We start from the raw sequence: 72,089 nt of genomic DNA on the forward strand, positions 1-72,089 counted from the left end.
TCTGCCTGTAATTTATTGAAGTTCATCCAGTGTTAGTTATATAGCGTATGTAAGTGAGACATACTGAGCTTCTTTGTAGACTCTGATTGCGCAAGATTTTTTTTTTTTTTAAAGGAAAACATCTTTTCCTTTTTTGCTGCCAGAGATTCAAGCCAAAATTGAATCTAAGGTCATCCATTTTTCAAATGTTATAATGCATGTTTTACTAGATGTATTTATAACTTACAATCACCACAAATGAAAAAAATAAATAAATAAATTATTATATATTAATAAATATATTAGTGTGTTTGTGTTTTTTCCTGTCTGTAATAGCATAACGAGATATCACTCAGTATTGCAGGATTCTAAGGCTGCATTCACACCTCCTGTGATTTACGGTTTGTAAACAGGCCTGTATTTAGAGTTCATGCTGCCCTAGGCACTTTGGGTGCTGACGCCCCCCCAGTTTATAATCACATTGAAACCTTGCAAACCATGGGCGTGTGGTTTAAACCATGTGTAGGAACCAATTTTTAATGCAAATATGGAAGAATAAAAAGCCAGACAGCCAATACTCATACCTATTTTACAATTATTGAAATTTTGTAAAAAATATAGTAAGCATAGATAACATTTGAATTATTTTTAATGATTAATCTTCATAAGTGACATAACGTAAAAGTAATAATGTCAATATTATATAATAGCAATAAATAACAAAACAATAATAAATAAAAATATACAATATTAAATAACTTCATGCAATAAACAATAACAACTAATAAATAAAAATGCAATATAATAATAGATGTAAACAACAATAACAATAATATTAACTTACTATCAACGGCAGGCCAATCTTGATACTTAGAAAAATGTCTGTAATTTCCGCGATTTTACTGACTTCAATGGCAATGCATTGCAGTCAATGGGAAGACAGACGTCCAATGCACACAACATATTGAATAACGGAAGTTTTTACCGCGGACATCAAAATATTAACATAATCATTATTTTCGGACATCTTTTGCAAACAGCGGAGGTTTTATTTATTAATTGTTTACACAGTTTTTCTTTTTCTACCATTCTTTCTCCGTTTTTACTATTCAATGGACTTTTCAATTAGGCTGCACAGAGGGGCCAATTAGTAACCCTCAAACTAGAATAATGTACCAACAGCCATCATTGCACTAAGGGGAGGCCAGACAGGTAAATGACGTACGTTATTTTAGACTCAAAATGACGGACGTCATTTTAAACAGAGCTGAAAAAACGTTGTGTGAACATTGCCAACCAGTGCAAATGAAAATATTTAGCATAATGTGCAATCAAAATATACCTGTGTGAACACTCAAGTTTAAATCTTCTTACGATGTGCTTTTTGGGCTGCAAAACGGGCGATAACATCATAATTTAAAGAGTGCACAAGGTCTTGTTTAATTGCCAATGTTGCCAGTGCATTTAGGCGATCTTCATGCATGCTGGACCCTAAGTAATTTTTGGTTCGTTTTGCTGAACAGTTTGTTGCAGGAGTGCATAGGAACATTCTCAAAGCTATATCTACATTCGGATAGACATTATGAAGGTCATCTCTACGGATCTTCCTGAGGATGTTAAGAGGAAAGCTGCAGTCTTCACTGAGACTTAAGAAGTGTCCATGCAAATGTAGACATTCATCAATGAAGTCAGGTGCCTCAAGATTCGCTTTGTACATCTCCACAAGTTTCCTAGCTTGCTCACTTACAGCTGAGCTTTCCAGTTTGGTTAACTTTAACATAGATTCAAATTTTTCAAAATACTTCTTATAAGAAGACTTCCTCTGCCCAAGTTCCAAAGCAAGATTGTCACAAATGACAAAGTATGTGTTTACTTTAAAATCTTTCCTAATATCTTCTTGGCATTCATGTCTTTCTTGCTACCTTTTTCTAAATCGAAGGTCATATTCTTTTACATGTGATTTAGTCAAAGCATTAGACTCGAATCAAACATGTCCCTGATTTCCTTGACGTACTCTACAAGAGAGTCATAAAGTTCTACGACAGTACTGACATCAATATCAATCTTTTGTAACTGTCGACTAACACTTTGAACATTTCTAACAGTGATCACCAAAAGTTTGCCATGAACACAGTTTCAAGTCCTTCTAATTGACTAAGTAGTCCATCAGCACTGCACCAATGTAACGCCTGGAGTAGTGGATCCACTGGACCGGCACCAGCGATGGCACAAACCTCACCAGGGAGCGGAGTCTAAGGGGCCGCTGGTTTTCACCAGAGCCCGCCGCAAGGCGGGATGGACTTGCTGCGGCAGGCGACCCCCAGGTCGCTACCCCTGGCTTGGTTGCTGGTGACGGCAGGCGAGGCGTGGCAGGAGCAGTAGGCAGGAGATGGCACTGGCAAAGGTCAGCAGGTGAGAGCGCACGTGACAGGCTGAACGCAGGAACAGATGGAGTGACAGGGAAACAGGAACCAGGAACAGGGACTAGGGACCGGGTAACGGATAGGACTCAGGAACAGGGACTGGGACCAGGTAACAGATAGGACTCAGGAACAACAGGGGGCTGGGCCAAACGCTATGGGAAGCATGTAGAGGCTCCAACACTAAGGACAGGGCATGCTGGGATTTATAGGGGAGTGATTGGGTGCAACTACCAATTAGGAGCGCACTGCCCCTTTAAATCTGAGACAGCCGGCGCGCGCGCGCCCTAGGAGGCGGGGACGCGCGCGCCGGCCGGCACAGCGGGAGACAGGAGCGTGGAGAGGTGAGGCGCCCCCCGGGGCCGAGGTGACAGCAGCGCCGGGTCCCCGACTATGGACACCGGCTGCTGCATAGGGCAGGTAGCGGTCGCGGCGGCGGCCCGGAACGCGGGACGCCGCCGCGGCCGTAACAGTACCCCCCCCCTTTGGCCTCCCCCTCTTTCTTGCCTGCAAATGGTACAGGAAGCCACAAAGTCTTTGACATCTTGGGATAGGCTGGGCCACCAGTAGTGGCGAGAGATCCGTTGGCCGGTCTTACGGACTCCCGGGTGCCCGGCCTCCAACGAGGAATGTCCCCAGTTCAAAATACCTCTTCGAAGCGCAGGGTGAACATGAGTCTTTCCGGGGGGTACTCTCTGAAGAGTGGAGGTGACGACTGGTACTAGGCGATCAGGCGGTATAACGTGGCAAGGGACCTTCTGTAAGTTCTTCCGGTGGTGAGAGGACACGACCTTAGTCTTGGGTACGGGGAGAGGGTACACCTCAGCAGAGAAGGCATCCGCCGAGTCTTGGTCTTCTGCCGGTAGGCCGGATAGAGGCTTGGCCGGGACAGGAAATGACATAATACACTTGGTCTGAGGTGACTTGAGACACTGGTGGGAACAGTCCTGACCCCAACTGAGAATCTCCCCGGTTCTCCAGTCCAGCTGAGGGGCATGTTCTTGTAGCCACGGGAGTCCCAGGAGGACCGCGGGGGAAGAATGGGGCAGGACGTAGAAGGATATCTCTTCTTGATGTGAAGGACCCACCTGGAGGACTAAAGATGCGGTCTGGTAGTACACACGGTCGGTAAGAATTTCGCCCGTGACCGAGGAGATAGTCAGGGGCCTGGCTAGTCGGGTCACGGGTAGCCGCCATCTTTGGACCAATGTTGCCGCAATAAAACTGCCTGCTGACCCAGAATCGAGGAAGGCAGTAGTCAGATGATTTTGTCCTGAGGGAGTCCGGATGGAAACTGGCATAGACAGACTTGGAATGGTGGCATTTACACCTAGGGACACCTGTCCCACCGGACCTAGGTGCGAGCATTTTCCGGATGTTTGGGGACGTAGGGGACATCCCAGCCGGAAGTGATCGGAACCACCGCAATAGAGACAGAGATTCTGCTCCAGGCGCCGGATTCTTTCATCAGGCGTCAGGTGAGCCCGTTCCACCTGCATAGGAATCTCAGGAGAGGGTTGGGACATCGAAAGGTCAGGATTCTGGAAAACTGGCGCCAGCTGGGGATGGCGACGGGAACGGGTTAGTAAATGTTCATGCCGAACCTCCTCCTCCCTCTCCGAGAAACGAGTATCAACTCGGGTGGCCAGTAGAATGAGTTCGTTCAGGGAGGTAGGCAGGTCTCGGGCAGCGAGCACGTCTCTCACACGACTAGACAGGCCCTTCTTGAAGGTGGCCAATAGGGCGGCCTCGTTCCAGTCCAATTCAGCTGCCAGGGTGCGGAACTGGATGGCGTAGTCACCAACAGAGGAGCTGCCTTGAGAGAGGTTGAGGAGAGCAGTCTCGGCAGAAGAAGCACGGGCAGGTTCCTCAAAGACGGAGCGAAACTCGAATAGGAAGGCCCGGAGATTGGCAGCAACAGGATCATCACGGTCCCACAGTGGCGTGGCCCAGGCCAGGGCTCTACCCTCTAATAGGCTGATGATGAAAGCCACTTTAGAGCGCTCGGTGGAAAACTGACTACTCAAAAGTTCAATGTGCATGGTGCACTGAGTCAGGAATCCTCTGCACAACTTAGAGTCCCCAGAGTACTTGCTTGGGAGGGCCAGTCGGAGTGAAGAAGCAGCGTCAGGAGATGGTGTGCGCTGGGCAGTAGTCTGCTGCTGTAAGGCGGCAGTGAGTTGCTGGATCTGCTGTGACTGTTTCTGGATTTGTTGAGCCTGTTGCGCGACCACTCTGGCGACGTCACGGAGATCTGGCACCTCGCCGGGATCCATGGTTGGAGCCTACTGTAACGCCTGGAGTAGTGGATCCACTGGACCGGCACCAGCGATGGCACAAACCTCACCAGGGAGCGGAGTCTAAGGGGCCGCTGGTTTTCACCAGAGCCCGCCGCAAGGCGGGATGGACTTGCTGCGGCAGGCGACCCCCAGGTCGCTACCCCTGGCTTGGTTGCTGGTGACGGCAGGCGAGGCGTGGCAGGAGCAGTAGGCAGGAGATGGCACTGGCAAAGGTCAGCAGGTGAGAGCGCACGTGACAGGCTGAACGCAGGAACAGATGGAGTGACAGGGAAACAGGAACCAGGAACAGGGACTAGGGACCGGGTAACGGATAGGACTCAGGAACAGGGACTGGGACCAGGTAACAGATAGGACTCAGGAACAACAGGGGGCTGGGCCAAACGCTATGGGAAGCATGTAGAGGCTCCAACACTAAGGACAGGGCATGCTGGGATTTATAGGGGAGTGATTGGGTGCAACTACCAATTAGGAGCGCACTGCCCCTTTAAATCTGAGACAGCCGGCGCGCGCGCGCCCTAGGAGGCGGGGACGCGCGCGCCGGCCGGCACAGCGGGAGACAGGAGCGTGGAGAGGTGAGGCGCCCCCCGGGGCCGAGGTGACAGCAGCGCCGGGTCCCCGACTATGGACACCGGCTGCTGCATAGGGCAGGTAGCGGTCGCGGCGGCGGCCCGGAACGCGGGACGCCGCCGCGGCCGTAACAACCAAGTTGCAGCTTTTTCATTGCTGTCTTAAGATATTGCTGACAATGCATGAACTAAGGCTGCATTCCCACGTTCCTGACGGAACATGGACGTGGAATGCCAGTACCGGAGTCCCCCATGCCCAGACAGCATCTGTAATTAGATGCTGCGAGCGGGGGGACTGTATTCATTAACGCTACGCTGTAGTAACAGCACCGCGTGGCTGCTTCATTATAGCGCGGCGCTTATGAATACAGTTCCCCCGCTCCCAGCATCTAATTACAGATGCTGTCTGGTCGCGGGGGGACTCCGGTACATGCATTCCACGTCCGTGATCCATCAGGAACATGGAACGTGTGAATGCAGCCTAAGTGTTCAAAATCCCGGTTCAGACTTCGGCAAGCCTCCTCACGAGCAGACCAGCGTGTCTCTGACAATCTTTTCACAGTTATTGTTTCCTGACCTAAAAGCCAGTTTTTGCAAAATTTTCCACTGACCTGTTGATGCTGTAAAAAACACAAAGGTGCTGTAGGAGTTCGAAAAAAAAGAACACCCTTCCTTGCAGCTCTCAGCTGCTCATGTACCAACTAAATTCAGCGAGTGTGCAGAGCAGGGAATATAAACAGCAAGTGGGTTCATTTGCTTTATTCTTGCCTGCAGACCACTGTAGTAACCAGAGACATTGCTGGCATTGTCATAAGACTGCCTTTGGTAATTATTGATGTTCAAGTCATGTTTCAGGGTGTCAAGTACAGCTTCTGTTTACCTTTCTGAACGGTGTCCAGGATTCGGTATGAAACACAGAAATCGTTCAATGGGTGAACCATCTTTTTGACATATCGCACTATAAAAGAAAGCTGGTCAGTATATGAGATGTCAGGAGTTGAGTCAACACTAATTGAGAAATATTTCTCATTTTAAGGGTCCATTTACACAGAAAGATTATCTGACAGATTATCTGCCAAAGATTTGAAGCTAAAGCCAGAAACAGACTATAAACAGAGATCAGGTCATAAAGGAAAGCCTGAGATTTCTCCTCTTCTCGAATCCATTCCTGGCTTTGGCTTCAAATCTTTGGCAGATAATCTGTCAGATAATCTTTCTGTGTAAAAGGGCCCTTAAGCTCTTTGATGATAGCTTGTGTAACTTCCTCAGCCATAACACTAATGAACTGCTCACAGGTGGCAAAAGACAGGTATGATGTCTTCCCTTTACCAGGATTACCATATCGATTAATGTGGTCTGAAAGAAAAGGATCATACTCTGCTATGACTTCCAGAATCATTTTAAAGTTTCCGCTATGTTGAGATTTTAATTGGCCATCACTCCCTCTGAAGGCAAGTCCTGGTGTACCAAGTGCTTTAACTACAGACACCAATACATTTTTCCAATAATTTATTTTATGGTTTAACTCCTCAGGAAGTATTTTATATATTTTTCTAATGTACTTCCTCTTGTTTGAAAAGATATCACACATGTTTTATGCTCCATTGAACGCTCATGCTCATTTAGTCTTGAGGCAAAGTTTTTCCAATCGTTAAAGCCATCCAGGGCAACTGTTGTTTTCCCAACGAACAATCGGCATGGTGCACAAAAAAGCCTTCCTGTACTTTCTGAATATACCAGATACGGACGTGTTTTCTTGATTTACTGGTTTTCAAACATATTTTTTGTCTTCATCCTAAACTTGGTGCCATACAGCCTCCTTGATTTGGAGAAGTCTGCATCCATATTTTGGTTGAAGCCATTTACGGCCACATAATCTCTAGTGGCATCATTCTGCAGTATCACTGCTAAAGCCCCAATTACACTGAGCGACAGAGGAGCCTCGTTCCCCGCTCACTGCCGCCAACACTACATGCGGCAGCAGCGAGCAGGTGAGTACAGGGGAGGCCGTGGGGAGCTGCGGGAAGGGGGGGCTGCCCGGGTGATAGCTAGATCATCCGAGCAGCCCATAGCAGGTAGCAGCGGTTTGCTGCCGCTGCTCCTATTCCACAGACAAAAAACAACAGCAACAATGAGCCGACATCGTTCATGTTCATTATTTTAGGTATACAGCTACTTGTGCTAGGAGTTTTTTGCTTGGAAAAGAAAGAGTTAATTGCGATCGTGCTACAGTATGTCATAAACCCCTTAAACGCAGCGATCGCGGCGCGGCCTATGGCATGATCAGTGACTTAAAATGTGTTTAAAAAAAAGAAGAGTAAAAATCATTATTACAATACCCCAAAGCCCCGCCCCCAATAAAAGTTTAAATCACCCACCTTTCCCATTATATAAATTAAACATATAAAAGTAAATAAACATATGTTATACCGTAGCGTGCGTAATTGTCCGATATATTAAAATATAACAAGCGCCTTCACAAATGGATTACCAATTTTTTTGTTACATTATATATAAAAAAATTAATAAAAATTGATCAAAGCGTCCGATCTTCACAAATATGGTATTAATAAAAATTAGAGATCATGGTGGAAAAATCAAACCACACACAGCCCCATAGGTGAAAAAATAAAACCGTTATAAGCGTCACAATAGGCCCATTTTATTAATAATTAATTGCAAAAAAGAAAGGATTTCATAAAAAAAAAAAAATTTGAAAATATTTGTTAGGCTATGTTCCCACTACGCACGAGACCAGCCGTTCTGTGACCCGGCCGGGTCACGGAACGGCCGATCTCTGCAAAGATCATCCTTACTTAAGTACCCGCCGGATGATCTTTCCAGCCACAGTGTTCTGATGCGAGCGCATCAGCGCGAACCCGCATCAGAACTTCCCATAGCGCACAATGAAGCAACGGCCGTACTTTTACGTAGTGTGAACATAGCTTAAACCTGCATGTGGTTGTGTTCGGGCTGACCTCTAGAATAATAGTATCATGTCGCTTTTACCATATAGTGCATTATGTAGAAACAGGAACCCCCAAAAGTTACCATATTGCATTCTTTTGTACGATTTCACCAATTTATATCTTCAAAAATAATAATTTTGAGGTTCCATAATACATGTTATGGTAGAATGAAAGATGCCATTACTAAGTTCAACTACTCCTGTAAAAAACAAGACCTCATATGGCATTGTAGATAGAAAACTGAAAGTGCTAGAGCTCATAGAAGGGGAGGAGGAAAAAACAAAAACACAAAAATGAAAATTTGCGCGCTCCACTGGGTCATTTTGGGCATGGTCCTCAAAGGGTTAACTGTACCTGTATTAGTAGATCTTCTTTTGTGTTGTTGTGTCTGTACAATGGCTTTTCCTCTTATTGTTCAGTGCTGGGTGGTGTAGAAGAAAGCATCAATTGGTCAGTAAGTAGTGCATATGGATACAATGCCCTCCCATCCCAGACTCTAGCCTCTATCGATTTTCAGAACCCTCCCTGGTATTAAGACGGGACTTGGGTCCTGATGTGGCAGACCCACTCACTCAGCCATTTAGAGGCTGTAGCGATGTTCTGTCTCTACTGACGAATGGCTGAGCGTACCTGCCACATCACGCCTCCCAAAAATGGGTCTCCTTTACTTTCCTGTCTGTTTGGAAGCTTCGTCACTAGAGGCTGTAGTGCAGATAAAGACATGGGCAAGATTGGGGGTAAGTGCTAAGTCCTGACTGAGTTGCAAAGCACCATTCATCTTGAAAGGTGTTTTGATCCTTTCCAGTAAGCAATTATCTAGAGGCCCTGGAACCCTCCCTCTTCGTAAACTGTTAACTAGGCCCTTAACTGTATAAGGAGAGGTGGGTGTCTGGGGAATACTGTAAGATAGCCACCATCCCAGATATTATTCAGAACCTAGTATACAACCACCCCATCTCATACAGGTTAATGTCTCCCCTCTTCCCTCCATGTATACTGTTAACTGGGTCCTGATAGATAGCGTTTGAGGGCCTAGTAAACAGTATACATAAAGTGGGGACGGGAATCCTGTATATTACAGTACCCCAGTATAAGGTGGAGGGTTTTGTTCTGTACAGGATTCCGCTTCTTCCTCCATGTATACTGTTAACTGGGTCCTGATAGGTAGTGTTTCAGGGCCTAGTAAACAGTATACATGAAGTGGGGAGGGGAATCCTGTATATTACAGTATCCTGTTATATGGGGGAGGGGGGTTGTTCTGTACAGGATTCCCTTTCCCCCTCCATGTAGACTGTTAACTGGGTCCTGATAGATAGCGTTTCAGGGCCCAGTAAACAGTATACATGAAGTAGGAAGGGGAATCCTGTGTATATCAGTACCCCAGTATACAGTGGAGGGGGGGGGGGTCTGTACAGGATTCCCCTTCCCCCTCCATGTACAGTATACTTTTAACTGGGTCCTGATAGGGTTTCAGGGCCTAATTAACAGTATACATTGGGACAGGGAGGGGAATTATGAATGAGAAAAAACCCTCACCTTCTGTATACTGGGGTATATTGGGGTACACCAATACACAGTACTCCCCCAACAACATCAACCCCCCCACTCCTCTGCAGATCCCGCCTCCCCCAAACACCATCTACAACTAAACCCTTCAACCCCCCCCCCCCCCCCCCGCAAACAGTTTGTTTACCTTACCTGAGCTGGGCCAGGTGGTCTCTTCTTTGGTGTGGCGCAGTCCCTCTTCACCCTCTTCTCTGGCTGGGCGGCGGGTAGGTGGTCTCCTGTAACTTCTCCTTCAAGAAGAGCGGCGCCTCAGCACCCATTACTGGCATCGGACCACGGGTCTCTATTGGCAAATACGGCCCTGTCTGTAAGCTCTGTGAATTATAAGTCATTATGATGTAGTGAGCTCCAGCTGTGTCAGTTTAGTAACAAAGAACTTAAAGTGACACTGTCACCCCCTTTTTGCATTCTGACTCCTCTGCACAGATGTAATGGGTAAATTAGCAGTTTTCATACCTTATTTTATATCATACGTCATGCTGCTTGTTCAAGTAAAAAGTGATCTTTTATCAACCGCAGATTGTGCAACGTGGGCGGGGACTTCACGACAACTGTGTCACTTAGCTCCGCCCACAGCACCACCATTGGCCCCGCACCCTCGTTGACAATTGGAACAGGCTGGCCTAAAGGTCTAGGCCCCACCCCCTCTAGGTCGGCCCATACCAATGGGCATCGAGGGGGCGGGGCCTATGTGCCAAATACATAACCGAGGAGCGGGGCCAACGGTGTCACTGTGGGCGTGGCTAAGTGGCAATGTTCCTGTGAGGCCCCACCCACTTAACACAATCTGCAATTGATAAAAGATCACTTTTTACTTGAACAAGCACCATAACGTATGATGTAAAATGAGGTATGAAAACCGCTAATTTTACCCATTACACCTGTGTAGAGAAGTCATAATGCAAAAAGGGGGTGACAGTGTCACTTTAAGCTGTTTTGGAGCTCACCGCATGATAATAAATTAGGCTATGTTCCCACTACGGGATCATAGCAGGTAAGATGGCCATCTTGTAATATTGATGGACGCAAATAATGATCATGCTAATTATTTGCAGCCGTCAATTTATCAGGTGGCCGCCTTCCTAATCTTTGATCTCGTAGTGGGAACATAGACTCATAATGCAGGGCGTTCTGTAAGGGTTGAACAGTTTAGTGTCACGACCAGTCACACCAAACACACAGAGACAGTGAGCCCTGAGCTCAGCCCCGCCCACTGTCCCTACCTAATTGCCGCAATTTGCCCTAAAATGGCAGCGGACAACTTGACGGCGATCCCTGGCCTGGATACGTGAAACAATAGACAAGACAAAACGAACAAACACAATAAGAATGGTCAGCAATCCGGGTCACAACAGTCTGGCAGCAAAAGTACAAAATCGGATCCAAAAGCGTAGTCAGAAAACAGGCAATAAGGTCAGGGGCAGGCGGCAAACAAGGGAGGTCAAAAATACTAAGCAGGAGTCAGGAGAAACCAGAAAACAGAACACACAAGCAGGCAGAGACTAAGTCAATAACCGGCAACGCACAGGCAGAAACAGCTAACTAAAATAGGAGACCAGGAACCAAGTACAGAAGATGATTGGAGGGACCAGCTGTCAATCACTGAGGCAAGGCAGGTTAACTGTTACATGACCAGAGGAAACTTTGCAACACAGACACGGGTGGGGCAGGGAAAACAATTAGCAAACCAGAAGAAATAAGACACAGTTCAGACAGGGCAAAAACAAGGCAAACAAAACACAGAATAAATGGAAGATTATGGCCAAAATCGCAGTCTCGGTCGTACCTTACGCACCGAGGACTGCGCCAAAGTTCCATTCATGACATTTAGTCTGTGATATACAGTCAGTTTACAGACTATATATCATGGACGTGTAAATGCAGCCTTAGGCTATGTACTCTTCATTTGTTTATCTGACTTTGCAAAATATAATCACACCCAAAATGGTGCTATCTCCTACATTTTGCGCAATTGTGGTAAAACAATGCTGTTTTTGCAGTAATTTTGTGGTAATATCATGGCAAAAGCACTTCAAAAGTATAAATATGTCAACACAACCTAAGGCTTCCTTCACATGACTGTATATTTTGTTCCCTTTACTGTCAAACACAGGAGCCAGAAGCAACAAACTCTGCAAGCTAAGTACTTCTATATTGTATTGTGAGCGAGTTTTGGAGCGTGCGAGTTTTTGATCTGAAGTGTGTTTTTGTCTCAAGTGTGGGACTTTAATATTCTGGGACTTTAGATTCGGGGAGTTTTAGAGGAAAACAAATTGTTTATTTGCTTTTGAACACATTGTTTGCTTTTGTTGCTTGTTTGTTTTTTCTTTCTTTATACATAATATCCCCATATAAATGAGCGCCATGTTTGACAATGCGGCCCAATGTACATCTTGTGCGATGTATGCAATCCTTGATCAACCGATCGAGGGTGCATACCATTGTGGGAGATGTGTGCATGTTGCTGATTTGGAAGCCCAGATCCTGGATCTAAATGAGCAGCTGCAACGATTGAGATGCATTGGCAAACTGGAAAGGGGTCTGCTTCTCACTGAGCAAGCACTCCAAGGGGTAGATGGGGGAGAATGTGATAGCATGGAGGTACAGGAGGAAGAGGCAGCTAGTTGGGTCACAGTTAGAAAAAGGGGTAGAGGGAAGAGTGTGAGGGAGGCCAGTCCTGATCTGGCACACCCCAACAAGTTTGCCAAATTGGCGGATGAGGGGGATGTTGATTCAGGGGTGGCATTGCTGCAGCAGGACACTGCCTCTGAAAGCCAGGGGGGTGTCTGCTCCAGTAAGGTGGGAAACAGGAGTTCAGGGCAGGCCAGGCAGGTACTGGTAGTGGGGGACTCAATTATTAGGGGGACAGACAGGGCAATCTGTCACAAAGACCGGGATCGTCGAACAGTGTGTTGCCTTCCTGGCGCTCGAGTTCGTCACATCGCGGATCGGGCTGACAGATTACTGGGAGGGGCTGGCGATGACCCAGCAGTCATGGTGCACATTGGCACCAATGATAAAGTTAGAGGTAGGTGGCGGGTCCTTAAAAATGATTTCAGGGACTTAGGCAGGAAGCTTAAAACTAGGACCTCCAAGGTGATTTTTTCCGAAATATTACCTGTACCACGAGCCACACCTGAGAGACAGCGGGAGATTAGGGAGGTAAATAAGTGGCTCAAGAGCTGGTGTAGGATAGAGGGGTTTGGGTTCATGGAGAACTGGGCCGACTTCTCGGTCGGTTACAGGCTCTACGGTAGGGACGGGCTGCATCTCAATGGGGAGGGTGCAGCCGTGCTGGGGGAGAAGATGGCTAAGAGGTTGGAGGAGTGTTTAAACTAGGGACCGGGGGGGAGGGCAACTACAATATAGTAAGTGAAGACAGAGTAGATGGAGAGCTGGGCCTAGATTATGGAACTGGGGGTGGAGCGGCGGGAGGGGTTAGAATAGTCACTAGTGATAAAAGGAAAGGGAATATGGACAAATATATTAAATGTATGTATACTAATGCTCGAAGCCTCACTAATAAAGCTGAGGAATTAGAACTCATAATGGTTGAAGAGAAATATGATATAGTGGGGATAAGCGAGACATGGCTGGACGAGACCTATGACTGGGCCGTTAATATCCAGGGTTATAGTCTATTCAGAAATGACCGTAAAAATAAGAAAGGGGGAGGGGTCTGTCTATATGTTAAATCATGCCTTAAGCCTATTCTGTGGGAGGATATATGTGATGATAATGTGGAGTCTCTTTGGGTAGAAATAAGGGGAGGGACAAAGAATAATAAAATTCTTATAGGAGTGAGTTATAAACCTCCAAGTATAGTGGAAGAATCAGAAAATCTTCTTATAAGACAAATAGATGCGGCAGCGAAGCAGGGGGAAGTCATTATTATGGGGGACTTTAACTACCCAAATATCAACTGGAAAGCAGAAACCTGCAGCTCCAGGAAGGGAAGCGTGTTTTTGGAAATAGTAAAAGATAATTACCTTTCCCAACTAGTAGAGGAACCAACAAGAGGGGGGGCCCTTCTGGACCTGATCTTAACCAATAGGCCCGACAGAATATCAAAAATAGAGGTGGGGGGTCACCTAGGTAATAGTGACCATAACATAGTAAGTTTTCAATTATCCTTCAATAAAATGATTAGCAGAGGGGCTACAAAAACATTAAATTTCAGGAAGGCTAATTTCCAAAAACTAAGAGAGGACCTTGGGAACATAGACTGGGACAATGCCTTCAGAAATAAAAGTACACAAGAGAAATGGGACATATTTAAGAGCATCCTGGGTAAATCGTGTGAACGACACATACCATATGGGAATAAACGTAGTAGAAATAAGAGAAATCCAATGTGGTTAACTACAACTGTAAGGGGTGCAATAAATGATAAGAAACAAGCATTCAGACTACTAAAACAAGAAGGTAGTGGGGAAGCATTGAGCAACTATAGACAGAAGAATAGAATGTGTAAAACGCAAATAAAAGAAGCAAAAATAGCAACAGAAAGAAGGATAGCCACAGAAAGTAAAACAAATCCCAAAATGTTCTTCACCTATATAAATAACAAAAGACTTAAAACCGAAAATGTTGGTCCCCTCAAAAATAATCTAGGTGTAATGGTGGAGGGGGAAGAGGAAAAGGCCAATCTACTAAATACATTCTTCTCTACTGTATTCACAGAGGAGAATCCCATAACAGACGACATGACTAGGGATAATGTTAATCCTCCCATAAATCTCACCTGCCTAACACAACAAGAAGTGGGGAAACGCCTTAAAAACATTAAAATCCATAAGTCACCGGGCCCAGAAGGTATCCATCCTAGGGTTTTGCAAGAATTAAATACTGTGTTGGACAGACCGTTATTCCTATTATTTAAAGATTCTATTACGACAGGGATTCTTCCACAGGACTGGCGCATAGCTAATGTGGTACCAATATTCAAGAAGGGGTCAAGGAGTGATCCTGGAAACTACAGGCCTGTAAGTCTAACATCTATAGTAGGTAAAGTATTTGAGGGGATTGTAAGAGATGCTATACTGGAGTATCTTAATGAAAATAATCTTATGACGCAGCACCAGCATGGATTTATGAGGGATCGGTCCTGTCAGACTAATCTGATCGGCTTCTATGAAGAGGTAAGTTATAGACTGGACCTGGGGGAGGCTGTGGATGTTGTGTATCTGGACTTTTCAAAGGCATTTGATACTGTGCCGCATGAAAGGTTGGTCTACAAAATGAGGATACTGGGACTCGGGGAAAATGTATGCAAATGGGTAAGTAACTGGTTGTGTGATAGAAAACAGAGGGTGGTCATTGATGGAACATATTCAGATTGGGTTTTAGTTACTAGTGGGGTACCACAGGGGTCAGTGTTGGGTCCACTTCTTTTTAATATTTTTATTAATGATCTTGTAGAGGGGCTACAGAGTAGAATCTCCATTTTTGCAGATGATACTAAACTGGGTAAAGTAATCAGTACAGAGGAGGATAATATCATATTACAGAGGGATTTGGAGAAGCTAGAGGCTTGGGCGGAGAAATGGCAAATGAAGTTTAATGTGGATAAATGTAAGGTTATGCATTTGGGCCATAGAAATAATAAGTACAGTTATGTGCTAAATAATAAAACACTAGGTAAAACTACTTCCGAAAAGGACCTGGGGGTATTGGTGGACAGTAAACTCAACTTTAGTGATCAGTGCCAGGCAGCAGCTGCCAAGGCTAATAAAATAATGGGGTGCATCAAAAGAGGTATAGATGCTAAAGATGAGAACATAGTTTTGCCTCTTTATAAATCACTGGTCAGACCACACATGGAATACTGTGTACAGTTTTGGGCACCGGTATATAAGAAGGACACAGCTGAACTAGAGCGGGTGCAGAGGAGGGCAACAAAGGTCATTAAGGGAATGGGTGGGTTACAGTACCAGGACAGGTTATCACGCTTGGGGTTATTTACGCTAGAAAAAAGACGTCTTAGGGGCGATCTGATCACAATGTACAAATATATGAATGGACAGTACAGAGATCTTTGTAGTGGTCTTTTTACTCCTAGGTCTGTAACAATGACAAGGGGGCATCCTCTACGTCTAGAGGAAAGAAGATTTCATCATCAGCATCGACGCGGGTTCTTTACTGTACGAGCGGTAAGACTGTGGAACTCTCTGCCACATGATGTTGTCATGGCTGATTCATTAAATAAGTTCAAGGGAGGCCTGGATGATTTTCTTGAAAAATATAATATTACAAGTTATGGGCATTAGATTTCTGGTGATACGTTGATCCGGGGATTGTTCTGGTTGCCATTGCAGTCGGGGGAGGGGGGGGGAGTTTCTCCCTGTGGTGGGGCGTTTGTCTTCTGCCCCATAGGGGTTTTTCGCCTTCCTGGATCAACACAGTGGGATTTTCCTGGGTTGGACCTGATGGACTCTTGTCTTCTTTCAACCCTGTTTACTATGTAACTATGTAACTATGGATCTGTAATTACAGACATTATAGAACCTTATGATTTCTATAGGGTAATGCACACAACCATTTTTTAAAATTCCATATATGTTCAGACAGTTCTCTTTAGAGTATGCTCACACAAGTTTTTATGTTTTAGTTTTTTGACACATTACTGAAGCAATAAACATTTTTTTATCATACTAAATTACCAATAGCATAAAGTAAATACCACAGGTTACAGTTCTTATTATGAGAAATATATATCTTATTAAAATCATAAACTTGTAAATAGCTACACTGCACAAAGTCTCAAGGCACCGAGCTGGAAATTCTAACTCCTTGAAAGCCACACCCCACTGCAGCTTAGCTTTCCTGGGATCCAGTATGTGCTTGCTGTCTCCCTTGGCAACAGAACACATTGTCAGCAAACACATACTTTTGGAAGGGACCACACCTAAGTGACTTAGAAAAAAGCAGACTCCCTATTCATCTTCAAAAATGGCTCAGCTTTCAGCTCCAACAATGCAGTGCATAACTCAGGCTTACCCGTTTCATTAAGATACGGATACAAACACTATGCTCATTAAGAATACATTTTAATAGCTATTATAACACTAAAATGCTCTTCAGATCTAAATGCTCAGATCTAAATGCTGTCTAAAGCTATTAAGTTATTTATTAACCCTTTCATAATTACTCCTAAAGTTCATGTAATCTGGAAAATACAAATAGTATTTTCTTATTTTGTGGTTCTACGCACCATCCACAAGCCTTGATGCTGCACATTCAATATAGACCTGTATGACACTTGTCTGCGTCTTCTTTCTGCTCTAAAATAGCTTCATTTTATCAGTGGACAGTGGCACCTAGGTGGGGCGAGGAGTGCCAATTGGTGGGGTGCCGATCAGTTGTTAGGACAGCAGAAGCTTTTTGCTAATACTGTCTTCTGTAGGTTTCCTAGCTGATAGTACTGTTGTAAAATATTTACTTTTTTTTGCCATGTATAAAAAGAAAAAAAAAAGTCTGTCTTCGATGCCAACAGATTTTAGACACTTGCTCCTTTGTCAAAGGGGAACTACAGATAGAGAAAATAATTTTCTATTAAGAAATACATTAAAAGTTATATACAGTAGATGTCTTTATATAATGTATTATTGCATCTGCACAGTTCTGCTGCACTGGTATTTGACATCAAGGAAGAAACCCCCTGTGCAACCCACTCTGTCTCTTGCCCCCCCCCCCTCCAACCAGGAGACAAAGATCATGTGACCACTGTCTCACATTCACGTTTGTTTGCTGAGCACAGACTGAGGGTGTAGATGTGACGGGGCAAAAAGGGAGGGGGGTGTGGTTGGAGAGGGGCAGGAGTGCTGGTAGGGGCAGCTGTGGGCAGGAGTGCTGGTAGGGGCAGTGCATGGGTGTGAGGGGCGGGAGAAACAAGACATTCTGAGGGTGCACTGGACTGGGAAATGTAGTCTGATAGCAGCACAGGGGAAGAGTAACAACAAGAGAGAGAGCAGTCAGAAAACTGCATCAGAGAAGCAGCACTACTGTAAAGCCACATGAACAGTGTCAGGGCGGAACATAGCTAAGAATCTTGCATCTGACGTTTTGTTATTAATAAGGCTGGCTGGAGTTCCCCTTTAATGTGGATAAGTGTGCACTGTTGAGGTGGACATAGTTCTGTGAAGTGGTGGCAGCACCTGAGAAGCATGCGAGTGCATCACGGCAATCAAGTGCACAGCTGCCACAGTGCGTTGGCATGTCTTTGTGCTCCTTGGGTGCTGTCATTGTTCCTTGCAATGGTGTTTCCCCTAAAGGACAACTCCAGTGAAAAGCTTTTTCCCAGTAACTGAAACGTGTTACAAAGTTATAACTTTGTAATATGCTTCAATCACCTATCTGCCCCCTTGCCTATCCCCCCCCCCCCCCTAAACCAGGAAGTGAAGTAAACTCATTCATATCTGATGACTGTTGTCACCAGGCTTCTCTGTGGCAGCCATTTTGTGATAATGATGTCATCAAGAGGGAGGCTGGTATAAGCTCTGTTAGGCCAGCCTCCCTTGTCAGATGACTCAGCTTGCTTAGCTCTGATTGGCTGAGCAAGCTTTAAGCCATCTAAGAGTTCTACAGAGTCTGTGAATGAATCTCCTTCTCTTTCCCCAGCAGTTACAGGGACTCCCCTCCTCCCCCTCTCTCTGTGGCCAGTACAGTCAGTGAGTAAATGAATCCTGTTATCTCCTCTTTCCTCCATGCAGATAAGCACTTCTCTCTCCCAGAGTCATTTGCCCTTTCTTCTGTCACTGCTGCCTCTCTCTCCCTGCAGCCCTGAGCTAATAGCTGTCAGGTTTCACTGTGTGTGTTTGTTGGGAAAGGGGTGGGGTGGTTGGGCACAGACATCACAGTAGACAAAGTGCATCACGAAAAGCCCAAACCAGGAAGTAAAGAAGAAATGAGTACAGCAACTGGAGTTTCTGGGACCTGCAAGCAGCGGGAAATTCTAACGGAGACAGACTCAGGAGGGATGGTAAGTGTGAGGGTATGAACACACACACTGTATATACAGCGTATTTACTGCTGCGATACGCAACAAATACGCAACAAATACGTAGCAGATTAGATCTAAATAACTGAACACAGCATCAAATCTGCACCATCAAATCTGCTGCGTATTTGCTGCGTATCTGCTGCGTATACGGTGTGTGTGTTTGTACCCTGAAAACTATGTTTATTATTGATTTAGGTTTTTTTTAAGCGTGGGAGTTGTCCTTTAATTCTGCATGTTGATTCATGTTGGGCCTTTGTGAAGGACTAAAGCCCCTTTTATACAGGACAATTATCAGCAAGGAGTATCGCTAGAAACGCTTCTTCAGCCGATAGTCGCCCAGTATTACAGTTTCAGCAATGAGTGGGTGAACAGAAAAACACCCAAACATCGGCTAATCGTATCTTTTGTGCTGTGGCAAAATTTTGTGCTGCTGGCCACACAGCTTTCTGATGATGCGTTTATACAGAGAGATTTATCTGACAGATTTTTGAAGCCAAAGCCAGGGACAGACTACAAACAGAGAACAGGTCATAAAGGAAAAACTTTATCTCTTCTCAAATCCATTCCTGGTTTTGGCTTCAATAATCTGTTAGATAAATCTCTCCACCATGACTTAATAGGAGATGTATAGATGATAGCAATATATTTAAATGGCAATACAGTGCTGCCTGGCCACAAGGTTAATCGGGCCTTCTGAAGGCACTGCAAGCAAGGGCACTCACTTGCATCCTTGCACTACTCCATATCGGACAGTGTAAAAGGACCCTGAGGGGGATATTTATGAACGTTTCGGCAGTGGTGTACACAGGGGAGAAGGGGCAGATTCACCCCTTCTCCCTGGCGTATGCCTGCCATATCCTCCACTCGCCCAAAGGGCAGTGGGAGGTTGGGGGGGGGGTTTCGGCAAGGCGGAGAGGAGGCGTGGTCTACTCCCTAGCCCTGTTTATCATGATTTACGCCTGCACACAGGCATAAATCATGATCCAAATCTACACCTGCTGGATTGCTGGGCGCAGATTTGGCCGCCCAGCCGGATTCACAAAGAGGCGTGCGCCTCTTAGGGAATTCGGCTGGGGAATTGGGGATTGTACCTAATTTAACATAAATCCCACCTGAGTTTCAATGGTATATTGGCATGGAAAAGGATTTAAGTGTTCAGATTTTAGATAAAAGAAATGGGGGGAAAAATGATGATTATGAACCTAAAAGTGGCTGCAGTTCCTTAGTGAGCACAGCAGTGCCTTAATTGTTCACACAGAAGTGCAGCAGTGTGCAGAAGTGCACAGAAGTCCTATATACTAAATATTTAACTACAGATATAGTTGGAGTATTCTGAATGTTAGATAGTTGGGGCAAAAACTCATTGCTCAAGGTCAAAAGATTTATCTATGTTATAAACATTTCATAGACCGTTACCAGAATCACTAGTTCTAGCAGTGCCTTATGAGGCATTTACAATGTGCAAGAATGTGATGAATTTTTTGACTTTTTACAAATTTTGCATAAGGGCAGGGAATGAGGTGCAAAATAAAAAAAAAATAATTGAGCTTACCCCTCAGCACAACATTAAGAGCTATAATACACTGACCGTGTACCCCTGCGGCTTCTGTCACTGCAATACTTCTGACTGTTAGATATGGGTGAAATCTGTTCAATTTTATGAGTACAATGTTTATACTGTAAAATACCATATCCTGTGAGAGTTGATTTTATGAAGCATTTATTGAGGAAACTAAGCTGATGCTGATAAGGAGCGTATACTGAGGTTCGTAAAAAAGGTTTGTTATTAGTGTTACCAATTACAGTGGTGCCTTGGATTACGAGCATAATATGTTTCAGGACCGTGCTTGTAATCCAAATCCACTCTTAAACCAAACAAAATTTTCCCATTAGAAATCATTAAAATGGAGACAGTTGGTTCCACACCCCAAAAATCCTTTTTTTTTTAATTCTAAATACCATGTAAAACTAATGAAACAAACATTTAGAAACAGCTAAATATGTGATATTATCAGTTACTGTACAGTATAGCAGTCAGCATGTGGAGTATAATGTATAGTAAGTAAGATTTCTTTCTTAATCTCTATAGAGAGGTTGTCCAGGCAGTTTTTTTTTTACACACATATTCTCTGGAAGGAGGTAACTGGCACCAGCGCTGGTATTATTAAACTCCAGTCACTGTTGTGCAGCACTCCCGGGCGTGCCCAGCCTCAGCCACGGATTGGAGCTTAAAGGGGTTGGCCACTTTATAGTAAAATAGGTCAGTACAAAGTATTAGTAAGTGTACTTACTGTATATACTGACTGCAGCTCCCTGTGTACCTCATAGAGCTAAAATCAGACTCCCCTTCACCAGGCTGTGCTGCCCTGCTCTGTTTTGTTTCAGTCCATAAAATGGCCGACATGGAGGAGCATGTGACCATGCCCCGCCCCCTGTGTCCTCCATAGACATATACAGGCTCAGTGGTGGACACTGGGGGGCGGGGCCTGGTCACATGCTCTTCCATGTCAACAATCTTATGGACCAAAACACCACAAAGCAGGGCAGCCCAGCCTGGAGGAGGGGAGTCTGATATTAGCTCTATGAGGTACACAGGGAGCTGCTGTCAGTATGTACAGTGAGTACACTTACTAATACTGTACACTGAGCAATTTTACTATAAAGTGGCCAACCCCTTTAATGGCATAGGTTTCACATTGCTTCTTGCTGAGTTCCCGACTAACTTCAGATTGTATAGCCTTGTTCTTGTGGGTCCTTCTTTTTGATTTCATGTACAGGATAACTGTACAGTACTATTTATAAACTGTAAACTGCTTTTGTGTTAATCTTGTAAAACAAAATATCACTTGGGAGTCTCATAATGATTTTGAGAAATCCCTAACTGCAATACAGTACCTATTCCAAATAGCATCTTACTTAGAGATGCTCTGAAAATCAATATAAACTTGTAGGATTTAGAGATGTCTGTATTAAAAATTTGTAAAAAAAAAAAAAAAAAAAAAAGTGAAATAATTTTTTTTACATCATTTATTTATTTGTTAGGTTATGAGGTTATATTCACAACATTATTTGAGTGGAAAATATGTCTGTATTTTGATAATTATGGTCAAAAATAATCATCATGCTCTTTATTTACGGCCATAATTATAAAACTCTGGCCGTATTTTCACCTTACATAATGTTGTGTGAACATAGGCTTATAGTTATACATACCTATAACCTATTTTACACAAAAACTATTAAAATATGGTACAGTAGTGTTATATTGTGTATGTATGTTATAAGGCTATGTTCCCATGTAATGGCCCAGAAAGGTATTTATTGTCAGGCATCTGGAGATGTATTGTTGCTATTGGCAACCTTAGACAGTCTGTATTAGGGCCTATGTATTTGCTGCTCTTCCTTAACTCTCTTGTAGTGGTATTGTTTTCTGCTATGTATTTATTCAATATGTAGTTATGTATTAATCGCTAATAATACAAGTGTTGAGCTTGATCAGTGCTCCTCCCCTGCACCCTATCACACTCTAGTGATTGGCCAGGGGAAAGCTAGCTCCGCCCACCTTTTACCCATAGGTCTGTGCGGTCTTGTCAGTTGGTAGTCTGGCATTGCCAGAGTCACATCTAACCTCCCTGCATCACCTCAGTAATCCTGTCAGACTCCATCTTCAATTCCCTAACCTGTTTCCAGTCATCCATAAGGACTAATACGTGTCTTCAAAGTCTCAGTATTTATTAGTGCCTGCTGTCGGATTGGTGAAGTGATAGAGGGTCTCCCATTCACCGTCCACATCTTCCTGGCTTCCAAGTCAGTGTGTCCATGCGTCTTCCTCCTACATGATAGCGAGCATTGACAGCATCAAGTCTCTTCAGTAACTTCAAGTACCTATTCACACGTACCTTATAAAGGCTGGAAAACCGCAAAGTCCCTGGAACAGGTCTGTCTCTTTGAAATCCTATTTATCCACCAAGTCTAAGTTATGGTAACCAAGGTAACCCTCCCTCTGAAGCAAAGGACTCTGATCAAGCCAACAGTTTGCTGTCATCAGATGCCCCTGTATTGGATTGTATATAGTTATCCTTCAAGTAAAGTCTTGATATACTTTCACCGCTATTGTGTGAAGACTTTTATTAAAAATTATATGTCCCTGCGTGTATGCTGAAGAAGACAAGGGCCCCAGCACCCTCTGACCCCACCGTGACAGGAAGGTTTCAGAAGGTGAGCCCTAAGGTTGCACTACACCACCCAGCAACACAACCCCTCAGCATATCACAGCACAACACCAAAGGGACATTATACCCACACAGTGTTTTGGTCAGTATTTTGTAACCAAACCCAGGAATGGATTGAAAACACAGAAAGGCTATGTTCACACACTGTTGAAACTGAGTGTTTGCCCATCATTTAATGTCAAATAATTGCCGTTATTTATAACAATGGCCGTTGGTTTGAAATAACAGCAATTATTTTGCATTAAATAACGGCCATCTACTAAGTTTCAACAGTGTGTGAATATAGCCTTTCTGGGTTTTCAATCCACTCCTGGTTTTGGTTGCAAAATACTGACCAGAATACTGAGCAAAAATACTGTGGGAACATAGCCTAAAAGCTGTATTCCTATCTCAACAGTTATGGCATAGTCACAGGATGGAGGTAGAGGGAGGCAGGCAGATTTTCAGGATGGAGGTGGAAGGAGGCAGGCAGAATTTCAGCAGTTCTGTTAACCATGCACCTCAATTTAAAGTGAGGCACAATTTCTTGCAGTTTTATTTGTAGGTTATCCGACTCCATGCACTATTTATGTAGTGGGTCAGGCTTGCATAAAAATTAAACAAGTAATACTCACCTACCCTGATCCCCCACCAAAGGAGAAAAGTGCTCAGCGCCAGCTTGATTTCATTTTAACACAAAAGGTCCATTTACACAGAAAAATTATCTGACAGATTATCTGCCAAAGATTATCTGCCAAAGCCAGGAATGGATTTGAAAAGAGGAGAAATCTCATGCTTTCCTTTATGACCTGTTCTCTGTTTATAGTACGTTCCTGGTTTTGGCTTCAAATCTTTGGCAGATAATCTTTCTGTGTAAACGGACCCTTATGCTGGGTTTACACGGAGCGATAATTCGCCCGATCGTACGATTAACGATTTTGAAGTAACGATTTTTTTTTTATAACGATCAGCGTTTAGACGGTACGATATATCGTACAGAAAATTTGTTTTGCGATCGCTTAAGTCTGTCTCACACATCAGTGAACGACTGTTTACATGGAACGATCGGCGAATTTTTTGCAAACGACGAACGGCGATTTAAGAACCTGTTAAAAGATCAAAATGAACGATTTTTCGATTGTTCGCCGCGTTTACACGTACGATTATCGTTTGAATTCGATCGTTATCGCGAAAATTCGCCCGATAATCGCTCTGTGTAAACCCAGCATAAGTTAAGGCTCCCTTAGCCAATCACTGGCCAAAGAGGAATCTCACATGTAGTATTTGGAGAATTTAGTCTAATAGGAGTAATTTAGAGCCATCTCCTATAAACAAGATATAGCTGGGCAGAATTGGACTTGACAACTGATGCACTTTGTATTTATTTAATACTCTTATAATAATACATTATGCCGGGAGGCCTGTGAATCCGGTCTGTAGCACATCAACATGGGAATAAGGCCTGAGTCGTTTGCTGAGTCTTTTACACAGAGCAATAATTTGGCAAATAAGTGCACCATGTAAAAGGATCATAATCATCTTCAACCACTAGTAACACATTCAAGAGTGTTGTTAAAGCAATGCCTCCAGTTACTGTACTTTGAGAATGTGTATGCAGCCAGTGACTGCAGGAGATGCAACTGGAAAGTGGGCAGTCAGCAACTCTTGATAGGAAAAGCACTCAGCAGCATAACTAGATGTTGCATGTAATACCTACCCATTTGGTTTATATTAGAGAATATTGGTTGAACTTTTAAATTACTACTTTTTGAATTCCCACTATATTCAACACTATTTCACATGAAGTTAATAAAAAAAAACACAAAGGCATTTTGCAGCTTTACAACATTTTAATGTATACATCATCAAGGTTTTAGAATGACTTTACTGAATACTGACGTCTCAAAAGACAGTAAAATTCTCAAAAATGACACATATATGCGAAGGTCAAAAGGAAATGCTTAATAAACTATGGAAACAAGTCTCTTTGCCCTTTTGCACAAACAGCAATAAATACACATCCCACAGCCTGAAGACAAAGACTTAACTGTTAATCACAAATACCAAATGGGATTTTCAGATACAGTGCATACAATTTACAGTGTTGTACACATAAATCTCCAGGCGCTGTAGCCCCACCCAGTTGAACCTAAAACTTTGTCTCCTTTGGTGCCCAGGTGGAAAATGTGAATTATAGTTGACAGAAAATTGAAAATGTAATTTCAGCAGGGATTTGAGCAATATTTTTAGGTCAATAAGTTGTAACATTCCAGTTTAAGGAACAAATGAGAAATACAGCATTTAAAGTTTTAACAGCATTTTATATGTGAATATTATGGGCAGTTTTCACCCAGTGTAAATAAAAACAGCATTCCATTTTTCCCCATATAATGAGAACTCACCACCACAATTCCTGCAGTGTCATCTTTGTCATTCCAGCTTAGCTGCATCCAAAATTACATTACTGCAGCTGGGTCATGTGATCCCCAGCCAAAAATGATTTGCTCCAATGTAACCAGAAGTGGTCTGTCCTTTGCCAGCTAACTTCCTGTGAAGTACAGGATTACATCATCACTTAACAGATCCTTCCTATTTGCTGAAACCTCACCCCTTTCAACAGCAGAAGAGTTCTATACAGATAGGTCTCTGTGAGACCAGGATAGCAGTGATACAGCAGTAGTTAGTCCATACACTGATTACTTATAACCCCCTCCCCCCTAAGGCCCTTTTACACAGGAATTCCTAGAAAAGTTCCTTCGGCCGATAGACAGCCTGTGTAATAGTGACAGCGATCAGCTGATGAGTGGGAAAACGCCCACTTATTGGCTTATGACATCTTTTGGCCACACATTCCAGCCCTGCAGCAAGTATATTGTTCCTAGTCTGACACCATGCTCACTGCTGCCACCTCTGTCCATGACACAAACTGTCTAGAGCAGGAGAGGTTTGCTATGGGGATTTTCGCTCTGGACAGTTTCTGACATGGACAGAGGTGACAGCAGAGAGCACTGTGTCAAACTGGAAAGAATACACCACTTCCTGCAGGACGTACAGCAGCTGATAAATACTGGAAGGCTGAAGATTTTTAAATTTAAAGTAATTTACAAATCTTTATAACTTTCTGGCACCAGTTGATTTGATTTTTTTTCTTTAGATTACCCCTTTAAATCACAAATAAAAATAGATACATCTTTGTTTGATGTATTTTATTTTTTTAGTGTAGATTTTCTTTTGATTTCCCCTTGTAGCTAATAAAAGGTGCAAAAAAAAATTGTTTAACAAACCATATCTTGTCATATTAATTTAAACATTTGATATAGGGAGATGAAAATAAAAGAAATCGATCACTCAGTTCTAACAATTTGTAGAATGAGCAAAATAAGTGCAATTAAAGTAATGAGATAATAAAAGATATAGCTGAATTATCACTAAATACGGTGGAATCGTTCCTGACATAGCAAATATCTGAAACAAATACGCACTGATCAGCTACTAGCAGAAGAGGACATTGGCAAATATACAGATTTCCCAGCATAATCTTGCAATAACACAGATTTTAATTAAGTGCCAACAAGGTGGGAACTGTATTATAATCCAAGTGAAATGCTGCAGGTTGTACATTTGCTTTAAGTTTTGCACATGAATAGAATGGCGCCGGTGTGGGGACGCCAGTTTTTGAACCGCGGCCCGGTTCCTGCGAACAGCGCTGGTCTATTACCAAGCATTGGCCCAGGCTGAAGCACTGGAGGCGAGCAGACCTGCCCACACTGGGAGAAAATCCCTGCCCCTCTATGATCCGGCTCCATTAGAATGCCGGAGCCATTCTATTCATGTACAAAACTTAAAGCGAATGTCTAATAGTACATTCCCTTTAAAGCGTTTTTCCCATGTCTTTTTATTAAAAAAAAAAAAAAATTCTCTAGCTTCTTCTATATTTCCCATTATCTTAGGTGCCAGTGCTACACTGGGACCATGCACCCCATTCTTCCACTGGTGAGACTTACTTTAAAGTAAAAGCTGGAGAGTCGGGTTACAGCACAACATGTTCCAATATTTTCTGTGCAGCTAGTAACAGTTGACAAATTTTAAGTTGTCTTTGAATAGCCATATTTTTTTAGCTGGATAAAATGTTCAGGTGGGAAATCAGGCCTTCGCCTTTTGGCAAACTTATGTATGAGACATCTCAAGAAGAGACATTCAATAGAAAAAGGGAAAGATCCAGTAAGACACAAGGAATGCCTATGACCCATGGCAAAAACTACAGAATTGCCACACTCCACCCATCATTTTTACCTCATGTCAAATCACAGATTATGACACAAAGAACCTCAAACAAATGAAAGTAAATAATTTATCTAAAAAAAAAAAAAGAGGGAAAAATATAAGAAATCGCTCTAATGTTGAGGAAAGACATTGACATTTCTAGAACATAATAGTACAAGTCTATTAATGCATTTAAGTCCAAAGTTGCTTACAGGACTTTACTGAGCTGTGGCACAAATTAAAAGAAAGAATGGCCCCAACAATAGAGTTGTTTTATCAATGGAAAGGATTATGAAACTCCTTCATAATAAATATCTTAAAGGTAGTGTGCTCAAAGATGCTAGTTGTTCCCGGTAAACTGTATGTAATTATTTTTTGCATATACAAACAAAATGGGAATGTTATAAACACATGACACATTTTTAGTTACTAAACATACATTGTTTTGTGCTATATCTAAAATGTGCATTTGCTACAGAGTAAAAGAAAATGGGTAAATGCATTCTGGGGTGGGGTAATTCCATAATTTTTCCAAGATGTCTTCCAATGGATGGACTGCATTAAACCAAATTTTTTTATGCAACAATACATTAAATTGGATATACAAATATAACTGACAGCAGCATTGTGGTCCCTTATATAAAACAAATGCTAGACTGCATACCACTTACAGAAGAAGTTGTGGTAATGTTACTGATAAAACTACATTATCATAAAGGGGTGGCCTTGAAGGTTTGTTTGCCTAATATACCTATTAATGTGGTTTACTACATAACATATAAAATGATAACATTTGCCAAAAGTAGAAAAAAGAAGAGATTTGTCCTAATTTCTTTGTATGTAGAAACAAGTTTGTTTATAGGGAAGGCTACTCACAAATGACCACACCTATATGGCACACACACCATTTCTGTGGCCATTTTTCCATATTTACAGACTAAGGCTTTGTCCACAAAACATATTTTTGATGAAAAGAATGGCCTTTGTTTTTCATTTATACAACGGCCATCCTTTTTTTTATAATGTCTGTTGCTTCACACAATGTATTAAACAACGGCAATTGTTTAGCTTAGTGCTGTTGAAATAATGATTACTGCAATTATTTCCGGCTATTGTGCATCGATTTAAATGCATTTTTCACGTAAAGCAATGGCCATTGTTTGCTACTGAAAACAACGGCCGTTGATTTAGGTGCCAAGTAAGGGTATGTGCAGACTACAGAATTCGGGCGCAAATTTCGAACGGAGTTGAAACGGGGTCTCCAACTGAAGTCCCGCCTGTCCCATAGACTCAATCGTATCTGGCACTTTACTGGACAAAGTAGCATTAAAGTGTCTAATGTGGATAAAATAAAGATGTATTAGGGATCAAATAAAAAATATATCATTTGATATAGTTGCAATACTAATACAATATAGTTTTTTAAAAATATTTTTTTTACTTGGCCTGTATTTAATCAAACTTTTGTTTAAGTTACAGAATTTAAGTTCTGTTGACATTTGTGTCATGTTTATAAGCGATCCATGACAGCAATATCAGAATGATTTTTAAACAAACCCAGATGAAATTTGATTTATAATGGGGTCAGCCAGGTTTCATTTAGGATTCTGGTATTTTTGATAGTAATAAATGTACAGATTATGCAATCTGAAGGAAACCATAACGTGTTTAAACAGAATCTAAGAAACCAATAAGGGTTTATCAGCATTCTATTATAGCTAGTATCCAATTCTACACTTCTTGCACAATTTTTTAAAGGATATAAAATGTGGTTAAAACGTGTTAATAGGCTGGAGGTTTGCTCCAACTGCTGGCTTTTTTACAATTATAAACTGAATAGTCATTAGGGAGTCACTTCATTTACAATTGCTTTGTGTATAGCAGCAAAATATGGAGTAGTCCTCCAAGCAGAGTAAAGATAAAGTAGGGTCCTTATATAAATATTTTATATAAATATATAAAAAGTCAAAAATAGATACTTAGTAGGCATGTATTTTTTTTCTTATAATGGATTATTCTTATTATATGAAATTTCTTTTATGTGCTTCGTATAATACTGTACATCTTTCTATGAATTTATATCTCTTAATAAAAACATTAAAGTACAGAAAAGGGTGTAGTGACCCGAATGAAATGGCAACACCTGTGCCCCACAGTGAATCTGTGATTTACCCAAGGTTTGCAATGTGCTTTTGCCCATATGGCTTATACAGGTGAAGATTGACTATGCAGCTCAAGGACACTGTCATTTGGAATGTGTGAAAGCACCTTTAAAAGCATATTTAGAAATGGGGTCATCTGAAAGTGTACCTGTCATATCAGCCCACTGCTGGATCAGCGGTGAATTCCTCTGTTGTTCCGGTCTCCTTGAATACATTGCACACGACCCTCATTGGGTCCATGATGACAGGTACACTTGCAAGTGTATGATGAGCATTATTTTAATAGAAATGTAATGGTTTCCTTTCTGGTTGCTATAGGTTTATATGAAGTTACACTAATATATCTGGAAACCACTAACAATAATGGATGGTTTAAACCCACAGCCGCACACAACTGATAAGTGTGTTATTTTATGCCCTCACTGAAATGTCTGTCTATACTTACAAAATAATGTAAAGGTATAACAAAAATAATTCTGGAACATGTTTTCTACATTTTGGTATTGCTTAGTTATTCTTCCTGGAAATGGATAAACTTGACAACTGGGTGTTACCCTTTCCCTTGTCAATACAGTGTGTCCCTGCTCAGTCTGTCAGTCTGTTCCTACATTTCCATGACATGTCATAGGTAGAGATGAGTAAATCCAAGCATGCAGCATCCAACTTCTTTAGTCACCAGTAATCAAATGCAGCACGTTCGAGGTTCACTCAAGATTAGCTTAAAACTTCTTTAGAGCATTATGTAAAGTATAACACATTACATTATTCTACACATTATTCTAGTAATTGGTGAAGCCTTAATAAATTGAAACAAACATAGCAAAGTATATTGAAGTATCGGCACTATTCACACTCCGCCAATGGAAAACAATGTGGAGCAGATCACTCGCACACCTCCATGGACCTCAAAGGCCAGAATCCATACACTAGTCCTTAAGAGACGAAGCAATGCGGCATTCCTTTCTAATCCACCCTCTTTATTAAAACATGGTCACAGAGACAGTACAAGCGATAAAAGTTAGGTGATGACTGTTTCGCACTGAATCTGGCTTTGACTCAGCGCAAAACGATTGTCGCTTATCTTTTCTCACTTGTACTGTGCCGCATTGCTTCGTCTCTTATGGACTAAATAAATTAAAGCAGACTTTGGTGTTTCACAGACTTACTGGATTTTCCAGGATAACGTAACCAGTCATCTCACTGAAATGCCAGAAAATAAAACCAAATAAAATGTATTACCATTTCACATGCTGTAGTAAACTTGAGTTACACCAGGTCTTTATTCTGGTAATACTGATGCTTCAGTCACATTTATTTGTGGAGTCTTGTTTCTACTACACTTACTTTTAAATGTCCTCTGCTTCTTCAGTATTACCAGCATGTTTTAGTACATTGTAGTAGAGTATTATGTTAGGCACTGTACAGTAAGGTTACACTCGCATCTTTGTATTGGGCTTGGTTCAGAGTCACTTTATATAGTAAATATCTTACAGCATAAAGTGCAATTCTTGCAGTCAGAACAACATAGAACTTTATGAAGCTCCAATAGACTAATTATAAGTCAATTTGGCACAGTGTTACAGCTTACTTATGAACATAAGTCATGACATAGAGTTAAAGGGTTTCTCCAGATAAATATTTTTATATCTAAATGTGCTCACCTTCTGCTGATCCCTTGCTGTTGCAATCCCATGAGTGCCACCGAGCTACTCATCTTCCTGTTGTTCATTTAGAAACAATGGAATAGAGATGGTACCATTGGAATAGCACTGGTGGGGGATTGGTGACATGTAAGTACTAGGGATGGTCCGAACCCTCCGAGGTTCGGGTTCGTATGAACCCGAATGCTCGGCATCAGATTCCCGCTGTCTGCCCGCTCCGTGGAGCGGGTGGATACAGCGGGAGGACCGCCTGGAAAACTGGGATACAGCCTATGGCTATGGCTGTATCCCAGTTTTCCAGGCGGTCCTCCCGCTGGATCCGCCCACTGCATGGAGCGGGCAGACAGCGGGAATCATTACCGAAAGTTCGGGTTCGTACGAACCCGAACCGAACTCTGTTCGGACCATCCCTAGTAAGTACATTCTCCCCCCGCCTTGAACACATTTGGATGTAAGCCCAAGAGGCCATCCTGGGCTGTAGGAGGCATGCTTTTTCCCCTCCCCCCTTCCAATCCCTCTCTGCACTGCATAACTGATGTTCAGGGCTCAGTACTGGAAACCAAACCTTATACATCAATCAGAGCAGGGACGGAAAAGAGAGGAAAAGTGCATGCTGCTGCTCTAAACAATATATAAATATAACATTACCTTTAAGTTTAGTTGTATTATTTTGACTAATTTTAACTGGCAAGTTGCAAAATTCTTTATACATCTCTGGATATGGAGTAGAAGATATGACATAACACCAGATCCACAGAAGATAACCAAATCAAAGAAAAACAGTCAGCACGATTGTGCTGATATGGTTCCCAGCTACATCCTACAGATCTAGGATGCAGCTCTCCTAGCATATAAGCCGCCTCTGCCAGGGTATCTTTATGTCGTGTCACTTACAGGTCTCTCTGCCTGTCAATCATCCTCGCAGAGTGTGCTGACAGGCAGAGAACCTGTCTAGCCATGGGCCGCTCTCCGCCCAGATAACTCATCTACCTGCTCTTTCTGAGAGTGGGTAGATGAGTAAAAATCTGGGATGTGTTTGCACTTAACTTATTTGAAAGCACACATCATTTCTTAGACAGTTTAAAGGGAACCAGTCGAGTCACTAATGCTGTAAACCACAACCAGTAACTCATAGCTGCTGGGCACAGCTCTGTGATGGTGTCATCCTGGGAACTGGACTTTACAAGATGCCAAGCAAGCAAGAGAGCTGTGCCCAGCCGTTACAACAGGTTGGTATTGCCCTTTGCAATAGGGCTAGTGATCAGCTGACAAGAAAGCAAATACTTATTTGTCAGCCGAGTGCTTAGTTCTGAAATGTTTAAAAATTATTGGCCGTTGGGCAAATATCTCCCCATGTAGTTGGGGATCTGCGGCTGACAGCTGAATAAAGCATTATCATCATTCATACGTCCCCGGTAATAGGCGCTCTTATACAGCCTTTGGCTACGTCCACACAATGTATTTTTATGACAAGAACAGCCGTTGTTGGTGATTAAAACAATGGCTGTTCCTGTCAAAAAATAACGCACCACATTCAACTCTATGCGAACAGTGGCCATTGTTCACACGCTGTATTGAACAATGGCCATTGTTTACTACGGCTGTTGTTCATGAATAACGACCGCTGTTCCCGCTCTGTGCACACAACGCAATGCCGTTCTAACATCCGTACATTGCACAGAGTTCTATGGCTAATTGGATTGCAGACACACTCAAAAGTGCCTGAAATCCAAATAGAAATAAAGCCACAGGAACATTTAAAACAGCGGCCGTTGTTTGACACTGCAAACAACAGCTGTGTCAAACAACGGCCGTTGTTTTTACTGTGTGGGAACATAGCCCTAAAGTGTACCTGACAAAGCTGACCTGATCAGTGGTGACTTTCTCTCTGCAGCTGTAAGTTCAGGTATCCATGGCTATGAACATGTTGAAACCGTAATGCGCGGGACCCCCATTTTGATCTTCTGGACACAGAGAGGATTCACTGCCGATCAAGTCAGCAAACATGCTGACAGGTACACTTTAAATCAGGGGTGGGGAACCTTTTCCATGTCGAGGGCCAGTCTGGCATTAATAAAATCATTCAAGGGCCGCATACTGTGCGCGGCAGTTAGTAGCAGCACCCGGGGCAAGGCAAAGTATTGTTCCCCTAGTGCCCCTGCTATTGTAGTTAACCCCCAGTGATGAGCTTTGTAGTCTAGTTAACCCCCAAAAGTCATGCCCCTTGTAGTCTAGTTAACCCCCACAGTAATGCATCTGGTAGGCCTAGTTAACTCCCCCAGTGATGTCCCTGGTAGCCTAGTTAACCCCCCCCCCCGTGATGTCCCTAGTAGCCCAGTTACCCCCCCTAGTTATGTCCCTGGTAGCCTAGTTAACCCCCCCAGTCATGTCCCTGGTAGCCTAGTTAACCCCCCAGTCATGTCCCTGGTAGCCTAGTTAACCCCCCCAGTCATGTTCCTGGTAGCCTAATTAACCCCCCTAGTCATGTCCCTGGTAGCCTAGTTAACCCCCCAGTGATGTCCCTAGTAGCCTAGTTAACACCCTCCCAGTGATGTACCTGGTAGCCTAGTTAACACCCTCCCAGTGGTGTCCCTGGTAGCCTAGTTAACCCCCCAGTGCCTGCCCCAAATAAAAAAAAATAAACATCCCACTCCCCTTTCCTCCACTCCCACTCTGCCAGGTCCTCTTCTCTTATCTCTAGCCCGTGCTCGTCTTCTGCAGGCAGCGCGCGATGATATGATGTCATCGCGGGCGGTCCGCAGGAGAAGGAAGATGTGCGCCACTCTGGTGGGGAAGGGGACGGCACTCACAGCATCCTCCTTTGTCGCAGACACAGGAAGATGCTGTGAATGCCAGCTCCTGCCCCACCAGAGTGGCGCGAACATCACAGGGGGGCTGTGGGCCACATCCGGAGGTCTCAGGGGCCAGATGCGGCCCGTGGGCCGGAGTTTCCCCACCGCTGCTTTAAATCTTACATGATTACACAGGTGCTTGGATTCTTAGAGTACAGTGTATCAGAGCTCCCTCTGGTAAGCTGTGCAGCTATGTGAGCATCACTCACATCAGGACAGGCTTTAGTAAAATAGACATACAGTAAACATTCCATGACTACAACCATATAGTTTAAAAATAATTCAGAAGGTATATGCAAAATATATTGTATATTTTAGACTTGTACATCATGGACATCCTAGGAACATGCTGCACAAGCGTCTCTGTTGAAAAGCATTTGCAATCACAGAATGCTATGATTTGTCGTCCCTGACATGAGGCTAACCTCTAAAAATTAAACAGGACCCCCCCCCCTTGATCACAAGTACAATCCAAGTCTCAGCTGCCATACCCCCAGCAATGACCTTTTTGTTCCATAATAATGACATGTCATGAAAATCTGTCATTACAAAATCCCTTAAAAGGAATTAGGAAAGATTGTTATTAGCTATAAAGAATGTTCTTATAATAGAATCCACATGTATATGTCTTTTTCAGGCTTGTGAGAAATAGGGCTACAACATTGGCACATAACATTACTTTCTTTTAACAATGACAGCTTACTGTGTCTGAAAAACACAGTTTTGTACACAACAATCTACTACCATAGCAGTTACTAGAAGACATAAATAGCACAAAAAGGAACTGAAATTTTTTCTACATTTTGATACTACAGAAAAGCGTGGGGTTTATGTACAAGCCCAAGCACTTATCTTTAGTACAACACAAGTGCCAAATCATTACTCACATCTACTACATTAGAACACAGCTTTCACTCACCAAGACACAATAATAATTGCAAGTAAACATTAAGAGAAGGTATGTGAAAATGATGGTATGGAAAACTATCACAAACCACTGCAGCATATTTCCATAGTACATAAAGCATTAAATACACAAAGTTTTCTTTCAAGACACCTTTGCTCCATGAACCGGTGCATCAAGAAAGTAGTCAAAGCAAGTCTAACTTCCCTTTGTGGAGCATAGCAATTATATCCCAACTAAAACTCCCAAGATTATATCTCAATAAAGAGAGAAAAAAAAGCATTGAAAGTGTTACTGACTCTCACGTTCTTGATGATGATCAATTGTCATCTCACATCTAAAACCAAATACATAATCTTTTCAGTAAAATTACTAGGTAACAAAACATGATCCCAAAACGTTGTAAGCCCTTAACTTGTCACTTTTCAGAGCACTGATATGTGATAAACAAAATCTATATACAGTGTGCCCAGCTGGAATGTACAGATTATGAAAAAGAAAGAGGCAAAGAGGCATAGATGAGGTTTTGTTGTTACTCACAAATCAGCCTCTTTAGAACTACTTCTTACAAAAATAGAAGTCTTAAAACATGACCATTTTCAAGTTTCAATAAATAGAATATAAATGCTCATAATTTGAAGGGAAAATGAACCCATCTTAAACCTAAACCATGAGAAAAGCATTGTTCCCTCCAATTCTATGAACATTCATTTCTGAATTGCAAATTGAATGCAATATGCAATGACGAGATAGATTTTAATATACACATTTCATATTCTAGCAAAAATACAATGACATTTATTTTTAGAAAATAAATATATACTATAAAAAATGTCCAATATTTGTCATGAGTGTTTAGATATGATGCAGATAGAAGCTTGCTCAACTATAGTCTAGGTAACATCTTAACCCTTTGTTGTCAAGATCCAAATTATATGCAATGTACTTTCTTTCTGCAATGATGTTTACAGACCATTAAGTATTCCTGGTTGTAAACAAAAGTACCGCTGGCAGTCACCCAAGAAAAGGTATAAATGGCCTGGTTTTGGATCCTGACCCAAAGCCCCTTAGTTAAACAAAAATACAACTTAGATTAAACTGGTCTATGCGATCCAGACATAGGCATAGAGCCTAAGTCATGTATGATTAGCACAAGTACTATAGATTGATAACAGAGATGCATCTGCATATGTTCTAAAAGTAAACTTTTACAGTTACACAAAGCTTTTCTAGACTTAAAAAATAGAGTTTTGATTTCAGGGCCATTAGCTTTTCAATGTTTTATAACCACACTTTACAAGTGGATAATAAAGTAACAAGGTCCCTGCTTTTCCTAAATTAAATATTAAATAATTTGCTTGGCAATTTAAACACATCACTGTAGTATACAAAAATACATTTAGAACTTAGTGCAATACCCAAAAATGTAAGACATAACAATACTTAAAGTCTCGCTTCAGACCGAGTTCAATAAATAAGATATATTTCTCAGTCCAAGCACTTTGTTGCCATCTACTGTTACAGGACTTTAAATACTTAGAATACCTAGACAGCATTGTCTTAATATGTGAGCATCCTTTAAATAGCTCAGGCAGATAAGTGCCGTTAAAAAGAACATTTACTGATACAATTTAACTGTCTGAACATAAGGCAGAATTTAATTAGCTTTTAGCTTTTATAGCTTGTTTTAAGCTCAATACCTTAAGCTATTATCACCAAATACATAGATAATATGTTATCTATGACCTTAAGGATGCTTGAGTTCATTTACTGAGTAGCACAGCAACAGGTCTGCTACCCTATCAACAATGACATATTAGCCACCCCCATAAATCATTTTGCTTTTACAAATTTGCAGGTTAAAAAGAACAGTTGAAAAACCAGAGCGTTACTGAGAAATGAGAATCACTCCAAGTTTACAGAACAGTTGGCTGTTTGCTTTGATTTCTACGCAAGTAGAAACAGATATTTTGGATTATGTTAGACAGGGATATTTTTATCATAAATGCTTGGCAGCAAAAATAAATATTATGTAGATAATAGTAATATTCTATGTAATCTGCTACTTTCTGAAATATCTGACTGTGAAGGGGGTGGGAAGGGGTTAATTCAAACCACAACAAATGCTTTGGCACTAGATAGTAAAATAAAATGTAAGCAATATTTCTATTTACATGTAAGTAGATAAACACACTAAATGTTGTTCCTCAACATCTATGTGTAATTACCCTTTGCTATCCACACTGATAGACGCCTTTATCCCTTTTTATGTTGTATAGAACGCAGTTTTTCTGTTTGTGGAGCAACAAATCCAAACAGGTCCAGCGAGTTAAATAAAGGCTGGGTGGAGGAAGGGATTGTATAAGCTCATTCTCAGAAGCTCAATGTCACCCTATGGTCTTGAAAAATAATTATAATCCTTATAGATTATTTGCCGCTTGTAAGAAACAGTATTGTAGTGTTCCTACCCCTCACATAACGCAACGATATGCGAACAATAAAGCTGCTTTACCGCATGGTAGAATAGCTGAAGATGTCTCACCAGTTCCTGATAACAGTATGACTGACAACAGCTTGTTTTTTTGGCATATCTGCACGTTCTGTGTGTGCTATTCTACTACTCCATAAGCACATGTTGTATTTTTACTTATTTGTCTCTAAAGTGTGCACAAACAGCTTGCCTCGGAAAACTTAAGGAAAATAAAAAGGCGAGACAGCCAAATGAAGTAAATGTTGCAACCCACTTCTGAGGAGGCTAACTCCATGGTCTCATGTCTGTGGGAGTCATTTGTTGCCTTTCATATAACTATAAATATTTGTCTTCTTTAAACTTTTCAGCAAGTAGAGGCATCTCCTGTCTTGGACCCTGGTGAAGATTTGGCAACAGCTATTTGACAGCCACTAGTGACGTGGCTCATAACTTTATGTTTCAGCTGAGATACTTGCTCTCGCAGGAGACTGGCAGTGGATGCCAGGTCAGAGTTCTGGGACTTGAGCACTTTCACCTTTTCTTCTAAGCGTGCAATTCGCTCCAACTTCCTTTTGCGGCACTTTGAGGCAGCAATTCGATTCCTTAGTCTTTTCCTTTCTGCTTTGATTCGCTCTTGTGTCTCTAGATCAATTGGGGAAAGAGATGGAGGTGTGCTTGTATCTCCTGCACTACCTGCTGGAGCACCAGGCTGGGAGACATCAGGTACAGTTTGGGGTTCATCTAGTGGACCCCTTACTGTATGTAGCCGATTAAGCCCTGGAAAATGTAACTGTACAGCTGGTGTAGTACTAGCAGAATTACCAGTGTAAGGAGCTGGAGGCTGAGGAAGAGTAGGACTGAGCTGTGTAGCAGCAGCTGCTGGGTTAAAGCTGCTGAGGTTAGTGTAGACAGGAACCTCTCCAGCTGCATGCAGGGAGCGAGTTGGATAAGAGGGAGAGCCAGTAGCAAGAGCTGATGGTGAAATAGGTGCTCCCAATAACTGATTCTGTTTATGGAGATCAGCTAAAGCTTTTACAAAGCCATCTGCAAATCCTTCCTGCTCTTGAGTGATAACTTGTTGGTTGCGGTACAGGAAGGGATGTGGAACTGTGGTTGCAGGTACTGGTGTACCCTGTTGTGGGGGGACTACTGTTGCAGCACTGGGATTACTGCTGGATGTGGCTGAAAGACCAGGACTGGCGGCTTGGATTAGGAGGTGCTCTAGTTCAGGGGGAGAAAGTTTAAGTAGATTTAGAGCTGCAGCTGAAGCTGGAGGAAGAAGAGAGACATCTGATGGAGTGCTGCCATTGTTGCTACTGCTTACAGTAGTGTTTCCAGCAGTCACCACTATGGCACCTCCGTCTGCTGTCACTGGAACTGGATTAAGGTCATTTCCAACCACCACATCGTGGCCACCTCCTGAGGATTCACCAAGTGCACTGCCCCCACCCTGCATCAGCTTCAGTGCATCACTTCCATGAGTAATAACCTCAGAGAATCCAACAGGAATGACAGCAGCAGACACTGGAGCAGATGGAATAGGGGTCAGGCTTTTCTTTTTCAGGTTGCTCCCCTGAATTATAATGTTGGCAGTCATCATTTTATGTTCTGGAGTATACCTGACTCCACTCTCTCCTCCACTAACTTGGTGAGAGCCTGTGGTTCCTCCAGCAGTGCCACCACTATATCCTGAGATCTGTGCAAAATCCTGCAAATTCAAGGTATCCTCATGATAAAAAGGAGGCTCCATTTTCACATGATCAGTGGTAGCGCTGGTCATCATCATTCTTTAACTTCCTAATAAATAGGAGGCTGTATATATATTTTTATGTATAAAATCTATGGAAGTTCAGTATTAATCCTTAAGGTTTAACTATTCAAGTGCCTTCACTCAAAATCCAGGGATGAAAATAATCTGAATTATTTTGTAGCCTGAGCAGTGGGATAAAAAGAACAAACTCCAGGGAGTAATGCTTCTCTTTTCAGGAATGACCTATGAAAGAAAAATACAGATCGTATTATCTGCAGTGTAAAAAGAACTACTATGTCAGCAACAGCAAGCATTGTAAGAAAAGGGAATAAACGTAATACAGTCTTGCGGATAGATGTGTATAAAATACGTATAAACACAGACCATATATATGTATATAAAGATAACATACACAGAATAAACAGACATACAGTAATGACTACATACAGGTCGATCTACACAAACGCACATACACGCAGCAGATAAGCGGCTGTGTACAGCATTCAAAGTAGTTCAGGCAGTCAAGCCAGGATTAGCAGCAGATTACTATGACTACGTTAGCAGTGTAATTACGGCACATCCATGCTTGTTGCCTTTTGGCAAAGTCCACATCTGCATGACATCTCAGCGTGTAGAAAAGCAAGGCTGAACCCACGCAAGCCCTTACCCCGCAGTCAGGGGGGAAGAGATGATGATGTGCCGCCTGCTGCTGCTGCTGCTTCCTCTGTGTCCGGGGAAACTGAAAGCACTCAATCCCCCGACTTCTCACATCACAGAGATGACGAAAGGAGGAAAGTGCATGTCTTGTATGGCTGCAGACAGGCGCAGTGCCAACTCCTCATCCCACCTTCTCCTCCGCTATAGCACTCCGTACTCCTATACAGAAGAGACTGAGGATCCAATGCACCGAGCTAACACCATGACACCCAACACTTCCCTACTGCTAGATGCTGCATCCTAGTTGGCCAAAGGACCTTTGATGATGTCAGGACCATGTGATCGCATGGGAGGAGTCCGGCTCTGGGCTGTGCTTTTCTCAAGTGCTTATGTGTAGTGTCAACACGTGAACAGAACGACAAGCTACTTATTCTTCATGATTCCTAGCAGGAGTGATGTTCTGCGGTGTGCAGGGTCACACACACAGCTCTGCTGGATGACAGCTCTGTGCATGGCAGATGGCCTAAACAGAGCTGTGTGTGACATGTATACACCAGAGCTGTGTGTGACATGTATACACCAGAGCTGTGTGTGACATGTATACACCAGAGCTGTGTGTGACATGTATACACCAGAGCTGTGTGTGACATGTATACACCAGAGCTGTGTGTGACATGTATACAGCAGAGCTGTGTGTGACATATATACAGCAGAGCTGTGTGTGACATGTATACACCAGAGCTGTGTGTGACATGTATACACCAGAGCTGTATGTGACATGTGTAAAGCAGAGCTGTGTGTGACATGTATACAGCAGAGCTGTGTGTGACATATATACAGCAGAGCTGTGTGTGACATGTATACACCAGAGCTGTGTGTGACATGTATACACCAGAGCTGTGTGTGACATGTATACGCCAAAGCTGTGTGTGACATGTATACACCAGAGCTGTATGTGACATGTATACGCCAAAGCTGTGTGTGACATGTATACACCAGAGCTGTGTGTGACATGTATACACCAGAGCTGTGTGTGACATGTATACACCAGAGCTGTGTGTGACATGTATACACCAGAGCTGTGTGTGACATGTATACACCAGAGCTGTGTGTGACATGTATACACCAGAGCTGTGTGACATGTATACACCAGAGCTGTGTGTGACATGTATACACCAGAGCTGTGTGTGCCATGTATACACCAGAGCTGTGTGTGACATGTATACACCAGAGCTGTGTGTGACATGTATACACCAGAGCTGTGTGACATGTATACAGCAGAGCTGTGTGTGACATGTATACAGCAGAGCTGTGTGTGACATGTATACACCAGAGCTGTGTGTGACATGTATACACCAGAGCTGTGTGTGACATGTATACAGCAGAGCTGTGTGTGACATATATACAGCAGAGCTGTGTGTGACATGTATACACCAGAGCTGTGTGTGACATGTATACACCAGAGCTGTATGTGACATGTGTAAAGCAGAGCTGTGTGTGACATGTATACAGCAGAGCTGTGTGTGACATATATACAGCAGAGCTGTGTGTGCCATGTATACACCAGAGCTGTGTGTGACATGTATACACCAGAGCTGTGTGTGACATGTATACGCCAAAGCTGTGTGTGACATGTATACACCAGAGCTGTATGTGACATGTATACGCCACAGCTGTGTGTGACATGTATACACCAGAGCTGTGTGTGACATGTATACACCAGAGCTGTGTGTGACATGTATACACCAGAGCTGTGTGTGACATGTATACACCAGAGCTGTGTGTGACATGTATACACCAGAGCTGTGTGTGACATGTATACACCAGAGCTGTGTGACATGTATACACCAGAGCTGTGTGTGACATGTATACACCAGAGCTGTGTGTGCCATGTATACACCAGAGCTGTGTGTGACATGTATACACCAGAGCTGTGTGTGACATGTATACACCAGAGCTGTGTGACATGTATACAGCAGAGCTGTGTGTGACATGTATACAGCAGAGCTGTATGTGACATGTATAAAGCAGAGCTGTGTGTGACATGTATACAGCAGAGCTGTGTGTGACATGTATACAGCAGAGCTGTGTGTGACATGTATACACCAGAGCTGTGTGTGACATGTATACACCAGAGCTGTGTGACATGTATACAGCAGAGCTGTGTGTGACATGTATACAGCAGAGCTGTATGTGACATGTATAAAGCAGAGCTGTGTGTGACATGTATACACCAGAGCTGTGTGTGACATGTATACACCAGAGCTGTGTGTGACATGTATACACCAAAGCTGTGTGTGACATGTATACACCAGAGCTGTGTGTGTCATGAATACAGCAGAGCAGTCTGTGTGACATGTATAAAGCAGAGCTGTGTGTGACATATATACAGCAGAGCTGTGTGTGACATGTATACAGCAGAGCTGTGTGTGACATGTATAGCTCTGCTCCTGCATGCATGTTATATGTATAGATATCTATATATTATACAGTACATGCTTCACACCTGTATATAGATAGATGTACTGTCAATCTGCTGCTACTCCATGCATCCCACAGGTATACACATCTATATATTGTTTGGCAAAAAGTATATGCTGCACTCATGTTACATATCTATATCATAAAAATGAAAGTCTGTCTGTCCTTCTGTCTGTCTGTCTGTCCTCTATAGACTTCCAAACACCTGAACCGTTTGACCCCAAATTTGGCACACAGATACATTGGGTGCCCGGAAAGGTTATTGCGAAGGTCCCGTCCCCGCCAGATGTACAGGAGGGGAGGGGGAGGGGGAAGAGAGGCGCCCCATAGAGATGAATGGGAAAATCTCCTCACTGCAAACACAGGAGATATAATTAGCTGCAGCAGACATGGCAGTTGGAGCCTTAGCAACCAATAGGATTACTGCTTTCATTTTCACAGGGAGCAATGGTTGCTAGGGAAGCTGCCTCACAACATCCACAGTAATAACTGGTAGACCCCCTACTCCATCTATACCGTACATGTATATACAGGGCCCCCTACTCCATCTATACAGTACATGTATATACAGGACCCCCTACTCCATCTATACAGTACATGTATGTACAGGGCACTACAGGCATACCAAACTGTGACTGGGTAACACTGCTACACCAGACCTGACCAATACCGCCATACTGTGCTGAATAATACTGCCATACCAGACCTGACCAATACCACCATACTGTGACTGGATAACACTGTCATACCAGACCTGACCAATACCGCCATACTGTGACTGGATAACACTGCCATACCAGACCTGACCAATACTGCCATACTGTGCTGGATAACACTGCCATACCAGACCTGACCAATACCGCCATACTGTGCTGGATAACACTGTCATACCAGACCTGACCAATACCACCATACTGTGCTGGATAACACTGTCATACCAGAGCTGACCAATACCGCCATACTGTGACTGGATAACACCATCATATCAGACCTGACCAATACCGCCATACTGTGACTGGATAACACCGCTATACCAGACCTGACCAATACCGCCATACTGTGACTGGATAACACTGTCATAACACACCTGACCAATACCACCATACTGTGACTGGATAACACTGCCATACCAGACCTGACCAATACCGCCATACTGTGACTGGATAACACTGCCATACCAGTCCTGACCAATACCGCCATACTATGACTGGATAACACTGCCATACCAGACCTGACCAATACCGCCATACTGTGACTGGATAACACTGCCATACGAGACCTGACCAATACCGCCATACTGTGACTGGATAACACTGCCATACCAGACCTGACCAATACCGCCATACTGTGACTGGATAACACTGCCATACCACACCTGACCAATACCGACACACTGTGACTGAATAACACTGCCATACGGGTAAATACGACCCTGCAGTTATACAGGACCCCAAAACTATACACTACAGGTGCACGGGACTTCCACAAACTATATACTACAGGTATACAGGACCCCAAACTTTACACTACAGGTATACAGGACCCCAAAACTATACACTACAGGTATACAGGACCTCCACCAACTATATACTTCAGGTACACAGGACCTCCACCAACTATATACTACAGGTATATAGGACCCTAAACTATACACTACAGGTATACAGGACCTCAAAACTATACACTACAGGTATACAGGACCTACACCAACTCTATAATACAGATATACAGCACCTTCACCAACTCTATACTACAGGTATACAGGACCCCAAAGCTATATACTACAGGTATACAGGAACTCCACCAACTATATACTTACTACAGGTATATAGGACCCCAAACTATACACTACAGGTATACAGGACCTCCACCAACTCTATACTACAGTTATACAGGACCCTCAAACTATGCACTACAGCTATACTGGACCCCTGAACTATATACTACAGGTATACAAAACCTCCACCAATTATACACTACAGGTATCCAGGACCCTCAAACTATAAACTACAGGTATACAAGACCTCCACCAACTATACATTACAGGTATACAGGACCCCTGAACTATACAGTACAGGTATACAGGACCTTCTCCAACTGTACACTGCAGGTATACAGGACCTCCCTCAACTATACACTACAGGTATACAGCCCCCCACAACTACACACTAAAGGTATACAGGACCCCCCCAACTATACACTTTAGGTATACAGCCCCCCCAACTATGCACTACAGATATGGGAGACCCCTAAAAACTATACATTGTGGGTATACAGAACCCCTCCAACTATGCACTACATGTATACACTAATTCCACTGATTAACTCAGATGAAACAATACCTTTAGCTTGGCCTCTTGGGCACCTTAGAACAAATCTAATTAAAACACTGACACTTTATACCCGGGCAGCGCCGGGTACATTTTCTAGTACTGTATATAGCTTTGCTGCAGTGCATATAGAACATGGGTGTAATGTATTTTCATGGAGAGTCCATAAAACTAGAGGCAAAAATAGGTATGTCTGTGATTTATTTTACCTGGAGGAGTCGGCCCAGGTTATTGAGATTGTAGTTGTCATCATTTCACAGGTTCCAGTAACTACTGCTATTGTGCAATGCCTGTAATGTGCAGGTAGACTAATTATATGCAGAACATACATTCATATTCACACACATTTATATTATATGACAAACATACAGTACATATAGAGAGTCGGATCACATGTAAGACTTTGTTCCTTTACTTCCTGTAAGTTCTGTCAGTATTTGAGAGCCACAATAATATTGCATAGGAATTTGGCAGCTTAGAATTCACAGCTTTTCTTTGTTGTTTTCCTCTTATAAACCATCAAGTGGAGCAGTAGGTTTATAAGAAGAACACTGGTGAACAAACACATACATCAACATGATAAGTCTGTTACAATACGAGTCTTTTGTAATAGTGTGGTCACTTAGATACTCTTATTTCTTTGTCTGTTTAGTCTTTTGTCTTATATTCTGTACACATATCAAGTCCTATAGAGAAACAACCTATAGAAAGGTTTTAGGATCTATATCATAGTGACAATGGGGAAAATTCCACATATCATAGACTCAGGATTAGGAGCGGCAGCAGCAGCAGACCGCTGCTATCTGCTATGGGCTGCCTGGATGATCTAGCGATCACCCGGGCAGCCCCCCCCCCCCCCCCCCCCACAGCTCCCTGTGGCTTCCCTGGCTCTTACCAGCTCGCCGCTGACGAGTCTAGCAGCGACAGCAGAGAGCAGGGAACAAGGAGCAAACAAGCACTGACAGCGCTTGTTTGCTCCTCAATGTCACCCCGTGTAGTAGGGGCTTTATACCACCAGGGATCTGTACATGAACTCCTTCACTGTCCTAGACCACTGGAGATTGTGACATTAACCCCTTCATTAATTCCAGCTTTAGAGAATTAGGTGAGAAGTTAACTCACTGGACTTTGTTTTTCTATAGCAGGAAGCTGAGCCCTGATTGGTTGTTGTCAGGCCAATATTTCTGTTAGACTTGGTAAATAAGGCCCAGTATAGTTTGAGGAGAGTTTACAGCCTGACTAGCTTGTTATATAGAGAGGCTCTAGATATCTTTTAAAGAGGCACTGTCACAACTTTTTTAAATAAATTAAAAGGGAGTTGTGATTGCAAGCAGTTTTGCAAAATGATGTGTTTTTTTGTTGTTTTTTTTAAGTGTCATTGTCCTTTTAAAAAGCATTTGACATGTCATAGAGACATACAAAAACAGAAAAATGCTTCAGCAACCTGCAAGTGCCAGGACTTTCAGTATATACAGCACTCCCGTATATACAGTATATACAGCAAACACAAGAAAACCTGTTATAAAGGTTTTTCAAAAATTATGGGGGAAATTTATCAAAGGGTGTAAAAGTTAGACTGGTGCAAATTGCCCACAGCAACCAATTACACCCTTTGATAAATCTCCCCCTATGTTCTTAACAAACCATGTGATCAATTAGAGTGTATCATCTCACCATGTTACATTGACTTTAGAGAGAGGGTTCTAACACTGGCCTCTCTTTAGCTAATACTAAGCCCACAAAACTGTTCATGAACTCTGTTTAAAACATCCATAGGAGATGGGTGGAGTGCAAGCCAAAAGGAGGTAGCTACACCTCCCACATATAATGCAAAAAGCGGCCAGCACTCCAATACCACTGTTCACACTGTGCAAGTTTCATGTTGCTGTGGCTAATATAAAGACAAAAACAGAAAAATGCTACCACAACCTGCAAGTGCTAGGACTAACCTGTACCATCCCTCTTGAAAATGGCTGTAAATAGAGGAATAGTGGAAAAGCATCAAAGTTCGGGACTCCTGAGTACTGACTATTGAAATATCTAGATCCCCTTACTGAGCTAAGAGAGATGGAGTACAAGGCTGGTTCAGAAAGGATCCAAACATGCCATGTATCAAAGAGAGAAGGAATGTCTGAGGGAAGCCCATGGCCTGTGCAGAGAGTCTCAAACGCAGTGCGGTCACTGGAAAAGAGGGCAGGGGAAGAAAATGATGGAGCTATTGGCTTCTCCAGAATGCCAAGGAGCAAGGACAGTAAGTTGACACAATGAGGTTGCCAATAACGGTGATCTCTTATGGAGTAAAGAGTGAGCCCAGAAGTAACCTGAGGCCACAGAAAGCTGAATGCTCCTGATCTGGAAGGAAAGGTAGATTTCTAAGCACTGGTAAGACAGGAGACAGATAAGGAGCCAGATGTCCAAAGAAAAGGAGCTTGTCGCACAGTTTCAAGGTTGGAGATATCATAATGTGTGAAGTGTGGAAGAGAGAGAAGGGGATCCAGGGAGTGTAAACAAGCGGCAGACTCCAGGAATACCCATAGTTTGGATGCAGTATGTCTAAGCCAGGCTTTCACCCCTGTAAGGTATGCCGCCACATAATATAATTGGTGATTGGGAATATATCCTACTAACCAATTTTGGATGGTACAGTCTGGGCTTGCCTATTCTGCCTGACCAGTGACCCCATATGAACTTGTTAGGTAGAGAAGATAATTTGTGGAAGAAGAAAAAGGTAACACGAATTGGCAACATTCTAAAGATAGAGCAGCTGTGGAAGAACATTAATTTTGAATTACAAACACCATCTGAACCATGTCAAGGTTTATTTTTGCCACCTCCCAACATCCTCAGCAGAAGTCCTGCATACTGTAAGAGTGTTGTTAAAGTGACATAAAATAGTGCAATTTTACAGCAATTGAGAGAGCAGAGCTGTGAGCGGGATACATATGTGAGCATGGCCTAAAACCTAAAGGGTGCAGCACATGATATTTCTAGTGAGAGATCTCACTTGCCTACAGAATGAGCTGGATGTGGATCTGGACTGCTTGGAGGAGTTGGAGGGTGCCCGCCAGGGACCTCCTGACACTAACCTGACATCAACCAGGAAGTTTTTCTGCGCTGTGAGCAGAAATCCACTTTAATTTTGTAATTTGAGAGTTCTGCATATTTGGAGAGCTCCATGAGAAGATTGGGTAGGGAAACTATTGGTGTGAAGAGAAAAGACATGAGGTTGTCTGCATATACCGTAAGCATTTGCTCAAATGTATAAACCGATGATGTTGGGGTTTTAATGGATTTGTTGGAAAAAAGGTTTCAGAGTGAGCATAAAGATTAGAGGGTAAAGGGAACAGCCCTGACAGGCCCTATTGAGGATAGGGAAAAGTGAAGAAAGAAAGTCATTGACTGAGACCACAGCCAATGGGCAAGAATAAAGAGCTTATTTAAGCCAATATGTTGGGATCTAGTGTGATGTATTCTCATTGAGATAAAATGCCAACTGACCAGGGCAAAGTTCTACTCCGCATCTGTAGAAAGTAACATAGTCAGTTAGGGCACTATTACATGCAGCGATAATTGGGCAAATTAGGCCGATATCATTCTCCGTTTTAAAGACAACGATTATGGAAGAGTTGATCATCCGCTGATCATTGTCTCTTGGCAAGTTTAAAAATCATTGGCAACTGACTGCTACATGTAATAGGTAGGGTGGGCGACAGCTGATGATTGTTTGTATGAAACAATAAAGCTATGACTTACCTGTCCAGGCTCCCTCAGGGCCCTTCAGCCTTGTCTGTGGGATTCCCTGTTTACCGCAGCTGCAGTTATCACTTCTGGTCCCATTTCTAGCTTCCCTGCCAATCACTGGGATGAGACAGCATCGCAGCCATTGATTGGCCGAGTGGCCTGTTTACTTAAGAGATGGGATAAGAAGTGAGAGCTGCAGCTGCGGAGACCTTGGGAATCCCACAAAGAAGGCCTGAGGACAACGGGGAATGTGATCAGGTAAGTATATATCTTTATTATTTTACACCGAAGCTAGGGCTGCATGGAGCGAGCATCAATCTAGAAGATCGACCTTGACCAAGCCCTGGAGAATTATGTTGATAGCATAGAAACCTCTATAAGGCATGGTTTATTGCTTGGTTGTTAGATGTAATGCAGCTACTTGATTTATTCACTGTTTTCTTTGCTGCATCCTGAACTTATTTTTCTAAAATACTGTACATACAAATCTATCAGATAAAATAATAAGCCCTCTTTAGAAATGTTTAGCTCTATAATCCTTGGTTTCTTACTCCAACAGATATGTAACTAGAATCACTGTGCTTGTATTTTCTGCAGCTTCAGCTAATCACTGCCTCACTAACCTCTTTCATTTGCTGAGGTATGTCAAGTATCTTCTGAACTGTTGCTGACTTGTTGCATTTCCTGAAATGTTTCCAAAGAGACGTCTGCGCCATCAAACAACCATTTCATTACTGTCAGAACTGCATAGCCATTTTTTTATATTGTATATTATTGCTTAAAGGTTGAAATTAATATTTTGACTAGATTTATTGTTGGGTTTTTTTCATGAAAAACAGAAGTATCTTAGAAAAACTGGTAACTAATTTACCAATCAGCTATAACATTAAAACCACTGAAGGCTGAAGTTAATAAAGATGCTCATACACCTTATACAAGGTTTGTCCTCAAGTATAATGTGTATTGGGGCCTCCTGACTCACCAACAAATGATGTGGGTGGAGAGAAGAGTTGAGTGTTATAGTTTTCTGCAGCCAGCCCTTTCTGGCTGCACCTTACCCAATAGAGAATACATGAGTGTTCAGCCATGACAAAAGCTCAGGTGTATTGGGAGACTGGGAGAGATAACTGCTGGCCAAACTATAATTCGCCCAACAGTTATTAACCCTTTAAGGACATGGCCCATTTTCGTTTTTACGTTTTCGGTTTTTCCTCCTTGTGTTTAAAAGGTCATAGCACTTGCATTTTTCCACCTAGAAACCCACATGACCCCTTATTTTTTGCGTCACTAATTGTACTTTGCAATTACAGGCTGAATTTTTGCATAAAGTACACTGCGAAACCAGAAAAAAATTCGAAGTGTGGTGAAATTGAAAAAAAAAAATGCATTTCTTTTATTTGGGGGAAATGTGTTTTTACGCCATTCACCCTGGGGTAAAACTGACTTGTTATGCATGTTCCTCAAGTCGTTACGATTAAAACGATATATAACATGTATAACTTATATTGTATCTGATGGCCTGTAAAAAATTCAAACCGTTGTTAACCAATATACGTTCCTTAAAATCGCTCCATTCCCAGGCTTATAGCGCTTTTATCCTTTGGTCTATGGGGCTGTGCGAGGTGTCATTTTTTGCGCCATGATTTGATCTTTCTATCGGTACCTTGATTGCCCATATACGTCTTTTTGATCGCTTTTTATTACATTTTTTCTGGATTTGATGCGACCAAAAATGCGCAATTTTGCACTTTGGGATTTTTTTGCGCTGACGCCGTTTACCGTACGAGATCAGGAATGTGATTAATTAATAGTTCGGGCGATTACGCACGCGGCGATAGCAAACATGTTTATTTATTTATTTATTTGTTTACTTTTATTTAAAACCTGGGAAAAGGGGGGGGATTCAGACTTTTATTAGGGGAGGGGGCTTTTTACTATTAACAACACTTTTTTTTTTTTTTTTACACATATACTAGAAGCCCCCCTGGGGGACTTCTAGTATATACACTTGGATCTCTCATTGAGATCTCTGCAGCATAGATATGCTGCAGAGATCCATGAGATCGGCACTCGTTTGCTTTCGGCTGCTGCAGCCGGAAGTAAACGAGTGCCGAGCCGAGGACGGCGCCATCTTGGACGCGTCCCCGGCCGGCATCAGTAACGGAGATCGCTCCTCCGGGACAAGGTCCCGGAGGAGCGATCTCCCCCACTAGACACCAGGGAAACGTTGCCTCCGGTAATCGGAGGCAGCTGTCAACTTTGACAGCTGCCTCCGATTAGCTAATTAGCGGGCACGGCGATCAGACCGTGCCCGCTAATAGCGGCGGTCCCGGGCTACACGCGGCACCCGGGATCGCGGCACTTCAAAGCGGGGCGGCCGCGCGGCCCCGCTTTGAAGTGCAAGTGAGGACATAGGACGTACCGGTACGTCCTATGTCCTTAAGAGGTTAAAGGGGTAGTGCACAAAAAAATATTTTCCTTCAAATCAACTGCTGCCATGAAGTGCCAGAGATTTGTAATTTACTTCTATTAAAAAATCTCAAGCCTTCCAGTACTTATCAGCTGCTGTATGCCTAGCAGGAAGTGGTATTATTTCCAGTCTGGAGAGCAGGAGAGGTTTTCTATGGGGATTTGCTCCTTCTCTGGACAGTTCCTGACATGGACAGAGGAGGCAACAGAGAGCACTGTGTCAGACAGGAAAGAAAACACCACTTTCTGCTGGACACACAGCAGTTGATAAGTACTGGAAGGCTTGAGATTTTTTAATAGAAGTAAATTACAAATCTCTGGCACTTCATGACAGCAGTTGATTTGAAAGAAATTTTTTTTTTGTGCACTACCCCTTTAACCCCTTAAGGACAGAGCCTAAAATGGCCTTAAGGACAGAGACAAATTTTATGAATATGACCTGTGTCACTTTAGTCATTAATAACTTCGGGATGCTTTTACCTATCCGGACGATTCTGAGATTGTTTTCTCGTGACATATGGTACTTTACATTTCTGTTAAAATGGAGTCGATACTCATAACAAATCTTTATGAAAAACACCAAAATAACGTGAAAAATTGTGAAAAAATGCATTTTTCCAACTTTGTAACCTTTCTGCTTATACAGAAAATGGTTATGCCACATAAATTATATATTAAATAGCATTAGCAACATGTCTACTTTATGTTGGTAGCTTTTATTAAACTATATTTCATTGCTCCGTTTCTGCAGTTTATAGAAATACCCCATATGTGGCCCTATTGCGCTATTTGACGCAACCACAAGCCTCAGATATAAGGGAGCGCCTAGTGAATTTCAACGCCTCCGTTATATTTGGTCATTTTTGACCGTACCACTTCAGGTTGGCAGAGGCTCTGGGGTGCCAAAACATAAAAAGCACCCCTAAAGGGACACCATTTAGAAAACTACACCCCTCAAGGAATGTAACAAGGGGTGCGGTGAGCATATGGACCCTACAGGTGCTTCACAGATTTTCAGAACAATGTGGCGTAAAAAAGGAAAAATTCTATTTTTTACACTAAAATGTTGTTCTAGCATTCATTTTTCATTTTTACAAGGGGATAAAAGAAAAAAAAACACTAAACGTGTAGCGCAGTTTCTCCCGCGTACAGAAATACCTCACATGTGGACATAAAGTGCCAAGCGGGCGCAGGACGAGCCTCCAAAGGGAAGGAGCGCCAATTGGCCTTTGCAAGCTGGATTTTACTGGAATGGATTTCAAGGGTCATGGTGCATTTACAAAGTCCTGGTGCTGCCAAAACACTGGAAACCCCCCACAAGTGACCCCATTCTGGAAACTACACCCCTCAAGGAATCTAACAAGGGGTTCAGTAAGCAGAGAGCAGTAGAGACACGCGCCTGCATCAGTCCGCCGGCGGGTGCCAGCTGCGGAATGCACAGAGGGTTATCCTTCTCCATTCCGCAGTGTGCACCTACCCTAAATCTGTAAGAGTACCCTGGGGTACTCTTACAGAGTTTGGAGAATTTCACCCCATACCGTCATCTCTAATTGGGACGGTACTGGCGGGAAAGATGTGTCTGGGGGGCAGCGTACGCTACGCTACCCCCAGGCACGTCACTGGATGATGAGGATGAATGGAGGAAAGAAGGATCCCCCCATTCATCCTCACTGGCTGTTTCGGTGTCGGAGGCAATAATAGCGTATGGGTCCGACACCGAAAACACCCTGGGGGCCATGTTTATACGGGGATTGGTATATGGGGTATGTAAATGTGTAGTGGTGTAGTGTAAAACTTTATTTCATGTAGTGTGGTGTAATGTAGTGTTTTTTACGTGTTTTTTTGACAGTAAGAAAAAATATTACTACGCCAAGAAAGGAGCTGCTGATAAATGCTGCACTTATGTGCAGTACTTATCAGCAGACAGTGGCGGTAGGATATAGGGGGGAAAAACGTCCCTACGCCAAAAAGGAGGAGTTGCTGATCAGTGGCGCACTTACGTGCGATGCTTATCAGCACTCAGCGGCATTAGGGCGCAAAAAAAGAAAAAAAAAATTGGAAAAAAATAAATAAAATCTTTGTAACCCAAAGCAACTGATCAGTGAATGATACTCACTGATCAGCCGCTAGGGGGCAGTATAGTGACGCTGCCGGAGATTGCCAAGGCCCGCCGAACCCAAGGACCCGAGTGATTACGAAGATTTCCGACGCTGGACGACCGAACCCAGAAGTGAACCGAAGAAGACGCGAGGACAACGCAGACCGCAGATCATTGCTCCGGACGCCCAGATCAGGTGAGTATGGTACACCTGCACCACACACACCTGTTCTGCACCCCTCAGCTACCTAGCTGAGGGGTGCAGAACCCGGCAAAACTGTGTTTTTACAGTATGATCGCCGTGATGGGCCGGCCGGTACTGGCCGGCCTATCACGGCGATCGTGGGGGTGGCATCGGCGCCATCTTTCTTGGGGACACTTATGGCGATTGGTGCTATCTCGGACAGCACCAATCGCCATTGCTTTCCGGGTCACCGATGACCCAGAAAGCTGTTTTCAGCTGCTATATGCTGATCGTATGGATGGGTGATTAACCCCTCCCGTGCCGACGAGCAGAGATGGCCTAATATACATTATAGCAGGCCATCTTCCCCAACCGCTGTGTGTGAACACACAGCGATCGGGGAAACATTGGGCATAAGTATACGCCCGTTTGCGTTAAAGCCCACCCTGCGGGGGCGTATACTTACGCCCGATGTCGTTAAGGGGTTAAACATGTATGGCCACCTTGTGGTACTCCAGAGTTTTTTTGTTTGTTTTTTTTTTCGTTTAAATCAATTGGTGTCAGACAGTTTTGTAAATTAGTTTAACAAAAAAGTAAAAATTTGAAGTCTTCTAGTACTTATGAGCTGTTTAGAGATGAGCGAACCGGGTTCGAGTTGATCTGAACCCAAACGTACGGTATTTGATTAGCGGGGGCTGCAGAACTTGGATAAAGCTCTAAGGTTTTCTGGAAATTATGGATACAGCCAATGACTATATCCATGTTTTCCACATAGCCTTAGGGCTTTATCCAAGTTCATCAGCCACCGCTAATCAAATGCCGAAAGCTCGAGGTTCGCTCATCTCTAGAGCTGTTTTATGCCCTACAGAAAGTAATGTATTTTTTCCGGTCTGACACAGTGCTCCTTGCACCCTAAATAGATAGATAGATATAATAGCAAAAACATGCAGCACTCCAGTAATGTAGCAAAGGGTGCCAGCCGCCTCACCTCGGTCCACTGGTGAGTATTCAGACATGAAAAACAAATAACTGCGACACTCCAACTTCCAAGTAAAACATTGGTGTGAATTTATTTCACAGCATCTCAGGGAACAAACAACGTTTCAGTCCTTCAATTCCGAATTTTTTCAAGCTACCAAACTTGTCACATTCTCATGTGTTATATACAAGTGCAAAACACATAATCAAGTGTAATAATAAAATAAATAAAAGATTAAAAAACGAGTTACAAAAAATATACAGTGGATCAAAGTGTTACATAAGTGTGAAGATTAAAGCAAGGAATCAAATTTTATTTATATACAAGTGATGCTTGAAAAACATATAGTAAGTATCAAAATATAATTACATAATTAACCCTTTCTGGACCGGGCTAATTTTCATTTTTTTGCGTTTTCGCTTTTTCCTCCTTGTGCTTAAAAGGCCATAGCACTTGCATTTTTACATCTACAGACCCACATGAGCCCTTATTTTTTTGTGTCACTAATTGTACTTTGCAATGACAGACTGAATTTTTGCATAAAATATGCTGCGAAACTAGAAAAAAATTATATGTGCGGTGAAATTGAAAAAAAACACGATAAAAACGATATGTAACATGTATAACTTTTCCTTTATCTGATGGCCTGTAAAAAAATCAAACCATTTTATCCTTTGGTCTATGCGGTTGATTAAGGTGTCATTTTTTGCGCCATGATGTGTTCTTTCTATCGGTACCTGGATTGCACATATGCGACTTTTTGATCGCTTTTTATTACAATCTTTCTGGATTTGATGCGACCAAAAATGCGCAATTTTGCACTTTAGGATTTTTTTGCGATTACGCCGTCTACCTTGCAAGATCAGGAATGTTATAAATTAATAGAATTAATAGTTCGGGCCATTACGCACGCGGCAATTCCAAACATGTTTATTTATTTTTATTTATAACCTGGGAAAAGAGTGATTCAAACTTTTATTAGGGGAGGGGGCTTTTTCTTAATAATAACACTTTTTTTTATATATACATTTACTAGAAGCCCCCCTGGGGGTCTTCTAGTATATGCACACTGATCTCTCATAGAGATCTATGCTGTATAGAATATACTGCATAGATTGATGAGATCAGTGTTCTATTGCTTTTGGCTGCTGCAGCCAAAAAGCAATAGAATGCCGTGGCAGGATCAGCGCCATTACGGCGCAGCCCCCGGCCGGCACCAGAAGCGGAGATCGCTCCTCCGTGACAACGGGGGGTTGGGGGGGGGTGATCTCCCCACTAGACCACCAGGGAACTGCTGCACTAAGTCTTCAGATGCAGCTGTCAACTTTGACAGCTGCATCTGAAGACGTAATTAGTGGGCACGGCGATCGGACCATGCCCGCTAATAGCCGCAGTCCTGGACTACATGCCGCACCTGGGACCGCGGCGGTTCAGAGGGGGGTCGCCGTGCGGCCCCGCTCTGAACTCCTCCACCCGCGCGAGGACGTACAGTTACGTCCTCTTGCTGGAAGGGATTAAGAACAACATGGAGCAGATAAGCACTTTCGCCCAGTTCCTTGACTACAGCATCCAAATCTCGAATTTTGCATGCGTAAAAGTGATCCAATGGTATAATGCTATGTAATGAGTGACATAATCAGTGTAAGGGAATTTCTTATCTAGGCAACCCGAGTAAGCAGGTGAATCGCCATAGTGGAACAAGTGTATACAGTAATATAGAGCACCATCGAGCGCACCTATCCACCGGCTACCTGGGGCATTGCACCATCTCACCAAAAACAAGCAATGATGCGACGTCAGCCGACACTTAGCCGCTTGAGTAGGAATCAAATTTGATTCCTTACTTTAATGTTCATTCATATATAACACTTTGATCCACTGTATATTTTTTGTAACACTTTATGTTTTTTTTCCAATGATTGTACACTTGACTGTGTGTTTTGCACTTGTATATAACACATGAGAATTTGACATTTGGTAGTTTGAAAAAGGTCCAAATTAAAGGACTGAAACGTTGCTTGTTCCCTGAGATACTTTGAAATAAATTCACACCACTGTTTTACTTGGAAGTTGGAGTGCCTGGTCATTTGTTTTTCACGTCTAGATAGATTGGTAGCACAGTGTTTACTGTGCAAAGCAGAAACAGATTGTGATGGGCAGATACTACACCACAATCCCAACTAGAGATGAGCGAATATACAGTAAGGACTAAGCAAAGTGCTTCGTCCCTATCTGTATTCGGCTCATCGGGCTGCGGCGCTTTGAAGTGTGCTCCGCTCCGTGCCGCTCCTTCCCAGGTGCTGGGAAAAGATGGATCCCGTCCTGGGAATCTTCTCCCAGTTTCGTCCTTACTGTATATTCGCTCATCTCTAATCCCAACCATAATTTAGATTTATTGTGTGTATCAGAGAATCTTCCTCTTACAATCTTCTTGCAGCAACAAAAAATATCAGGGGGCGCTGTTCAGTAAACCCATGCAAGTCTGTATCACTCTTTTACCACTGAGTCCATTGGTGTATAGATTTGACATTTTGATCATTTTTATGCCAGACAGTAGCAGACAACTGCAGGTATCCTGTGGGCTTGGCTCCCAAGCCTGCATCATACTCACTCAGACCATCACGGATCAAAAAGTGGTTAAAAAAACCATACTATACAGTAATCTGAGACCAGCTTGTCTTTGTCCAGGCTACTGAATAAATTGTAGCTGGCAAACTAGAATATTTTTTTTTGTTTCCCCTATTATGTCATTAGTCTAATATATTACTTTTATACCATCCTAAAGAGTTATGGTACTTTTACACGGAACGATTTATCATTCGAATTTGCACGATAACGATCGAATTCGAACATGTCGAACATGATCGTACATGTAAACGCAGCGAACGATCAAGCAACGAGCGAGAAATCATTAATTTTGATCTTTCAACATGTTCTCAAATCATCGATGATCGGTCGCAAAAAATTCTGTATACTGTATCACTGTGCATACATTTAGCCTTATTTATTAACAGCACAGCAAAATGCATAAATTCTCAGTACTACCCACAAGGGGGAGATATATGTTTATATGTTCACTTATTACTTTTACCATTGAATGTGGGCGTGATTTGTTTAATCTTTAATAATTCTGCGTCATTCACTTTGCCCACTAGCCTTTAAATGCCATTTTTTTTAAACTATAGATGCTTTTATGTCATTTATTTTGCCCACTGATTTTATAAATGCCAAGTATCCTAACTAGATTTGTTTAGAGAAAGTCAGCCTACATAAAAATAAAGAATAGTTACATCCACAAGATCAAGACTTCCAAGAGATATTTGTAAGTAGATTTTTTTGTGTTGTTTTTTTTTACCACATGTATTGCTCCTTTGGGCAAAAATAAACTATAGTATAAATACTATTTTATGCACAATGTTTGGTTTAAATGGTTTAATATCAATTTAAAATTTTATGTGAATGTGTATATTATAGAAACATATGTGGTACCACAGTATCTATCTATCTATCTATCTATCTATCTATCTATCTATCTATCCCCTTGATGACCACATACCTTCTTTGTCGGCAGTGCATAGGTAGTCCGGCACTGGTGTCCTGTGCAGAATATCACAGCAGCTCAGCTGTTGTAGGTCCCCTGCTCTAACTACTGGGAACCGAGAAACCTTTAATCTTCATAGTTTAAAGGGGTTATCCAGTGCTAGAAAAATATGGCCACTTTCTTCCAAAGACAGCATGATTCTTGTCTCCAGTTTGGGTTTTGCAACTCGGTTGCATTAAAGTAAACACAGCTTAATTGCAAACAAATCACACCTGAACTGGAGATAAGAGTGGTGCTGTGTCTGGAAGAAAGTGGCCATGTTTATCTAGCGCTGGATAACCCCTTTAACACCTTAGATGCTTTGGTCAGTTTGTTAGTGTGAAATTTATGTGGTTTCTAAACATCTGTCATCTCATCGGCATCATGGTGACAAAATCGCTGGGATATGGATGGGCTCCCATGGCAGCAGAGGGCCTAATGAAGGTCACCAGTTATGCCATGTATTTGTGCCTCCCCCAAGGCTGGTTAGGTCACCTATAAGAATTATGTTGACATGCTGATCTGCTACACGAAACTAGTAGTGTATTATATGAGTGATCAAAAGATTGCATTTTAAAGTACCCTTGTGGGAATAACAAAAAAGCAAAAAGTTTCAGAAAATATATTTTTATTAGACTACACTTAAAAAAATCCCCCACCACCCAAAAAATAGAGCTAAACAATTTCCAAACGTTTTGCCTCCTTGAAAATTTGAGGTAATTAAGATAATTATAATAAACCTATTTGAACTAAGCAAAAATATAATTTTAGATTATCGCAGAGTATCGCAGAGAAATTTTGAGAAACATGAGATTAAGGCTACGCTGCCCACGACTGCGGAGCCATGGACTACATATTAAATGTGCATCGGTAGTGCTCGGTGCTTCACAGAGCACTACACTGAGATAGCGATCACTGCCCACACATGTACAGTGTCTGAATGGGGCAATTGAAATAGATTAGTCTTATGTTCTGCCCACAATTGCATGTACTGCAGACAGAACATGTAAAAAAAAGCCCTAAGGCTTCATTCATACGTCAGTATATTTTTGCGGATTAACACTTTTTGCAGATGTTACTGAGGTAATGTCCGTAACATTCACAAAAAATGTGGATCCCATAGACTTTGGTATGTCTGTGTTGCAATGACGGTCTGTACTAGGACATGTCTTTTTTTTTTTTTGATCCACAAAAATTGCAGATCCACCAAAATGGCAGATGTGTGAATAGGCACATAATAAACAATGGGAACTAAACTGGTCCACAATTGTGGATCCCTAATCAACCACAAATTTTGTGGGTGAGTGATTTTAGGCCCTCTTCACACATCAGGAAAATCTGCCTGAATTTCCTGAGCCATAAGTTAGAACTGGGCATGGAAACCCTTCAGGATTTTAGGAAAATAGGTTAGGATATTTTAGATCCTGTTCTATCTTCGGCACTTATTACCCATAGTACCTTTCCTTGGCAACATCTTTGAGTCGTAAGGGTATGTGTACACTGAGAAATATGTAAGGAATTAAAGAGGAAAGTTTTCTGCTTGAAATTCCTCACTTTTCAGCTCTGGCAGAATAGGAGCAGAATTCAGGTGGGTTCACACTCCAGAATCCACACGGATAAATTCCGGCAGATTCCATCGCTAGTAACCGCTCATGGCCGCGCGCCTATCCGCCCATGCCATAGACACTGTTCTATCGCCAGGCCGATTCCACTGTCCGCCGAAAGAATAGACATGTCAGTTCTTTCAGCAGAAGAAGGGAATCCATCCGGCCATAGAATGGTGTCTATGGCACGGGCGGATAGGCACGCGGCCATGAGCGGGTACTAGCGACAGAATCCACCAGAACTTATCGTGCGGATTTTGTAGTGTGAACCTACCCTTTGAGTAATATTTGAGCGGAATTCAAGCACAATTCAAGTACAATCCAAGCCCCATCTTTATGATTTCTCTATTGGAATCCACATAAAGAATTGACAATTCTTTTGACGGAAAGCAGATCCATGGCAGAAAATTCTGCTTGAAATGATGAGGCTGATTAGCAACATGCAGATAGGAACAAAGCGATTCGCTACATGTAGATTTGCTCATCTCTAATCACAAACTGAAATAATGGAAAGGAGAATGTGAACTGCACACAATACAACTTTATTAAATTGCCATTTTTGGTGTTTTATTAATGCGTTTTTAGTTTTACAACAGTTTCCAACATGGGTAAGTATTAGGTCATAAGGATTATAAGTATCAATGGACGTTTCGGTCAAATATGACCTTTATTGCCAAGGTATACTGTATGCATGAAGGAAAAGAGAGACTATGCTATTGTGCTGTTCATGCAGAGATGGTGGCCGGAGCACTGACTGATATAATGTCTGATAACAGAGAACCACAGATAGTGAATGCTTCAGCAAGGTCAGGACCTCCAAAAAGAAAACCTTCCTATACACCTAGTGTACCTACTTGCCAAATTTGGGGTCTGTTTGTTGAGACACTTGGATGCTTATACAGAATGGACAGAGAGACAAACGTTCCTTTTTGGGCTATGTTCCCACTATGTAAGAGACCTGCCGTTCTGTAACCCGGTACTTAAGTACCGGCTGGATGATCTTTCCGGCCGCAGTGTTCTGATGCGGGCGCATCAGTGCGCGCCTGCATCAGAACTTCCCATAGCACACAATGAAGCAAGCGGCCGGAGCCGCTCGCTTAATTGTGTGAACTGACAGGTCTTTCTGCAGCCGCAATTCACTGAATTGCGGCCGCAGAAAACTGACATGTCAGTTCTTTGCGGCGCCGCATGGGATCCAGACCGGAGCGTATACGATCCCATACAAGAATAGGCAGTGTTCCACCCTGTACTAAGTACGGCCATTGTTGCTGATGGCAACAACGGCTGTACTTTTACGTAGTGTGAACATAGCCTTATAATGTAAAATTATGTATAGATTAATATAGAATCTGTGCATAGAACAAGTTTAAAATGCTAATTGCTGTATTGCTAGACAATAATTGTAGAAAAAATGGAACTATATAACATGGCTTTTGGTTTAAAGGGGTTATCCAGCGCTACAAAAACATGGCCACTTTCTCCCTACTGTTGTTTCTAGTTTGGGTGGGGTTTTGAAACTCAGTTCCATTGAAGTAAATGGAGCTTAATTGCAAACTGCACCTGAACTGGAGACAACAGTAGGGGGAAAGGTGGCCATGTTTTTGTAGCGCTGGATAACCCCTTTAACTAATTTATTAAATATATATGTACAGTATATAGTTTATAAAATAATATAAAGTGATGTTTAAAAAATAATAAAAATTAGCTTTTTCAGAATTCTCCAAGTGTATTGGAAACATTGGTCAATAAAATGCAAAATGCATCCTTACTACAAGCACTAAACCAGTCAAGAGCTACAGGCATTAGAAAATTATCCATTCTTTTAACAAGGAGCCAGCAGCATTTTGAATGGCTTAATACAGAATTTCATACAGAGCTTTTCAAATAGAACTTAGCATACATCCCACAGAAACAATGTAATGATTCTTACTGGTCTTGGAACAGAATATTTGTTAGTGATCTAAGTACTACATTTGGGTTCTTACACCATGGCTGCAATAGGGACAAAACCTCCGGAACATGCAAGTCAGTACTGTTTTAAAACTGACTTCAACTACAAGCATTTTATCAGTTTTGGGCTATGTTCTCACTTTGGAAAAATATGCTGGAAAGCAGTTGTCTTATAACATAAAGGGCCACTAATAACTATCACGATCATTATTAACGGCCGTCTATTTAATGGGAATGTGTCAACTCCGGGGCCCTACCTAAGGTGCTGACAGGGTGCTGTACCTGGCAGTCCCCTAGTGAGCATGGTCCCTTTTGGTAATTTGTCTGTGCAGTGGATTATGCATAATCTCGGGTCTCCTGCCTGTTTGTGCCACACTCTGACACACCTCACCACTCATTCCTCCTCCCTCTTCTTCATGAATAATTAATCCTGCCTGGCCTCCTGCTCGCTCAGCTGTAGCTAGTGTCTCTGATTGCATATCAGTCCTCTGTAGGCAGGTTATGTCTGAAAGAAACACTCAGATATAGTTGAATCTCTGAGCCCAAATGTGTTGCAACTGCGGTCTAGGGGTAACCCACCTGTCTACAGACTTGCCAGCTGTTCATTCTTTCGTTCAAATCCCTGTTGAACTTGAGTAAATGGCCACAATTTGATGGCAGATAACTGCCATTATTTTAAAAGAATGGCCGTTATTTTGAAATAATAGCCGTTATTTGCCATTGCCATTTAGTGGACGGCCATCCACTAAATTTCAACAGTGCATGAACATAGCCTTTCTGTGTTTTCAATCCACTCCTGGTTTTGGTTGCAAATACTCACCAAAATACTGAGTGTGAACATAGCCGTAAAGTGTAACTGTCGTTATAACTTTCAAAATCTAAATCAACAGTAGATTTGATGTAAAGCAACTTTGAAATTTACATTCATTAATTAATTTTATTTTTTATCATGGAAAATACGGCACTTCCTGTTTTCTGACAGTTTTTTTATTTTCTCAAAAAACAGGAAACAGAAAGTCCTATGTATCCCAGGCCATCTATGCGCTCAGAAAGAGAAGGCAGTCGTGTGATTGATGGACGCATTGAGCCATGACTCTCTGTACTGGCCGGGATTCCTGTGTTTTGTCTCTTCTTTCAACCAGCACAAGTCAGAAAATCTGCCTTCAGGAGACTGGACCTGGATTTCTGGTAAGTTCAGCTTTATTTTACAGCATGATTACAACAAACTTGCTTTATATCACATCTACCCTTCATTTAGATTTTGAAAGTTATAACTACAGTGACACTTTAAAAGTGAGACCATAATGGTGGGAAAAAATAAAGACCTATGTTTCATTTCTATCAGGGGATCTGACCAAAGAATGTGGGTCTGTACACAGGTGAGTTACCCCTACCCCTTTAACCCTTAGGCGACCCTGGACGTACCCTCACGTCCAGGGCCGCCTCCCCGCGTTCAGAGCGGGGCCGCGCTCTGAACCGCCGCGATCCCGGGTGCCTCATGTAGCCCGGGATCGCGGCTGTTAGCGGGCACGGTCCAATAGCCGTGCCCGCTAATCAGGTAATCGGAGGCAGCTGTAAAAGATGACAGCTGCCTCCGATTACCGGCTGCATATGATCGGTGGTGGTATAGTGGGGAGATCGCTCCTCCGGGGCGTCGTCCCGGAAGAGCGATCTCCGATACTGAAGCCGGCCGGGGACCGCTCCAAGTTGGCGCCGTCCCCGGCTCGGCACTCGTTTGTTTCCGGCTGCAGCAGCCGAAAGCAAACGAGTGCCTATCTCATGGATCTCTGCAGCATATCGATGCTGCAGAGATCTCAATGAGAGATCACAGTGTATATACTAGAAGTCCCCTAGGGGGGCTTCTAGTATATGTGTAAAAAAAAAAAAAAAAAGTCTAATAAAAGTCTGAATCACCCCCCTTTTCCCAGGTTTTAAATAAAAGTAAACAAATAAATAAAACAAACATGTTTGCTATCGCCGCGTGTCTAATCGCCCGAACTATTAATTAATCACATTCCCGATCTTGCACGGTAAACGGCGTCAGCGCAAAAAAATCCCAAAGTGCAAAATTGCGCATTTTTGGTCGCATCAAATCCAGAAAAATTGTAATAAAAAGCGATCAAAAAGTCGTATATGCGCAATCAAGGTACCGATAGAAAGAACACATCATGGCGCAAAAAATTACACCTGACACAGCCCCATAGACCAAAGGATAAAAGCGCTATAAGCCTGGGAATGGAGCGATTTTAAGTGACGTATATTTGTTAACAATGGTTTAAATTTTTTACAGGCCATCCGATACAAGAAAAGTTATACATGTTTATATTGTTTTAATCGTAACAACTTGAGGAACATATATAACAAATCAGTTTTACCCCAAGGCGAATGGCGTAAAAACACATACCCCCCAAATAAAAGAAATGCGTTTTTTAATTTCTATTTCACCACACCTTGAATTTTTTTCTGGTTTTGCAGTGTACTTTATGCAAAAATTCAGCCTGTTATTGCAAAGTACAATTAGTGACGGAAAAAATAAGGGCTCATGTGGGTTTCTAGGTGGAAAAATGCAAGTGCTATGGCCTTTTAAACACAAGGAGAAAAAAACGAAAATGCAAAAATTGAAAATGGCCGGGTCCTCTAAGGGTTAAGACATAAACTGCCTACAGAGGACTGATCTGCAATCAGAGACACTGGCTCACAGCTGAGCGAGCAGAAGGACAGGCAGCATTGATTATTCATGAAGAAGAGGGAGGAGCAAGGAGGGGTGAGCGGTGCCAAAGTGCATCACAAACAACTCCTCTTTGACTCTTCATTACAGTAGGAGATGTGAGATAATCCACTGCACGGACAAATTATCTAAAAGTACCATGCTCACTAGGGGACTGACAGCTACAGCACACTGCCAGCAACTTAGGTAGAGCCACGGAGCTGACAGATTCCCTTTAACGAGATGGACGAATTACGTTGATAATATTACTTAGTGGGGTCGTAGTCTTGTAGAGAAAAAGAGATTTCGGCTTTCAGTTTTGTAGAGAAAGAGGTTTCTTTTTGGATGGCTGTTATTTTAACAGCAAAAGGGAAACGGGAAATTTAAAATAATTTGTGCACCTTGTTGCACAACCATTTCACTTGTACAAGTTAATAGGGGCATGCTGCGACGTACATACAACTGCGACCGCGCCTCCATCCATTAGTGATCGGTATTCTACAGCCCTTTTACGGATCCGTAAAATTGTTGATGTGTAAAAGGGTCCATTGAAGTTAATGTGTACTATGCTGTTAAACCAAAAATAAAGAAAAAACTGAGGAAATGTATTCCAAGCGCACACAACATTGATATATAATAACAATAAAAAACACTACAAAGTCAAACATAAGCTCTTTATTAGGGCAAAGGTAAACCTGAGCATACAAAATGAGGCGTCCAAACTTCAAATGTAGTGGCAGCTGAATAGCTATAATGCAGCCAGCTGTAGCATGTGGTTTTACTGCAAATTGGTACAGTTCTCACATTGGTTGTTAGTGGAAACCAATCACAGCTATAACACATATAACACTGTCAGCAGCTCCTAATAGAGCTGCTAAAGCGCTCTTTTACCATACTTGGTGTGCTGTCCTCTGTTAGGGTATATAGGAGAAAATGTTGTTTTATTCCAGTGAAAAGAGAGGAAGAGAGGCATGAAATAGTCAATTGGGCTGAGCTGGCACGTAAGTAGTCACAGCCTTTTAGGGCACTCTGCAGGGATAATTGACAGGCAAAGAGGTCTGTTAGAAGCCCGGCAGAGCTCTCTGGCAGAGAGCCGTGACTACTTACTTACTTCCGCCCAATTGACCAGTTCCCACCCCTCTTCCTGCTGTGCTCGCTGGAAAAAAACATTTTCTCATATATATCCTAACCTGTTAACAGCTTTTATGTGTTATACTACTGATTGGTTCCCTTTAATGGCTGCAAGATTTTGCAGGTGAACAGATTTGCGGTAAACCCGCGTTTATTGGAGCAATTTTTGGCAGTTGTTATGTGAGGCCATGTCCATAAAGCTTTTAAAAGGGTACTCAAGCCAGGACCACTTTTCCTGCAATGCCCAGGGAAGGGGGAAAAAATAACATCCACTTACCACCCTGGCTTCAGTTGTGGTCCCCAGGTGTATGGCTGCTGCCTAATCTTGAGGTCAGACTTGATGTAGCAGGCCTGCTCAGCTATTCAGTAGCAAAGGTGGGACACCCCTACTGCCACTAAATGCCTGAGTGGGCGTGTCATGTCTCTAGTGGTGTCTCAAGACCAGGAAGTGGCCAGACACTGGGGAACTGGAACAGAAGATGCAGGTGGCAGCACAGGAGCCAGGGAGGTAAGTGGATGTTATTGTTTACCCCTACCCCCTTTCCGAACTTTGCAGAAAAAAGGGTCCCATTAACTAGAGCAGGTTGTCTTGTCCAAATGAGCAGCTATAGCTCATCATTCTCTTTATTTGGCCTGGATTAAGCAGTTTGGATGTTCTTGGATCTTTCATGTAAATAAATATATAATTATACCTAACAATTAGAGCTCAGATGCTTGAGCATTTGCTATTTCCATGTGTTTGTGCCTAATGCAGCAGAGACATTGAGTGCCCTGTTGACAAGAAATGTCTCAGTATTATAAACACATAAACAATGACAGATTTCCTAGGCTTCAATACATGCATGGATGCTATTGATAACTCGTAATGTGAAGAATTGTACATATACCCTTTCATATATTTTTTTCATACACTTTCTGATGTGTTCTGAACTACAAGAGATCATTTGTTACTAGAGAGTAACTAGTACAGGTGAATTCCTAGCACAATAGACCAAATGAAATCAGTAATAAATTTAAAAGAAAAGTATTCAGATTGTTAACATTTTAATCTGTAAAGATATTTTAAGCATTTCTGCACCAAAATTCTGCCTCTTTTACACAACAGTAGCTGGGTCAGCATTTATAAATGAGAACACGGACTGGGTCTATAACATGGAAGAAATGCAGATCTTTCCATAATTTTTTTTTTCTCTGTAGGTTCCATTTCCACTTTTGGCTTATGAATACAAATGCAGTATTGTGCCTCTTTAACACAACTAATGAGTATTTTTTACTTCCTAAACATACTTGTCAATTGGTCTTGTTTTCTTTTTTTTTTATGTCCTACAACATATACATTCCCAGCAATCTGCCTTGCAATTTTTAATATCATTAAATAGCTTAGGGTACCTGTGGGGTTTGGGGGGGCCCTTAGGGTTTGGTCCTTGCAGGGCCATTCCGTGGACCCCCTTCCCTGCTTGTGCTCTTTGTGGGGTTTGCGTCCACTGACCGGTACAGTGTTGTTTGGTTAGGGACTCATGTGTATCAGAAGACCTGCACGTGGTACATGAGGCAATATGGTTTGATCAAATTATATACTAATTCTGATGTTGGTTTTTAATGTAGCTGAACAAGCTTTTGTGTCAACCATGTGCAGCCATTTCTGTCCTTTAGGCTTGTGCATAGCTTAGGGTACCTTGATTTCACACCTTATGGCTATGTTCACACAACGTTTTTTCATCTCCGTTTAAAATGACGTTGGTTATTTTGAGTCTAAAATAACAGACATCATTTAGCCGTCTACCCTTCTCTTAGTGTAGTGACGGCTGTTGGTACAGTATCCTAGTTTGAGCTACTAATTGGCCTTTGGGTGTGGCTTAATTGAAAAGTCCATTGAATTTAATAGTAAAAAACGGTGAAAGAACGGTGACAAAAGAAAAACTAACAAAAAACGTCCACTGTTTGCAAAAGATGTCAGAAAATAATGATCATGTTCATTATTTTGACGTCCGCGGTAAAAACATCTGTTATTCAATACATTGTGCGCATTAGACGTCCGTCTTCACATTGACTTCAATGCATTGCCATTGCAGTCAGTAGTAAAATCGGCAAAAACGGTTGTTTTTTTAAATAGTTCTGAAGTGTCATAGAGGTGTTGCCAGGGCATTGAACTGTACTGAAGTGCCATGGCCAAGCCTCTATGACACAGAGCTGCAATAAAGCTTTTTATGTAGGTGATTGTAGCCTCAGACAAGTACAGTAAAGATATTGAAAATCACAATACTTACATACCTACATATGTAGCAGTGTGAACAGTTTGGAATGTCTTATCTAGCTGACAGTTTCCCTTTGAATTTTTGGTATTAATGTATAAACATTTTATTTCCTCCCAGCTTTGCTGCTGGATTTTTTTGAAAATGATATTTTAATCTATACATTGTACCTGTGTCATCTTTTTGTTGTTTATGTAGCACCAATGTATTTAGTAGTGCTGTAAGAAGATAGTCAGCATTCATATCAGTCCCTGTTCCTAGTAGGGCTTACAAAATAATGTAATCTGAAATGCATAATACTGTAGAATATGGTGGGTACTCCACTGAAAACACCATTAAAGATAGATTGGTTGGTGTTTCAACAATGGTACCTCCAGTGACATTGAGATTCCCTGTACGTATCATCAACAGCAGTGGCGGAACTACCACCGTAGCAGCAGTAGCTGCTGCTACGGGGCCCGGCTCATCAAGGGGCCCGGCAGTGGGGACTGCGGGGACTGCCTGTGTGATGTCCCTTGGTTAGCTCTGCAGGACGTTTGTCCTGACACTAGCTAACCAGGGGAGAACGATGTTTGTAGAACTGCAGGGCAAACACTCACCAGCAGGGGGCAGCATCAAAAAATACGTGGGGAGAGAGGGAGACTGGCCTGTCAGCTGCTGCACGGAGCATCCTGTGAGGAAGGATAACCTCTGACCCCTAGCCCTCTCCCGCCGGACCTCGGAGAGATAGTGACAGCTCCCTCCTCCTCCTCCTCATGTAAGTGTACACTGTCTCTGCTAAGAGGTGTGTGTGTGTGTGCGTGTGTTTTATTTCTACAGGAGCGGTGACATTATAGGACTACAACTCCCAATGTGGTCTGTCTGCTGTCTGTGCCCCCCTCCCCCCAAAGACACAGACAGACCACACTGGGAGTTGTAGTCCAACACTGTCTATATAGAAAGCAGCCCTGTGACTGCAGCTCTTGTAGGACTAAAAAAACTCATTATGCATAGTAGTGCCAGGCTGAATATATATGTATATATATATATATATATATATATATATATATATATTACAGTGCAGTACCAGGCTGCATCATGTATATGTGTGTGTATGTATGTATATATATATATATATATATATATATATATATATATATATACATACAGTAGCAGGCTGGAGAAATATATATATATATATATATATATATATATGTGTATGCAGTGCAGTAGCAAGCTGGTAGGCAGGCAGTTACAGAATGAAGGTGTCTGGTATGGCAGCGCTATATAGTCACAGTATGCCGGTATTGGTCAGGTCTGGTATGGCGGTGTTCTCCAGTCACAGTACGGCGGTATTGGTCAGGTCTGGTATGGCGGTGCTCTCCAGTCACAGTATGGCGGTATTGGTCAGGTCTGGTATAGCAGTGTTATCCAGTCACAGTGTGGCGGTATTGGTCAGGTCTGGTATGGCGGTGTTCTCCAGTCACAGTATGGCGGTATTGGTCAGGCGTGTTATGACAGTGTTATCCAGTCACAGTATGGCGGTATTGGTCAGGTCTGGTATGGCAGTGTTATCCAGCACAGTATAGCGGTATTGGTCAGGTCTGGTATGGCAGTGTTATTCAGTCACATTGTGTCAGTATTGGTCAGGTCTGGTATGGCGGTGTTCTCCAGTCACAGTATGGCGGTATTGGTCAGGTCTGGCAGTGTTATCCAGTCACAGTATGGCGGTATTGTTCAGGTCTGGTATGGCTGTGTTATCCACTCACAGTATTGCGGTATTGGTCAGGTCTGGTATGGGGGTGTTATCCAGTCACAATATGGCGGTATAGGTCAGGTCCGGTGTGGCGGTGTTACCCACTCACTGTATGGTGGTATTGGTCAGGTCTGGTGTGGTGGTGTTATCCAGTCACAGTGTGGGGGGCCCCATTGGAAAGTTTGCTATGGGGCCCAGCCATTTCTAGTTACGCCCCTGATCAACAGAGAAATGGCACATATAAATGGCTACATGGTTCATATGTAATACTGTAAAATAAGCATGTTAAAGGGCAACTGCAGGTAGAGGTAAAAAAAAAAAAACTGCTGTAGAAGCATATAGCATTGCTAACCTGTCTACCCCAGTTTTGAAACTATCAAAAATCTAATTTGCTTTGGGGGTCTTTGTTCTGTATTGTATGGCTGTCCTTCCTGCTTGAGCAGTTGTACACAGTACTACAGTTTCCAGATCCTTTATTTATTATACGCAATATATTGTACACATATTCAGATATTTGTATATGTATATATAAGTATTTCATTTATATATTTTTATATATATTTTCTATAATAGCCCTTTTTGTTACATTTTTGGTATTTAAAAAAAATGTTTTTAATTTATTTTAATTATTAAGTAACAAAGTTTTTACATGATATACTTCATGAAACATTTATACATATTTAGTTTAGGGAATGAGAGCTGAGAGACACATATCCAGATACTGTATTTAATCCGGGAAATAAAAGACAAATATTAGAGAAGGGAACCATTGATCATTTAATGTGAAGTAGAAACTAAATGAATGGAGAAGAAAGCGTTAATTAGCCATATTGGTTGGATAAGAAAAGGTTAATCAGCCATATTGGATGGCTAACACAGGGTTAATCAGCCATTTTGGATGGAACAGAAAGGGTTAATCAGCCATTGTGGACAAGAGACAGACTCAAGACCAGGCCATAAAAGGAGGATAATGTACCTATCGAGTCCCTCCCCGACGAAGGAAAACAAATTATTTTCTGAAACACGTCGGAGGTTTTTGGTCTTCTACAGCCTCCTTACTATGTCTGTGACGTCACAAGACCTACGGGAGGAAGTTTTTTATGGTGCACGCTGCCGGCCGGAGCGTGCCTTCTTACCAACCACTTTACCACCTGCCCTTAGACTTGAGTTCTGGTGGCAAACATCTCTGTATCCAGTGCCCAATCTACCAACAACGATCAACTTCTGTCATCGATCGCTGCGGACTCTCTGAATGAACTCATCTTATCGCTTGCTCCAATTATCCAGGTACGAGCACTGATTTGTATTGTCATGATGGAGAGGGCGCTGTGATTTTCTGTTGTTCTACAACCTGACAGATTAGCGTGATTTCAGATTAGGGATCTTGCTCTGTATCATATATAGGCCAATGCTGTAGGATACACCCCACTTACAATATATACCCAACCCATTGTAGCGAAAGTTGTATATATTGATTATAGTGAGTTGCGCGGATGGTTGCTTCTAGATCACCTTAACAAGTGAACTAATAGCTTTAATATCTCAGGTTCCAGAATGCATTGCTTTCCCTCACATATTATGATCGAGCATCTTTTATCTTTCAGGTTAAGCCCACAATAAGGGCTTTATCCGCTATTATTTTACATGGGATATACTGTGTATGGCTCATTTTTTGTCCAGGTGGGATTGGCAGTGCCGACTCTGATCCTCTCTGCCGTTTACCATCATTTAATTGTGTTACTGCATCATTTTTGTGAAAATGCTGCAGTACTGCAATGAAACTCCAACATGTGTGAACACAGCCCTAATTTCACTGCAGACTTTTGCATTAGTGAAGTTTCAGCAGCTGCTTCTGGCTGGTCAGATATGGTGAATCACTCAGGGGATTGGAGGATCCAGCCAAGCCTCCTGTGACATCACGCCCTGCCCCCTGTCTGCATCATCAGCCTGTGCCTAGCAAACACACACAATGTGAGACAGAGGCATGGAATATTTGTCTCCTAAGGTGGGAGAGCAGTGGGAGCAGGAGACAATGTGGATTGGCACAGGGGCCATTTTTCTTCACTTCCTGGATTTCTATCAGCTACCAGTGTGGCAGAACCGCACAGATATGGTAATAAATTGTATAGACACATTTATATAACTTTTAATGTACTTTTAATAGAAAAACAATTTTCCCTATGTGGAGTTCCCCTTTAAGGAGAGGTAGAGAACATTCATGTCCAAAATAAGCAAGTCATATTCACAGTATGTCATTATTTGTTACTTGTTACTTTGTTATTCATTTTATACATGCATAGACTTATGTCAGCCAAACCCAACGCAGCGAATTTGTCCGTCAGTCTATAGTGTACGGGGCCCCCTAATTAACCACCAACAGATGATGTTGGTGGTGATAGGGGTTGGCCGTGATGGAAAATCATTGCAAACCCCTCTGTTAAGGAAGAGATAAGGTTCAGCAAGAGTGCTCTCATTGCAGCTTAAGGCCCTATTCCACGGAACGAATATCATCCGTATTCGGACGATATCGGCCACTACGAATGATAATCGTCCCATGGAATAGAGTGCAACGATCAGCCGACATCGTTCATGTCGGCTGATCTTTGCAGTCGCTTGTTTTTCAACATGTTGAAAAACAAGCGACTGATATAGCAGCGATCTGCTGCCATCGCTGCGTTGAATAGGAGCATTGGCAGCAGACGCTGATGCATCCTATGGGCTGCCCGGACGATCAGCGATCACCCGGGCAGCCCCCCCACACCTCTCCGCCGCCCCTCCCGCACTCACCCGCTTGCTGCAGTCGCGTTGAATAGCGGCGGCAGCGAGCAGGGAACGAGGAGCAAACGAGCGCTGAGCGTGCTCGTTTGGTCCTCTAGGCGGCCCGTGGAATAGGGGCTTTACCCCTCCCAATAGACAACACAGGAATGTTCGGACATCATTTATTGAAGGTGTATGGGGGCCTATACATCCTGTTTTGTTTTTTCCTTAAGCAACTTTACCAGCAAATTAAAACAGGAAGCAAAAATTAAGCAGGGTTTTTTTCTGTTAAGAACAGAATTCAGATGGATCCTGTTTCTTTGTCAAATTGAAGGCAACTGATAGGCATAATGCGAACAA

The 72,089-nt window shown here is 42.6% G+C and overlaps 1 protein-coding gene across 1 annotated transcript; it reads right to left on the reverse strand.

Annotated features, from left to right (window-relative positions):
* Positions 1-33,949: 33,949 nt before the first annotated feature.
* Positions 33,950-39,969, reverse strand: LOC138787199 (transcription factor JunD-like). The gene is made up of 2 exons (XM_069964389.1): positions 39,742-39,969; positions 33,950-39,317 (listed from the first exon to the last, which is right to left on the reverse strand). Exon 2 carries the CDS (start codon positions 39,108-39,110, stop codon positions 37,689-37,691), a length of 1,422 nt encoding a protein of 473 aa, XP_069820490.1. The 5' UTR covers positions 39,111-39,317; positions 39,742-39,969; the 3' UTR covers positions 33,950-37,688.
* Positions 39,970-72,089: the final 32,120 nt, after the last annotated feature.

This window comes from Dendropsophus ebraccatus, chromosome 3, assembly GCF_027789765.1.
Source record: "Dendropsophus ebraccatus isolate aDenEbr1 chromosome 3, aDenEbr1.pat, whole genome shotgun sequence".
In the NCBI taxonomy this organism is placed as follows: domain Eukaryota; kingdom Metazoa; phylum Chordata; class Amphibia; order Anura; family Hylidae; genus Dendropsophus; species Dendropsophus ebraccatus.

What these genes read in the sequence shown, in the direction of transcription:
- LOC138787199 (XM_069964389.1), bottom strand. Translation starts at nt 39,110, where the DNA reads ATGATGATGACCAGCGCTACCACTGATCATGTGAAAATGGAGCCTCCT.